Consider the following 72,089-nt stretch of genomic DNA (forward strand, 5'->3'; position numbering starts at 1 on the left):
CTCGGAGACCCACCTGCGCCTCCGGAGCCTCTCGAGGCTCCTGGGCCTGGGGGCTCGTGAGGGTCGACGTCATCATCGCGCATCACCCACTTCTTCAACATCACTTCATCTTCAACGGCACCAGGTGACATCTTTCTAAGTTCCGTTTTTGGCTGGGAGCGCCCACATGGCCGCATCATTCCCAGGTCGCGTGGGTCCGTCCATGCGCCATGTATCCGTTTTGCTTATGCTCTTTACTTACCTTGTTGGGGGTGCCCCTCGGGCTGCATCACCCCCGAGCTGCTCGGGCCTGGCCCAGCGGCGTTTGCTTTTTTCGTGTCTATTTAAAATGAATTTCCTCCTGTGTGCTCAACATACCCGACCTAATCGCCTGCTCGATTGACGCCTACCTATGGAGCCGCTCACTCTGGCACGGCATTTGCGCACGGGTCCATCCCTGCAATGCCGATAAATCTGAGTGGTCGAGCTCTGGCCGCGGCAGCCCCGCAAGGCGCCACCTCACCAAGCCCTCAGTGCCCCAATCACTTCCCCGGAGCGACAAAAGGTTAGCTGGCAACCGTAACGACAGGTCTTGTTTCTCTTCATGATTGGTGTGCAGGACCTACTCCAGGAGCAACGCCGGGGATGTCGCGAGCTGTCTCTCCCTCTCTTCGGCACGGGCTGCTTGCACGTTAAAAGGGGAGCGCCTGAGCATCGCGACTCATGGGCTCCTACTGGCTCTCCAGCCCTCACCCACTGGCCTTGACCCACGGCATCGCGACCTGTCATACCAGCAGCGGCTGAGCTCGCTCGAGGGCCGGGAACTGAGGATGTAGAGCATTAAAGAAAGTGCGGGGGAGTGGGAAGAAGCTCGCGAGGACCTAACCCAGCAGCGCCTCAGCTGCCACCACTCGGGCCGGGCGCTTCATCGAGGAACTGCACCAAACTCAACAGATAAGTCACGCCCTTAGAAGAGTTGGACCAATGCAGCGCCAAACCCTCGCCCAGTGCGGCTCTGTCATGGCGACGTTGCCTTCCTTTCTCGCCCAGCAAGGGCTGCTTGAGCGCTAAAGGGGACCTCCCGAGCATCGCGACTCGGGGGCTCTTAGCGGACCTCGGGCCGCTCACCTCCTGGCCTTGACCACGGCATCGCGACCTGGCATACCAGCAACGGCTGAAGCCTGCCTGGGGACTGGGACCTGTCAGCATAGAGCGCCAAGTCCTTGTAAGGATAGAAAGGGGGAGCCGAGCTGAGACAGGACAAGCACCTCGCATTGATTCATATTAAGGATATAATGTTCACAAAAGACATGGTAGGCGCCTTACATCCCCCCACGGGGTGTTGCTTCGATTCCTCGTAGAGAACAAAAGTACTAATCCTAAGGAACGCTAATCGCCCACACCTCCGCAAGGGACGCCATCATCAACAGTGGGCTGCTCAACGTCAGCGCAAACCCCATCCAGATCAGTGGCGTCGGTGACTGGACGCAGCTGCCCCGCTCCGAGCACGGCGCGAGCTCGGGGGCTCGTAGCTATCGTCGCTCGTCTCTGGAGTCGCGAGGAGCTCAGGGGAGCCACTAGATTCCCCAGCTCCTCTGTTGCTGCCTAAGGAGCTTGCTAGAGGGCCGATGGGTGGGCTAGGTCCTCGCCAGTTCGTTGCCCCTGCCGCTCTCCCTTGGGCAGCACTCTAGCCGGCGTCCTTCAGCATCGAAGACCTTGAAGAGCATCAGGGAGGGGCCGTCGTATTCAAGATGAATTACGAGGGCACCTACCGTCCGGCAGACCCGGGCGATTTCGCCCCAGCCCCGGGTCATGAAGACCTTGCCCGGAGCGACGACCGCGACCTCCGCTCCGGTCGCAAGGGTACTGTAGTCAGCGTGCTGCAGCCAGAGCTCCAGAGCCCCGTTTGACGGCATCTCGAAGGCGAAGGAGGGAGGAAGGCGGATCCAAGAGCTTGGAGGCATGGCGGCGTGGAGCACGAGCTCGCGAGAGGAGCGCTCGGCGTGAACTCCAGGAGGAACGACACGCACCACCGTGACTCTCCGGCATCGACGGAGGCACCGTCGATGTTGCTCGACGCCTTCTCCCCCAGGACCCACGACGTGGGCGTACAAGGGTAGCGGAAACCCAGGCGGCGGCCGCTCATACCAGGGCCTCGATGCCTTCGGCTGAGCACCCTCATCTCGATGGCAGAGGACCAGCCGCTTCTTCGACGGAAGTGGGTCAGGACCCTCTCGGGGGGCCTTTCCCTTCTCTTCTGCAGAAAATCGGCGGATTGGTGCCATTGGCGTAAGGAGAAGTAAGAACAAGGAAGGAGAAGGAAAGGAGCAGCAGGAAGGGATGAACTGAAGGGGCTCACGCAGCCCCGTACTTATAGCCGGAGGAGGCCAACCGCCGAGCACCACGATCACAGGTAATCATGACCGGTCTCTCTGCATGCAGGGACTTGTCAAGTCGTGCGGTCTCCAAGGCGTCGTGGGGAAGCGCAGACGCCCACGTCCAATCAATCGCCACGTGGCGCCCAAGGCCGCAGGCTGTTGGGGCCCGCGGCGCTTCGCGCTTGCCCCTTCACTTCCCTGCTAGGCCAAGCCCGGGCGCGCCTTGGGCCCGGGGGCTACTGTCGGTGTTCTGGGAACGGGGGTCCCCAGACTTGCCTGCCTGCAGCCTGCGGCGTGGCTCAAGTGGGGGCCCAGCGCGGCCCATCTTCATCAGCTCAAGCTCAAGACCCTCGCGAGGGGCCAAGCCTCGCGGGGCGGACGACAGAAAGCTTCCTCAGAGGCAGCCTCATCAGGCAGGCTCGCGAAGAGGCAGAGAGATCAAGGCAGGGGTACCTCGCGAGGAGCCCGTGACGCAAGCCATGATGATCGAGACCAGGCGGGCGCCTGCCTGCGCACTGTTCTTGTTTCCCCTTTGGTGCAAAGGGGGCAAGCACAGGCCAAGGCATCGGGCAAAGGTTACCATTCCGGTGCAACGAGACCAAGACCAGCAGAGCGGCAGGATGGAGGTCACCGTGGAGCCCAAGACGGCGCTATCACCAATGCTTTTGGCAGCCGAAGACCATCTTTGGTCAGGATAACTTGTACTAGATGTTCCCCTTCAAAATGGCCAATTGTTGACGCCTTTCCCGCTCATTATTTGGGAGAGGCCCAGGGCCTCTATAAATAGAGCTAGCCACCACAGAGTAGAGAGACATCGAGAGATCCGATAGAACCCTAGCAGAGAGAGAGAGAGGCGACTGAACTCACCAAAGCAGTTCATCGCACCAGCTCAAGAACGCCTCTCGCGAGGCTGTTCTTCCCTTGTACTGTTCATCATCAGCCCCTGAGGCAATCCACCACACCACACACTGGAGTAGGGTATTACACCACAACGGTGGCCCGAACCAGTATAAACCTCGTGTCCCTTGTGTTGTTCGTTGTTTCCAGCTTAGATCACGCAAGGAGATTGGATGTAGATCGGTAGGGAAGAGATCTCCGCGCGCATCCTAGTGTTCGAACCTCAAGGGTCTGCCGGAACCCGAAATCCAACATACACATGTCAATGGTCTTCCATAGCACCCATGTGGCAACACCATAGCAATTGATACTCCTCTGCCACATTTGTAATTGTGGGCAAGACAATATGGCGAAGCCAACCGCACCATGCTCAGCCTGGATGATCCAATGGCTGCCACGTGGGAAATCAGCATCTATAACGGGAGGCCCACTAATCACAGCTAGGCTCTGCTCATCCAAATCAAACTTACGCATGCCGTCGCTTATAGATTCCAGCAACCAGTAAAGTGCATTATCAACAAGCAACCCAGAGATACCTTCATAAAAAAGGTGACATGTAACGGTTCCTGAAATGATATCACCCCATACGCCAGTCTCTGAAGAGTAAACACAAGCGATAGGTGGGTCATATGCTCCGTTATCAGAGATCAACACCACGTTGAAGGGGCTCGAGTGGCAGCTTCCGTGCACGTGGTTATGGTGGACGGAAGCGCAGAGCATAGCCCTGTTGATGCGTCTTCCTACGAACTCTGGCGGAAGGGCTATGCGGCGCTGCCCGCCGGTGATAGGGTCGCTCACGATGACCTCATTCGGCCGATTGTACGTGAACGTGAGGACGCGGCCGTGGCGGCAATCAAGCAGCTGGAGCATCCTTGCTGCGGTCGCGGAGATGCAGGTCGAAATGGCTGGGAGGGATTCGGTCGGGACGGTCCATGATGGGGGTGAAGAAGAAATCATCCTTGCCTTGGTGGAAGAGGCTGAGGAGGGGCGGCTTCCGGTGGTGGAGGCGGAAGCGGTGGAGGAACTTGGGGTCGGTGGCGGCGCACCGCCACTGCTTGCAGACCGCGGAGGCCCGGACGAGCGAGGAGGGCCGCGGCGGAAGACGGAGGAGGATCTCCCTCAGGAGGTCGTCGTCTTCGATCGGCGAGGCCAGCGCCGCCGGGACGCAGATCACTCTAGCGCCCTCGCCAGTCGCGCGGATCTGGGAGCGGGGGCGGGGGCGGGGCGAGCCACTCCAGCTTCCTCCTGGCTCACCATAACATGGGGATGACGGCGGGTCATTCCGACGGCCTCCTCACTCGAGTGGGTTTGGGGGCTGCGGCGGCGAACATCCCAGCAGTTTGGACATGTATCTTGTAGGAAGATTCTATATTTTTTTTGCAGGTGAAGAAGAAATTTGAGTTAGTAGTTGCTGGTTGCTGCAAGTATATATATAGTGAAACTGAGTAAAAGTGGTGACCAGTCTATACATATTGCAGCACTGTACAAATAGTAAGATATTTGGTCAAGATAACACGGCGATTCACAAAACCATGCCCCCAAAAGTGAGATCCTTCTTTGCATATTTGCACAGCAACACAATATAATATAGTCAAACATATGGAAAAATTATTTGCATGCCGGAATATCATTAGAATCCATTGATCTGAAGAAATATATAAATACTTGTTTTATTTAATTCAATCATAAAAAGTATATTGGTTCAGGAATATGAGTTAATCTGATGCATGTATCTTGTTCTAAGCTTCTCCTCTCTGGCTGCTTTCTCCTCCTTCCGATTGCTCTGTTGAGATTCTCTTTAAGAACATTCAGTAGAAGGAAAAATGACTTCAAAGGAGAGACGTATTTCGAGAAAGAAACTGCAAAAATTCAGTACTGGTTTAGTAGCTTCAGAAAAATATGCAATTGATACACATCATTTTGTTGTGTGCTTAAGAACAATACCAATTAGGAGTACAACTTAGGGTTGCTTCTTGTGCGACTGAATTTCCCTAAAGCCAAATTGGCAATGGATTTCAGAGTGCATGTACATTAGAGAATAGGTTAAAGCATCTTACATCAAATACATGTGGACTCGGGAGTTGTGAAGGGCTGTAGAGAGCACGAACGCCCAATAACGAAGAACAAAGACTCAAGAAAACAACATGAAAAATAGATCGAAGCATACATACGACTGAGGATGCGGCAGAATTTCTCAGAGATGAACACAAACTTCGAGGCACAACAGATCGATAGAAGGACCTGAATCTGCGGCTGCTCCCCCGCACACGGACCGCCATGCTTCTTCCTCCTGTAGACATGGGAATTAGTATTCAATGATCATCCGATGAAGTACAAAAAAAAGATGGAAAAGAGAGAGCACCTGTGATGAACACAAACACGCAGGCAGCTTCAGCTTCCCATTGTTCTCGTCTTGGCCGCGACCACGCCTCTGCTCGTTTGGCAACCTGGACAAGCGACAATCAGAGAGAGCAGTACAAAAGAAGGGGGCGAGATTACAGGGATTAGTAGCGGCAAGAATGGAGGGGAGCTGCCAGTGCAGCGCATCCCCAGCATCGGTGTGAAGGGAGGCAACATTGAAGGGGCGGAAGAGTGGGGCGGCAGTACGCGGTGGGCGTCGGCAAAGGGCAGGCCGCGCGTGGAGTGGATCGGCGATGGCGGCCGCAGCCAGGTCACCGCACCCGCGATGCCCAGGCCGCCATGCGACGCCTAGGCCATTGTGTCCTTCTCAATGAACGGCATCATCGCCGTGCTTCCCTTAGATCTCTGTCCCTCTTCTATGGCCGGCGCAACGAACGGGGCCGGTGGCAACCCCCTCGTCTAGATCCACCACAACAAGGAATGTGGAGCGGTTTTGTAAAATAGAACCGGACCATGGGAAAGAAGGAAAGACACAGGAATACGTGGGTGCGGGGTCACTTGTGGCAGCGTGGGTAAAACATGGTTGGCGTTAAACATCCAAGCCACATGAATCGTAGGATTCAACCCTTTCGATGGATGAGATTGTTTGGTTCTCCGCCTTCTCGTGCTTTTATTAGAAACAGAGCTGAAGCGCTACAAAAAACTGTTCTACATTCCGTGGGCTGCATAGGCTGGGCTTTCTACGCCTGCATGAGGCAGGGGCCTGCTCATACCCTTCCTCCTTGCCCCTAAAAAAATCTAAGAAGAAAAAAACACCTTTCTCCTCCAGCCGTTGCCGGCGGCGCCCCATCCGCGGCGAAGTCGCCGGTGAGCTGGGCCGTCCGGAAGCAGGGCATTGCTGCCGCCATTCCTCCCGCCCAGTACCACATCTTTCCACTACGCCCCATCAGCAGGCGCGCCGCCCCTAATCGCCGGCCTCCAGCGAGGGGAACCGCGTTGCCGACTTCGGCTTCATCCCCTCAATCCTCGTCGGCGGAGGTAATTAACCAACTCGCTTATCAATTACTCGCTCGGCCAGCAATTCAATGATGAAACACTCACGCATGGGTTCTTCAGTAGGGACAAGCATGGCAGGTCAAGGATAAGGATGGGGATGGGGATGAACCACACCAACGCCAGGCAATTCAATGTATTGCAATCTAGGTATGCGATAATTTGGTGCAACAGCATTACATTACGTCATGAGTCCAAAACCGAATGGGATTAAACTTGGCGTAGCTGATGTAGATGTAGTCATGTGTATATGTCTTGCTGATGTAGTGATGTGTATATGTCTTGGTACAGTAGAACATTTTCATGGCTTGGGTTCATCTGTTGGCGGGTGGTGCAGAGGAAAAAAACCAATTGTTAGGAGGCATCATTATAGTTGACAAGTTTACTTACCGATTCCAGTTCTTGCCCCGTGATTATTTTGTCACGAAGCTTATCTTGGCTATCAAACCATGGACCGTCATCCAACTCCTCCTACTCAGCATTTCCATCACAACCATGCCACAGCTGTAAACATCTGACTTTGAAGATGTTGTTCCAAACTTCAGAAAATATTAGTAGCATTTAAATATTTCTGAGCACGACAAGTTAAACAGTTGAAAGCCGTATTTTTCATCTTTTGAGAAAGCCGAGCCATCTTTTTAGACATAAGAACTTGATGCACATCACTACCTCCTCTGCCCTCTGGTCATCATTGTATAGCAAATATCTCATTGTGCAGTTATTTTTATTAAAAAAACTCTGAATTTCAGCAGTCCCCATAAAATGAGTCATTTTTTTCTGAAACAGAAGTTCTAGTATTGCAGAAGGGTGTAAAGTCCATTTGTAGCCCTCTTCGCAAAATAAGAATTTTTGTCAGATCTGCATGATGGCCTCTCCATGTAAAACTGAAGTATCACATAGGAACTGTGAAGCAACAAAGAGAGCTTAGAGACCAATAAAGGAACTCACTGCGTTTCCAAACTTAGTGGATTATTGCTAGTACAAAAAGCACTTGTTGATACTAAACATTTGGTGCTTATTAGTGTCTCGAAGTCCTAATTTGCTTTCATACGGTGCATCTCTCTGCTTTCTCCGCACATGTGGAAAATTTAAACACGCTATTAATTTCAAGTACAATTACTAGAAACAGATTTGCACGGGAGAAACTGGACAAAAACAATAAAATTGACTTATTCATCTGCTGTAGAGGCTCAGAAGCTGCTAGGAATCAGCTCAAGACCAAGACGTCTTTACCGACGAAAATGTCTTATTCACTATGATGGTTCTGCGGTTCCCGTGCAACAGAGAAGGATGGCCAGAGCCTTGTTATCTTGGGTTCTCTGGCCAATATGTAAAGAATGCAAACCAGGCTTCTTAATATCCTGGAGTACTGGAGCAGCAACCTTGAGTTAACAGTTGATTAGGTCCTTGAAGTGCTTCCTTCGCTGGTGAATACGGTTACAGGGCAGGGATAGTGTTATGTTTAAAAGAACCTCATGGGGCAAAACACAGGAAATATGTTTCAAGATTGAAGATCCGTGGGGCACTGTGACCTTAATTGATGAAAACGATATATGTGTGTAGATACTGGAAAAATCTGGGCAATTTATAGTTAGTTTATAAACTTTGCAAACTAAATTTTAATCTGAGTTCCTCGTCCTACTCACATCTTTGCAAGCTACGAATCTGTATTCTTTGTATTGAAAATGTAGCAAAATCCTTTCACAGTCCATGGAAGCAAGAATAAACATCTCATCAATTATCAACACTTTTTGGTTATCTGGGATTTAAGAAAGACAAAAAATTATTAATGCACGTACATTTTACAGTTTTCTCGTAACGCCGTACAATAGCTTTGAGCTACCTTTTCTTCTTTTGAGGAAATCAAGCTGTACCTAATGTCATAAAAACCAAGTGGACATGTTGCAGAACATAAAGCCACTTGCGCTAACTAACATACCAACTGACCGATGTTTATTAGTTAGTCCCTCGGATACAATTACAGGGCTGGGATAGTGTTAGGGTCAGAAGAACCTTATGGAGGGAACCCGGGAAATATGGATCAAGATCCAGGAACTGTGTGACACTGAATTGATGAAAATGATATATGTGTGCGGTTACTGGAGAAATCTAGGCAATTTACAGTTAATTTCTTAGATTTGCAAGCCAAGTCTCAAATAGAGTTCCTCTTCCTATTCACAATTTAGCTAAAAATCTGAAATCTTTGGATTGAACATGTAGCAAAATCCTCAGTCAATGGAAACAAGAACTAATAAATATCTCACCAATTATCAAACTTTTGGTTATCTGGAGTGTTAAAAAAGGGCAAAAAATATCAAATGCTTGTAGCATTTTACAGTTTTCTCAAAATGGCTTACAATAGGTTTGAGCCATCTTTTCTCATTTTGAGGAAATCAAGTTGTACCTAATGTCATAAAACGGCAGTGGAAATGCTGCAGAACATAAAGGCACTTGTAGTAACTAACATACCAACTGATTGATGTTAATTAGTTAGTCCCTCAGATTGCCAATTTGCTTTTACTCTGCATTTATCTGCTTTATTGGAGCTACGAGAAGTTTAAAACTTGTTAGTATTAATTTCAACCATGATAGCTCAAAGCAGGTTTGTGTTACAAGGAAAACCTGAACAAAGGAATACAAATAAGTTCATCTGATTGTAATAATTTGAGAAAATACAGCAGATCATAGCTTTGGGAGAATCCCCTACTCACAATCTAATTGGCTACCTTGTCAGGATCGTCTTGTTTCACCTGGGGCCTGATACATCTGAAGCTAGAGGTGGAGCTGAAGAGCTCACATTTGCAACACTACCAAAATTTGCTGGATTCACAACAAAGTTATGATCTATGTTGATGTCTATATTCATCGCACCTTCCAATACTTTTACCACCTCAGACATTTTAGGCCTTTTTTTGCAATCAATCTGCAAGCACCACATTGCAAGCATCATCATCTGAATTGCGTCTTGTTTGTGTGCTTGCATGTCGTTGCTGTTATTGTCAATCAAATCTACCAACCGATCACTCTTCACCTTTTCCTCCAATAGGCTGATGAGATGGATGCTCTCTTCTGACCGGGAAGTGTCGAGGTTCTTTCTTCCACTGATGATTTCCATGACCACGACACCGAAGCTGTAGATATCCGCCTTTTCCGTGATCTGTGATGTCAACCATTCAGGAGCTAAATATCCAGGTGTGCCTCTCATTCTGGTAACCACTTGGCTCATATCCCTGTCTATGAGTTTGCATAGTCCAAAATCAGAAAGTTTAGCATTAAAGTCATCATCTAAGAGGATGTTTTGTGGTTTGACATCCAAATGAGCAATTCGTTTTGTGCACTCCTCATGAAGATAAGAGAGGCCCTTAGCTATATGAGTTATAATCTTGCACCGCGTGCTCCAATCCAGAGGAGAAGCATCATTGTCATGTCGACAATAGACCCATCTGTCCAAGGATCCTTTGGGCATGTACTCATATACCAAGAGCCTGTGGGATTTCTCTGCACAGAAACCAATCAATCTCACCAGATTAATATGGTGAATGCTGCCAATTGTCTGAACCTCTGCCGAAAATTCTCTTTTCCCCTGGCCAGATCGATCCAAACGTTTTACCGCAATCCTTTCATCAGCAAATTGTCCCTTGAAAACAGACCCAAATCCTCCTTCCCCGAGCTTGTCTTTGAACTGCTCAGTTGCTGCTTTTAGCTGTTGAAATGTGAATCTCATTGGTGTTCCTTGTAGCTCCCCAAACTCTTCCTCTTCCTCTTCCTCCATCTCATGCCGTTGTTGGGTTCTTCGTTTACAAAAATAGAAAGTGACGAGGAACAGAAAGATGAAGCCGCCTATAGGAGCTAAAATTGCAACTACTGTTCTTACAGTGGAGGATTTTGGTTTCATGGTTGTTGGCCCACTAGGTGTTACCACAGCCGGGGGTGCAGGCAGAGGACTCGGCGGTATTGCTTGATTGGTCAGGGGACAAAAGACTACCTTGTAGTTGGTGCCGGCCGGGCAACTGAAAGTGCTGGTGGCATCATCCATGGGGTAGCTGTAGGCATCTGGGCACAGCCGCTTAAAGAATTTTGAGTAGTTCGTGGGGACGCAGTTGCTTGTCGCGCTCCCAGTACAGCAGTAAGTGTCCCCCCCGAAGATCCTGCATGGACTGTTACAACCCCCCGGCACCATCAGCTCGTCTGGGCACTGATATGTGATGTTGGCTGCGCACCTTGGGCCCCTGCTGCATTCTGACCTTCCCTGAACCAGCACCGGCAGAAAGTCCATGGGCACGTTGAAGCCATCGATGAGGGAGATGTCGAAGAAGTCACTCGTTTGGCCTTGGCCAAGCGTGAACTCGCCCATCGTGTTGGGCGGTTGACCATTGTCCTTGCAGGCGAGCAAGCCGCCACAGCCGCTAGTTTGGCACGACCCGTTGCCTTCGCCATTGAATGAGCAGCCTGTGCGTGCCCAGATGCGCCCGCTCGTGGTGCCAGCGGGAACGTCCATCTCCCACATCTCCCCCGGATCGAGCTTCACGCCACCACCAACCGGAACAGCGGCTGGCCACACGGTGTAGGAGCATCGGTTGATGACACTGAATGTGGTGGCCTCGCTGGTGGCAGCGAGGAGTAGGAGGACGAGAAGGAGAGGCAGGCGACAGAGAGCCGAAGAGGTACTCGCCACTGCCATTTGTGTTATGATTTTGCTTGCACCGAACTTGAATCAGAGTTTGAGTTGCGAACTTGCAACTGGGCTCCTGTGACAGCTAACAACATGGAAGAATGATAGGGGATTGCCGACAGGGACTGCATCTGTGTGTTGAATCATTCAACGATCAGCATAAAAACAGCCTAACATGCTCTGTAGCGATGACTGTTTGATAGGACTAGACTTGCTTGCGGTGCTTGTTTTCTTGTTTAGTCCCTTTCAAATTTGTACCTGTACTGAGTCTTCCAAAAAAAAGGGAATCTGTGCATGTGTATAATCTATTGTTTGATTAATTTTGCTGCCTAAAAAAAATCTTGAAGCTGATGTGGAATGGAATTTTGTTTTATGTTTGCCTTTCATGAAAATCGTTAGATTGCACATCCTAATTTGTTCATTCCTGATCTGCTGTGTTATGGTTTTTATAGCTACAGTCAGACCCAGAATCTTGAGTCAGCAACCATCTAGGTACCTGGTGGTTGGGGACAAGCTGAAGTTGACAGCGGTTGGCAGCTGCCTGGAAGCAGCTGGAGTCCTCCTTCACTCGTCAACCCGTCCTCACTCGCCATAACTCTGCGGTTTGCGTGCAAACGTGGGTGGGCGAAAACCTTGTGATCTTTGCGAACATCTCTGTTAATTGTTAGCTGTTTACTTTTAACACATTTTGTAGGGCCGAATCTTAGGTTGCACGACCTTTTTGGTTGTGCCGTTGATAGAAATGAATCTAGCAGCTGGTATTAGCTGGTTGGAATTCTATTTCTCAGTACTGGTATGTACCTTGTCTCTTCCAAATTAATTGTAGTTCTAGTTTGTTAATTTTTTAGCCTGGTACCACTGTCAAGAAGGGAAAACCACCATGGTTTATTTTAAAATTGCTGAGCAGTCAGCATTGCATTAACACATGAGCAGGTTAATTAATTAAGAGTTCCATTGAATGAACTGGATTACTGGAATAAACAAAGACTTGACCAAGGCTATACCATCTATGTGGCTGCGATTGTCCTACTGAATTACCCCGCCTCATATATATCACAACTGAAAGATATCCCATAATACGAGTATTTGGCAAGCTTTGTTATTTGTTTTAATTCTAAGCATGCTTGCCCTTGCTCCTGAGATAGTCTGAGTGCATGAATTCGAAAGTTGGAGGACTAACCCAACACCATTAACCTTGCTACCCAGAGAATAGACGCCAGCTTGATCAAGATGATCTTCAAGTACCCCGGGTCTGAAGAAGACTAATCTATCCTCTATTTCAGTCTTTATCACGAGTAGCTTGCCAGGATGTCGGGGTCTCGTGGGTACTTCTGTCTTAAATTATAGTATCAAATTGTTGTTATGTTTGTAGTTCTGTTCTAGCAGGTTCAAGCTTACTGATAACGCATCTGATGCGTGAAAGGAATGGATGTGATGGACGCTGACAAAAATGGCTCCTGCAAGAAGCATTTCTCAATACTCCTATCAGCCGACCTACGTATCTCGCTGAGAATTAAACTAGAGTTTTCTGTGGTTCTCCCTACGATGTCGAAATGGCTACCGAAAGAGATCATACCGCAAGAATGGTTACATTTTAGTTCATGCAGCATCAGAGATTTATATATAGTACAGAAATATATTTAATGGTTGATCTAATGAAGCAGCTAATGGTGAACCTGATAAAATTAATTTGGTGCTGACTAGGGTGGCAAAAGCCTTGTGGGAATGCATGTTTTGCATATTTTTATCTTTGAGAAAACCCCAAAAGCTTTGCAACTAGATGTATTGATAGAAAAAGAGGTTATGCACAAGCCGAAGAAAGGGCAAAACCCAAAATTACAACGCTACCCCAAATACATGTAGCATTTTACTTTCTATTGCAACAAAGTTAGGTTCAAGCCATATTTTCCCTTTCTGAGGAAATTTAAGTATTAAACCATATTTCCCCTTGTAGAAATTAAGCCATATTTTTAATGTTCGGCACTGCCTATGTCATGAAAACCAGGTACAATCGGTGCAGAACTTAAAGGCACTTGTGGTAACTAACTGATCAATGCTTATTAGTTACTCCCATAAATACCCAGTTTAATCCCATGCCCCCTTCCCCTCCCGGGTCGCACGCGCGGGCGACCCCGGGGGGACGAAACCCTAACCAGCAAGCCACCTACCCCAGATCCACCAGGCCGCCGCCGCCGGTCCTGGCGGTGGTGGCGGCCCCCTAGCCGCCGAAGGCAGCGGGGAGGAGAGCGCGCCCGGCGGGACTGTCTTCGCGTGAAGGAGGGCTTCATCGGGCGGTGCTGTGAGGCGGTGGGTGGCGAGAGGAGGGTCGTGGCGGAGCTGCGTGAAGGCTGGCGGAGGACCCGGAGCTCGGAGGGGTGAGCGGCCATGGAAGCGGCGGCGCGGGCCTGGATGCGGCGATGCAGAGGCTGTGGCGCGAGGTCTGCGTCCGTGCGGCTTCCTCGGGCCATGGAGGCGGAGCTGGCAGCGCCGCGGCCGTCGGTGGTGCTTCCTGGAGGCGGCGGAAATCGTAGTGGAGCTGCCACCAGCGGCCATGGAGAGGGTGCTGCGGGCTAGATCTGGGCCCAGCCAGGGCCCGATCTGGGCTGGGGCCCCGGTCTGTACGGCTGCTGTCAGGAGCGTGACATCAGCGTGCGGCCGTCCCTTGACCACAGGAGGTGCTCGACGGTGGGGGTTGTGGGTGCTCGGCCAGATTGGAGTTGGTAGAGAGGTGGGCTCTCGTCGTGCGGGTCGTCGGTGTTCCATGACACATCGGCCACGACATTGATTTCCTGCGGCGGCGGCGGTGTGAACAACGTGGATGGCTGCCCCATTCCGGTGGGCGAGGAGGATGGTGTGCGACGTCACAGACGAAAGTCTTTGTCCGCCTTCGGTCGGGGCCGGCGACGACGACGACGCCCGTGGGTGTCGTTTCCCTCCTTGGAGGCGTCGCCGAGGTGTGTCGACACGGTACTTGCTTCATTGTGGTATGGTTGATGTCTCCGGGCGAAAGCCTAGGTTTGCAGTTGGACCGGCGCGATAGTGGCGTCCTCGACGTCGTTCCTCTCTTGGGAGTATCGTGTTTGGAGACACGGCTTGTAGGTCCTAGGTTGCTTTCCTCCGGCGCTTGCTGCTTTCCAAGATCGTTCTGTAGGGGCGCTATGCACACCATTTCTAGTGTGTCCAAGACGACGCCTTTCTCGGGATGGACCAAATTCCGCAATCCACCCTCTTTAGGATGGCGCGTCAACGAGGAAAGTCAAGATGAAGATGTTCTTTTTGGAGGTGGCGGCATTGGTTGAGACGCGGCCTTGCTGCTCAGTTTAGGACAGGCTTTTCTTCTTGTTGTTGTTGTTGTCATGTGTGGGGGGCTGTCTTCGGACTGGCCGGTGTGGAGTGTTGTGACAGGTTGTGCGCAAGGGATTGTTATTTTCGTGTATTCAAACCTCTATCTTCTATAAAGCTAAGGTACGCAATTTGCGTACTCTCGAGAAAAAAAATACCCAGTTTACTTTCATTTTGTTTATTTTCTTGTTTTTCTAGTTATGATTGTTGCTATTAATTCAACTGTGATAACTAGAAGCAGATGTGCATTTATAGAGGAAAACTGGATACAGGAATAAAAGATGAGTTTATGTATGGTATAGTACAGGGCTGCCTCTCGCCGTCCGCAAGACCTGCTCGACGAGTCTCGAGTCAATCATCGACAAGCTCGGCCACAAGCTATCCACCTGGCGAGCCTCCATGCTTTCTCAAAGCGATCGCCTTGCCCTAGTGCCGCACGTCCTCTGCGCCATCCCCACGCATTTCCTCGCGGCCATCGCCTTCAACAAAACGGCCATCAAGAAGGTGAATCGGATCATCCGCGGATTCCTTTGGGCAGGCCACAAGGAGGCCAACGGAGGCCAATGCCGCGTCAACTGGCAGCGGGTGTCCCGCCCCATCTCCCTCGGCGGCCTTGGCGTACGCGACATCTACCGCACGGGCCTGTCCCTGTGCGTCCGCTGGCTGTGGCTCCAGCGCACAGACCCCTCACGACCTTGGAGCCACCTTCCTACCCCCCACGACGCCGACGCAAACGCCATCTTCCGCGCCTCCACAAGCTGGCAGCTTGGCTCAGGCAACACTTGTCGCTTTTGGACTGACCACTGGATCAACGGCAAGTCCGTGGCTGAGATCGCCCCTCTCGTCTACACCCTCGTCCCGCGCCGCCTCCGCAAGGACCGCAGCGTGCGCGACGGCCTTCACCTGCGTTCTTGGGTCCAAGACATACGAGGCGCTCTTGGCCCGGCGGCCATGGTGCAATACGTCGACCTCTGGCGCCAGGTGCGACACACACCGCTTTCCTCCACGCCGGACGTGCTCTCCTAGCATTGGACTGTTTCCGCCTCTTACTCGGCGAGCTCCTGCTACAAGGCACTCTTCTTTGGTGCTTGCAAAGATCCCCACTGGCGACTCACCTGGCGTCCATGGGCGCCTCTCCGCGTCAGGTTCTTCCTTTGGCTTGCCATGCAAGACCGCTGCTGGACCGCGGAGCGACTTGCCCGCCACGGCTTGCCACACGAGGATGCGTGCGCTCTTTGTGATCAGGAGCTCGAGTCCATGCACCACCTCCTCGCGACATGTTCGTTCTCGCGGCAGGTTTGGCACGAGGTTCTCGGCTGGGCTCGCATGGCCGTCGATCTTCCATCTGCGGACACACCTTTCCAAACTTGGTGGGGTTCCTGCATCGACCGCTCGCCGGCCCCTGTGCGAAAGGGCCTCTCCTCCCTCATCATACTCACGGCATGGTGGCTCTGGAAACACCGCAACACGTGCATCTTCGACCGAGCCACTCCCTCCATCACCCTAGTCTCCGGCACCATTAAGGATGAGGTGCGCCTATGGGCAAAGGCAGGCGCCAAAGGGCTGCTTAACATCATCCCCGGCGAGTAGCTGCTCGGCTAGACTTTAGGGCTGAGCAGACCCTTGGTTCCAAGTCTGCTCCAACGCTCGTGCACCATGCCTCCGGCGTTCATGGCCTTGTAAGCATTGTAATCCTATGCTACATTCTCCTTCTATCAATACAAAGATACGCAGCTTGCGTATTCGCGAAAAAAGAAGATAAAAATAACCCGAGATAGGGGTTTCAAATTGTAGTAATTTCAGCAAATAAATACTACAGATCAGGGCTTCTGTTCTAAGTAACAAAATCTACTGCTCACAGTCTAATTGGATATCTTCTCGGGACGGTCTCATTTCACCTGGAACCTGATAGATCTGAGCCTACAGGTGGAGCTGAGGAGTTCACACTTCCATCATTACCAAAATTAGCTCGACCTGTTGCGACAAAGTTATAATCTATGTTGGTGTCAACATCCATGGCACCTTCCAGGACCGTGACGACTTTGGACATTTTAGGCATTTTTTTGCAATCAATCTGCAGACACCACATTGCAAGCATCATCATCTGAGTTACATCCTGCTTGTGTGCTTGCATGTCATTGCTGTTATTATCAATCAAATCTACCAAGCAATCACACTTCACCTTCTTCTCCAATAGGGTGATGAGATGGATGCTCTCTTCTGACCTCACCTTTTTCTCCAATAGGGTGATGAGATGGATGCTCTCTTTTGACCAGGAAGTGTCTAGGTTCTTTCTTCCATTGATGATTTCCATGACCACGACTTCAAAGCTGTAGACATCTGCCTTTTCTGTGATCTGCAATGTCAACCATTCTGGAGCTAAATATCCAGGTGTGCCTCTCATTCTGGTAACCACTTAGCTCATCTCCCTGTCAATGAGCTTGCATAATCCAAAATCAGAAAGTTTAGCATCAAAGTTGTCATCTAAGAGAATACTTTGTGGTTTTACATCCAACACTAGTAGAAAAAGGGTCAAATGTGAAGCACATTAGTGCCGGTTTGAATTTGAGCCGGCACTAATGTGTCCATTAGTGTCCATTAGTGCCGGTTCCAACGGCTAGGCAGGCGGACATCATTAGTACCGGTTCGTGGCGAACCTTTAGCACCGGTTCATGCCACGAACCGGTACTAAATTGAGTGGTGGCAGGATGTTGTCAGTCCGGGGCCCCTCCAGCACCTTTAGTACCGGGTCGTATCACGAACCGGTACTAAAGGTGGTCCTACATACACCCTTCGTCCACCCGAGCTCGCTCTGTTCTTCCCCTTCCCCTCTCCTCTTTGTTCTTTCCCTCTTCCTCTCAAACTCATCACACATTTTGCCCAAAATTTGTCAAGATTTGAAGGCCCCCATCCATTCAAATGATCACAAAGGTTAGCAACTTTGTCCTTTCATCTCTCATTGCTAGATTAGCTCTTGCAATGCTTTATATAGTGATTGATTTGTGAGTTTAGTAATTTGGGAGGAATTATATATATGTGCTAGTATTTGATTTTTATGCAATTTGAGGTCAAAAATAACACTTAGTTTGCATATGTAGGTGTGGTTTACTTAGTGCCTTCTAAATCTCCGTCGTAACCACCGTCGATCGCCCGCAACGTCCCATCGCCGGCACCACCTTGTGGTGAGCCTCTTGTTCATGAATGTTTTATATAAAAAAATGATGTTTGTGTGATTTGGATATATAGTTACTCGTATAATTATCTTACCCATACGTTGTTTGTTATACATAGTGCCATGGTTTTGATATCTGTCCCCGTCGGCCCTTGTCTGGGTTATGATTCAGATGTGGTATATTCTCTTTTAAAACTATTTATTGCATTTCGTGTTTATGACAAATTATGCCCATCAAGTTGACATAGATATTTGTTTGTAGGAGGTAGTTGAACCGGAAATTCCAACCGACCCTATTGTCGAGAGGTTAAATTTAGTTGAAAGAGAAAACGAGGATTTGAAGGAAAAATTGAAAAGAATTGAGGGGGAGAAGATGGAATTGGAGTTGCATGTTGCCGATGTCGTCGATGATAACAAGAGTAAGATGGAGAAAATGCGCTTGAAGATTAGAAAGATTAGAAAATATGCCATTCATAGTGAGGCTTGGTATCATTATGCTGTTGGATCAATTGTTACCTTAGTTGCGATCTTGATCGCATTTGTTGTTGCATTTAAATTCTTTAGCTAGAGAGTTATTTGTTTGTTGCATTTAAGTGTTGTATGAACTTTATGTATGAACTTGTATTAATTTGGTATTTTTCGGTGTTGTGTAATGAAGATGAGACGACAATGGATGTACGATGACCAATACTCTCCCGAGTTCATTAATGGCGTGCAAACTTTTCTGCTTGCGGCTGAGGCAAACAAGCGGGCGGATGGTTTTATGCCTTGTCCATGTGTTGGATGTAAGAATGATAACAATTACTCTAAGTCAAGAACCATTCACGTCCACCTGTTTAAGTCCGGTTTCATGCCCCGCTATAATGTTTGGACCAAGCACGGAGAAAGAGGGGTTATGATGGAAGACAATGAAGAAGAAGAGGATGAAGACAACTATCCTGGCCATGATGGGTTCCCTGAATACGATGATACTGTTGGAAATATGCCCTAGAGGCAATAATAAATAGTTATTATTATATTTCCTTGTTCATGATAATCGTTTATTATCCATGCTATAATTGTATTGATGGGAAACTCAGATACATGTGTGGATACATAGACAACACCATGTCCCTAGTAAGCCTCTAGTTGACTAGCTCGTTGATCAATAGATGGTTACGGTTTCCTGACCATGGACATTGGATGTCATTGATAACGGGATCACATCATTAGGAGAATGATGTGATGGACAAGACCCAATCCTAAGCCTAGCACAAGATCATGTAGTTCGTATGCTAAAGCTTTTCTAATGTCAAGTATCATTTTCCTTAGACCATGAGATTGTGCAACTCCCAGATACCGTAGGAGTGCTTTGGGTGTGCCAAACGTCACAACGTAACTGGGTGGCTATAAAGGTACACTACAGGTATCTCCGAAAGTGTCTGTTGGGTTGGCACGAATCGAGACTGGGATTTGTCACTCCGTGTAAACGGAGAGGTATCTCTGGGCCCACTCGGTAGGACATCATCATAATGTGCACAATGTGACCAAGGAGTTGATCACGGGATGATGTGTTACGGAACGAGTAAAGAGACTTGCCGGTAACGAGATTGAACAAGGTATCGGGATACCGACGATCGAATCTCGGGCAAGTATCGTACCGCTAGACAAAGGGAATTGTATACGGGATTGATTAAGTCCTTGACATCGTGGTTCATCCGATGAGATCATCGTGGAACATGTGGGAGCCAACATGGGTATCCAGATCCCGCTGTTGGTTATTGACCGGAGAGTCATCTCGGTCATGTCTGCATGTCTCCCGAACCCGTAGGGTCTACACACTTAAGGTTCGGTGACGCTAGGGTTATAGAGATATTAGTATGCAGTAACCCGAAAGTTGTTCGGAGTCCCGGATGAGATCCCGGACATCACGAGGAGTTCCGGAATGGTCCGGAGGTAAAGAATTATATATAGGAAGTGCTGTTTCGGCCATCGGGACAAGTTTCGGGGTCACCGGTATTGTACCGGGACCACCGGAAGGGTCCCGGGGGTCCACCGGGTGGGGCCACCTGTCCCGGGGGGCCACATGGGCTGTAGGGGGTGCGCCTTGGCCTATATGGGCCAAGGGCACCAGCCCCAAGAGGCCCATGCGCCAAGAGAAGGGGGAAAGGAAGAGTCCTAAAGGGGGAAGGCACCTCCGAGGTGCCTTGGGGAGGAGGGACTCCTCCCTGGCCGCACCCTTCCTTGGAGGAAGGGCCAAGGCTGCGCCCCCCTCTCCCTTGGCCCTATATATAGTGGGGGAAAGGGATGGCAACAAAACCTAAGCCCTGGCGCCTCCCTCTCCTTCCCATGACACATCTCCCTCCTCCCGCAGCGCTTGGCGAAGCCCTGTTGGAATCCCGCTACTTCCACCACCATGCCGTCGTGCTGCTGGATCTCCATCAACCTCTCCTCCCCCTTGCTGGATCAAGAAGGAGGAGACGTCGCTGCTCCGTACGTGTGTTGAACGCGGAGGTGCCGTCCGTTCGGCGCTAGGATCATCGGTGATTTGGATCACGACGAGTACGACTCCATCAACCCCGTTCTCTTGAACGCTTCCGCGCGCGATCTACAAGGGTATGTAGATCCACTCCTCCCTAGTTGCTAGATGACTCCATAGATAGATCTTGGTGACTCGTAGGAAAATTTTGAATTATTGCTACGTAACCCAACATTGGCATCATGAGCTAGGTCTATGCGTAGTTTCTATGCACGAGTAGAACACAAAGTAGTTGTGGGCGTTGATTTTGTTCAATATGCTTGCCGTTACTAGTCTAATCTTGATTCGGCGGCATCGTGGGATGAAGCGGCCCGGACCAACCTTACACGTACGCTTACGTGAGACCGGTTCCACCGACTGACATGCACTAGTTGCATTAGGTGGCTGGCGGGTGTCTGTCTCTCCCACTTTAGTCGGATCGGATTCGATGAAAAGGGTCCTTATGAAGGGTAAATAGCAATTGGCATATCACGTTGTGGTTTGCGTAGGTAAGAAACGTTCTTGCTAGAAACCCATAGCAGCCACGTAAAACATGCAAACAACAATTAGAGGACGTCTAACTTGTTTTTGCAGGGTATGCTATGTGATGTGATATGGCCAAAAGGATGTGATGAATGATATATGTGATGTATGAGATTGATCATGTTCTTGTAATAGGAATCACGACTTGCATGTCGATGAGTATGACAACCGGCAGGAGCCATAGGAGTTGTCTTAATTTATTTATGACCTGCGTGTCAACATAAACATCATGTAATTACTTTACTTTATTTCTAAAGCGTTAGCCATAGTAGTAGAAGTAATAGATGACGAGATAACTTCAAGAAGACACGATGATGGAGATCATGGTGTCATGCCGGTGACGTTGATGATCATGGAGCCCCGAAGATGGAGATCAAAAGGAGCAATATGATATTGGCCATATCATGTCACTATTTGATTGCATGTGATGTTTATCATGTTTATGCATCTTGTTTACTTAGAACGACGGTAGTAAATAAGATGATCCCTCATAATAATTTCAAGAAGGTGTTCCCCCTAACTGTGCACCGTTGCGACAGTTCGTTGTTTCGAAGCACCACGTGATGATCGGGTGTGATAGATTCTAACGTTCACATACAACGGGTGTAAGACAGATTTACACACGCGAAACACTTAGGTTGACTTGACGAGCCTAGCATGTGTACAGACATGGCCTCGGAACACAGAAGACCGAAAGGTCGAGCATGAGTCGTATGGTAGATACGATCAACATGAAGATGTTCACCGATGATGACTAGTCCGTCTCACGTGATGATCGGACACGGCCTAGTTGATTCGGATCATGTAATCACTTAGATGACTAGAGGGATGTCTATCTCAGTGGGAGTTCATAAGATGAACTTAATTATCCTGAACATAGTCAAAAGGTCTTCGCAAATTATGTCGTAGCTCGCGCTTCAGTTCTACTGTTTAGATATGTTCCTAGAGAAAATTTAGTTGAAAGTTGATAGTAGTAATTTTGCGGACTAGGTCCGTAAACTGAGGATTGTCCTCATTGCTTCATAGAAGGCTTATGTCCTTAATGCACCGCTCAGTGTGCTGAACCTCGAACGTCGTCTGTGGATGTTGCGAACATCTGACATACACATTTTGATAACTACGTGATAGTTCAGTTAAACGGTTTAGAATTGAGGCACCGAAGACGGTTTTGAAACGTCGCGAAACATATAAGATGTTTCGAGGGCTGAAATTGGGATTTCAGGCTCGTGCCCATGTCAAGAGGTATAAGACCTCCGACGATTTTCTTAGCCTACAAACTAAGGAGAAAAACTCAATTGTTGAGCTTGTGCTCAGATTGTCTGAGTACAATAATCGCTTGAATCGAGTGGGAGTTGATCTTCCAGATGAGATAGTGATGTTTCTCCGAAGTCATTACCACCAAGCTGCTAGAGCTTCGTGATGAACTATAATGTATCGGGGACATATATGATGATCCTTGAGATATTCGCGATGTTTGACACCACAAAAGTAGAAATCAAGAAGGAGCATCAATTGTTGATGGTTGGTGAAACCACTAGTTTCAAGAAGGGCAAGGGAACAAAGGGATACTTCATGAAACGGCAATTCAGCTGCTGCTCTAGTGAAGAAACCCAAGGTTGAACCCAAACCCGAGACTGAGTGCTTCTGTAATAAGGGGAACAGCCACTGGAGCAGAATTACCCTAGATACTTGATAGATGAGAAGGCTGGCAAGGTCAATAGAAGTATATTGGATATACATTGTGTTCATGTGTACTTTACTAGTACTCCTAGTAGCACCAGGGTATTAGATACCGGTTCGGTTGCTAAGTGTTAGTAACTCGAAATAAAAGCTACGGAATAAACGGAGACTAGCTAAAGGTGAGCTGACGATATGTGTTGGAAGTGTTTCCAATGTTGATATGATCAAATATCGCACGCTCCCTCTACCATCGTGATTGGTGTTTGCGTTGAGCATAGACATGATTGGATTATGTCTATCGCGATACGGTTATTCATTTAAGGAGAATAATGGTTACTCTGTTTATTTGAATAATACCTTCAATGGTCTTACACCTGAAATGAATGGTTTATTGAATCTCGATCGTAGTGATACACATGTTCATGCCAAAAGATAGTAATGATAGTACCACCTACTTGTGGCACTGCCACATAAGTCATATCGGTATAAAACGCATGAAGAAGCTCCATGTTGATGGATCTTTGGGCTCACTCGTTTTTGAAAAGTTTGAGGCATGCGAACCATGTCTATTGGTGTATATGCATGAAGAAACTCCATGCAAATGGACCGTTTGGACTCACTTGATTTTGAATCACTTGAGACATGCAAATCATACCACATGGGCAAGATGACTGAAAGCCTCGTTTTCAGTAAAATGGAACTAGAAAGCAACTTGTTGGAAGTAATACATTTTGATGTGTGCAGTCCAATGAGTGCTGAGGCATGTAGTGGATATCGTTATGTTCTTACTTCACAGATGATTTGAGTAGATGTTGAGTATATTTACTTGATGAATCACGAGTCTGAATTATTGAAAGGTTCAAGTAATTTCAGGGTGAAGTTGAAAGATCGTCGTGACAAGAGGATAAAATATCTATGATATGATCATAGAGATGAATATCTGAATTACGAGTTTGGCACAGAATTAAGACATTGTGGAAATTGTTTCACAACTAATACAGCCTGGAACACCATAGTGTGATGGTGTGTCCGAACATCATAACTGCACCCTAATGGATATGATGCATACCATGATGTCTCTTATCGAATTACCACGATAGTTTATGGGTTAGGCATTAAAGACAACCACATTCGCTTTAAAAGGGGCACCACGTAATTCCGATGAGATGACACCGTATGAACTATGGTTTAGAGAAACCTAAGCTGTCATTTCTTAGAAGTTTGGGGCTGCGGCGCTTATGTGAAAAAGTTTCAGGCTGATAAGCTCGAACCCAGAGCGGACAAATGCATCTTCATAGGACACCCAAAACAGTTGGGTATACCTCCTGTCTCAGATCCGAAAGCAATAAGGGATTGTTTCTAGAATCGGGTCCTTTCTCGAGGAAAAGTTTCTCTCGAAAGAATTGAGTGGGAGGATGGTGGAGACTTGATGAGGTTATTGAACCGTCACTTCAACTAGTGTATAGCAGGGCACAAAGAGTTGTTCCTGTGGCACCTACACCAATTGAAGTGGAAGCTTATGATAGTGATCATGAAACTTTAGATCAAGTCACTACCAAACCTCGTGGGATGACAAGGATGCGTACTACTTCAGAATGGTACGTAATCCTGTCTTGGAAGTCATGTTGCTAGACAACAATGAATCTACGAGCTATGGAGAAGCGATGGTGGGCCCGGATTCCGATAAATGGCTCGAGGCCATAAAATATGAGAGAGGATCCATATATGAAAACAAAGTGTAGACTTTGGAAGAACTACTTGGTGGTCGTAAGGCTGTTAGGTACATATGGATTTTAAAAGGAAGACGGACAATGATGGTAAGTATCACCATTAAGAAAGCTCGACTTGTCGTTAAGATGTTTTCCGACAAGTTCAAGGAGTTGACTACGATGAGACTTTCTCACTCGTAGCAATGCTAAGAGTCTGTTGGAATTATATTAGCGATTACTGCATTATTTATGAAATCTTGCAGATAGGATGTCAAAACATTGTTTCCTCAATGATTTTCTTGAGGAAAGGTTGTATGTGATACAACCGGAAGGTTTTGTCAATCCTGAAAGATGCTAATAATTATGCAAGGCTCCAGCAATCCTTCTAGGGACTGGAGTAAGCATCTCGGAGTTGGAATGTATGCTTTGATGATGATCAAAGATTTTGGGTTTATACAAAGTTTATGAGAAACTTGTATTTCCAAAGAAGTGAGTGGGAGCACTATAGAATTTCCGATGAATATCTGTTGTTGACATATTGTTGATCAGAAATGACGTAGAATTTCTGGAAAGCATATAGGGTTATTTGGAAAGTGTTTTTCCAATGGAAAGCCTGGATTAAGCTACTCAACATTGAGCATCAAGATCTATAAGGATAGATCAAAATTCTTAATGGTACTTTCAAATGAGCACATACCTTGACATGATCTTGAAGGTGTTCAAGATGGATCAGTCAAAGAAGGAGTTCTTGCCTGAGTTGTAAGGTATGAAGTTAAGACTTAAAGCTCGACCACGGCAGAATAGAGAGAAAGGACGAAGGTCATCCCCTATGCTTAAGACATAGGCCCTACAGTATGCTATGCTGTGTACCGCACCTGAAATGTGCCTTTCCATGAGTCAGTCAAGGGGTACAAGAGTGATCCAAGATTGGATCACAAGACAGCGGTCAAATTTATCCTTAGTAACTAGTGGAATAAGGAATTTTCTCGATTATGGAGGTGGTAAAAGAGTTCGTCGTAAAGGGTTACGCCGATGCAAACTTTGACACTAATCCAGATTATTCTGAGTAGTAAACTGGATTCGTATAGTAGAACAGTTATTTGGAATAGCTCCAAATGTAGCGTAGTAGTTGCATCTACAAGATGACATAGAAATTTGCGAAGTACATACGGATCTGAAAGATTCAGACCCGTTGACTATAACATCTCTCACAAGCATAACATGTTCAAACCCAGAACTCATCGAGTGTTAATCACATGGTAATGTGAACTAGATTATTGACTCTAGTAAACTCTTTGGGTGTTAGTCACATGGGGATGTGACCTTGAGTGTTAATCACAAAATCGACGTGAACTAGATTATTGACTCTAGTGCAAGTGGGAGACTGTTGGAAATATGCCCTAGAGGCAATAATAAATAGTTATTATTATATTTCCTTGTTCATGATAATCGTTTATTATCCATACTATAATTGTATTGATGGGAAACTCAGATACATGTGTGGATACATAGACAACACCATGTCCCTAGTAAGCCTCTAGTTGACTAGCTCGTTGATCAATAGATGGTTACGGTTTCCTGACCATGGACATTGGATGTCATTGATAATGGGATCACATCATTAGGAGAATGATGTGATGGACAAGACCCAATCCTAAGCCTAGCACAAGATCATGTAGTTCGTATGCTAAAGCTTTTCTAATGTCAAGTATCATTTTCCTAGACCATGAGATTGTGCAACTCCCGGATACCGTAGGAGTGCTTTGGGTGTGCTAAACGTCACAACTTAACTGGGTGGCTATAAAGGTACACTACGGGTATCTCCGAAAGTGTCTGTTGGGTTGGCACGAATCGAGACTGGGATTTGTCACTCCGTGTAAACGGAGAGGTATCTCTGGGCCCACTCGGTAGGACATCATCATAATGTGCACAATGTGTTCAAGGAGTTGATCACGGGATGATGTGTTACGGAACGAGTAAAAGAGACTTGCCGGTAACGAGATTGAACAAGGTATCGGGATACCGACGATCGAATCTCGGGCAAGTATCGTACCGCTAGACAAAGGGAATTGTATACGGGATTGATTAAGTCCTTGACATCGTGGTTCATCCGATGAGATCATCGTGGGACATGTGGGAGCCAACATGGGTATCCAGATCCCGCTGTTGGTTATTGACCGGAGAGTCATCTCGGTCATGTCTGCATGTCTCCCGAACCCGTAGGGTCTACACACTTAAGGTTCGGTGACGCTAGGGTTATAGAGATATTAGTATGTGGTAACCTGAAAGTTGTTCGGAGTCCCGGATGAGATCCCGGACGTCACGAGGAGTTCCGGAATGGTCCAGAGGTAAAGAATTATATATAGGAAGTGCTGTTTCGGCCATCGGGACAAGTTTCGGGGTCACCGGTATTGTACCGGGACCACCGGAAGGGTCCCGGGGGTCCACCGGGTGGGGCCACCTGCCCCGGGGGGCCACATGGGCTGTAGGGGGTGTGCCTTGGCCTATATGGGCCAAGGGAACCAGCCCCAAGAGGCCCATGCGCCAAGAGAAGGGGGAAAGGAAGAGTCCTAAAGGGGGAAGGCACCTCCGAGGTGCCTTGGGGAGGAGGGACTCCTCCCTGGCCGCACCCTTCCTTGGAGGAAGGGCCAAGGCTGCGCCCCCCCTCTCCCTTGGCCCTATATATAGTGGGGGGAAGGGATGGCAACAAAACCTAAGCCCTGGCACCTCCCTCTCCCTCCCATGACACATCTCCCTCCTCCTGCAGCGCTTGGCGAAGCCCTGTTGGAATCCCGCTACTTCCACCACCATGCCGTCGTGCTGCTGGATCTCCATCAACCTCTCCTCCCCCCTTGCTGGATCAAGAAGGAGGAGACGTCGCTGCTCCGTACGTGTGTTGAACGCGGAGGTGCCGTCCGTTCGGCGCTAGGATCATCCGTGATTTGGATCACGACGAGTACGACTCCATCAACCCCGTTCTCTTGAACACTTCCGCGCGCGATCTACAAGGGTATGTAGATCCACTCCTCCCTCGTTGCTAGATGACTCCATAGATAGATCTTGGTGACTCGTAGGAAAATTTTGAATTATTGCTACGTAACCCAACAGATACAACAATGGGGGAAGAAGCTGAGCCGGTAATGCGGGAAGAAGCTGAGCCGGCAATGCGGGAAGAAGCTGAAGAAGAGGCATCAGATGAGCCCGTTGATGATCTAGGTCGGGCCATTGCCGATGCAAAGAGAAATTGCGCAAGTGATTTGGAGAATAAGAAGTTGCAGCGCATGTTAGAGGATCACAAAAAATTGTTGTACCCGAATTGTGTAGGTGAAAAGAAAAAGCTGGGCACCACACTGGAATTGCTGCAATGGAAGGCAGAGAATGGTGTATACGACAAGGGATTTGGAAAGTTGCTGGTAATGATAAAGAATATGCTTCCAAAGGACAACGAATTGCCTGAGAGTACGTACGAAGCAAAGAAGGTTGTCTGCCCTTTAGGGTTAGAGGTGCAGAAGATACATGCATGCCCTAATGATTGCATCCTCTATCGCGTTGAGTACGAGGATTTGAACGCTTGCCCGGTATGCGGCGCATTGCGCTATAAGATCAGCCGCGATGACCCTGGTGATGTCGAGGGCGAGCGGCCCAGGAAGAATATTCCTGCCAAGGTGATGTGGTATGCTCCTATAATACCACGGTTGAAACGTTTGTTCCAAAACAAAGAGCATGCCAAGACGATGCGATGGCACAGAGAAGACCGTAAGAAAGACGGAAAGTTGAGAGTACCCGCTGACGGGTCGCAGTGGAGAAAAATCGAGAGAAAGTATGGGAAGGAGTTTGCAGATGGCGCAAGGAGCGTATGGTTTGGTCTAAGCACAGATGGCATTAATCCTTTTGGGGAGCAGAGCAGCAACCATAGCACCTGGCCTGTGACTCTATGTTTGTATAACCTTCCTCCTTGGTTGTGCATGAAGCGGAAGTTCATTATGATGCCAGTGCTCATCCAAGGCCCTAAGCAACCCGGCAATGATATTGATGTGTACCTAAGGCCATTAGTTGAAGAACTCTTACAGCCGTGGAATGGAACAGGTGTACGTACGTAGGATGAGCACATGGGGGAAGAATTTGACCTAAAGGCGTTGCTGTTCCTGACCATCAGTGATTGGCCTGCTCTCAGTAACCTTTCAGGACAGACAAACAAGGGATACTGCGCATGCATGCACTGTTTGGACGATACCGATAGTATATATTTGGCTAATTGTAAGAAGAATGTGTACCTGGGACATCGTCGATTTCTTTCGAGCAGGCATGCCATAAGAAAGAAAGGCAAGCATTTCAAAGGTGAGGCGGATCACCGGACGAAGCCTCGCCACCGTACTGGTGCTGATGTACATGATATGGTCAAGGATTTGAAGGTAGTCTTTGGAAAGGGTCCTGGCGGACAACCTGTTCCGAATGACGCTGACGGACACGCACCCATGTGGAAGAAGAAATCTATATTTTGGGACCTGCCCTATTGGAAAGACCTAGAGGTCCGCTCCGCAATCAACGTGATGCACGTGACGAAGAATCTTTGCGTGACCCTGCTTGGCTTCTTGGGCGTGTATGGGAAGACAAAAGATACACCTGAGGCACGGGAGGACCAACAACGTATGCACGGAAAAGACGGAATACATCAGGGTCATGCCAGCTACGCTCTTACCAAAGAAGAGAAGGAAATCTTTTTTGAATGCTTGCTCAGTATTAAGGTACCGTCTGGCTTCCTGTTGAATATAAAGGGAATAATAAACATGGCAGAGAAAAAGTTCCAGAACCTAAGGTCTCATGACTGCCACATGATTATGACGCAACTGCTTCCGGTTGCATTGAGGGCGCTTCTACCGGAAAACGTTCGATTAACCATTGTGAAGCTATGTGCATTCCTCAATGCAATCTCTCAGAAGGTAATCGATCCAGAAATCATACCAAGGTTAGAGAATGATTTGGTGCAATGTCTTATCAATTTGGAGTTGGTGTTCCCACCATCCTTCTTCAACATCATGACGCACGTCCTAGTTCACCTATGCGAAGAGATTAACGTTTTGGGTCCTGTATTTCTACACAATATGTTCCCCTTTGAGAGGTTCATGGGAGTCTTAAAGAAATATGTTCACAACCGTGCTAGGCCAGAAGGAAGCATCTCCAAGGGCCATGAAAATGAGGAGGTCATTGAGTTTTGTATTGACTTTTTTCCTGACCTTAAGCCGATTGGTGTTCCTGAATCGCGGCATAAGGGCAGACTGGATGGAAAAGGCATGCTAGGAGGGGATCAAATAATATGTATGGACGGGCATTCTCTCACTGAAGCACACTACACAGTTCTACAGAATTCCACCTTGGTGGCTACGTATATGGACGAACACAAGAATTTTCTACGCTCCAAACACCCAGAGCGGTCTGATGACTGGATTACATGTGAACAAACCAGGAGTTTCGCCGGCTGGTTGCAGACACGTACCATGCATGATGCCTCCATTGAAGATGACATGTACTCGCTGTCTCAGTTACCATCTTTGAATATAATGACTTTCAAAGGGTACGAGATAAATGGTAATACATTTTACACGATCGCCCAAGATAAGAAGAGCACCAACCAAAACAATGGTGTCCGCTTTGATGCAGCAACCGAGACGGGAAATGAAACATATTATGGTTATATATAGGGCATATGGGAACTTGACTATGGACGTGGTTTGAAGGCCCCTTTGTTTCGGTGCAAATGGGTCAATATGACACGAGGCGGGGTAACGGAAGACCCGCAGTACGGAATGAAAACAGTGGATCTCAACAATCTTGCATATGCAGACGAACCATTCGTCCTAGCCAATGATGTGGCACAGGTTTTCTATGTGAAGGACATGTCTACCAAGCCGAGAAAAAGAAAAGATAAGGAAGTGAATGCATCATACGATGAGCCAAAGCGGCACATAGTTCTTTCTGGGAAGAGAAACATCGTGGGAGTGGATGACAAGACAGACATGTCAGGAGATTATGAAAATTTTGATGAAATTGCTCCATTCACAGTGAATATTGACCCGAGCATCCCGTTAAATGATGAAGATTTTCCATGGTTACGGCGCAAAGGGACACACGTGAAGAAAAAGTTTCACACCCAAAGATCTGGGATGTGATCGGCTTCACTATCATCACTGTCTTCTGTGTTTCACACCCAGGAGGGAACCTCTGTAATAGTTAGGGTAGTTATGTGTTTTGGCATTTGAAACGCGAAGAAATTTTATGTGCAAACAAATTCTTTCATTCATTTACTGATTTTTTCAGCTAAATTGAAAAACACTTCAAATGAACTCCGAAAAGGTTGAAAGTTGGCATGGTATCATAATTTCACCCACATAGAATGTGCAAAAAAGTAGAGAGGGTTACGGCAAAAACTGGATACACTCCGTGTACAAAATGGACAATCTCTTTCGAACTATTAGGGTTCCGGACGAAAACTCATATGTTACAAAGGCATTTCATTTTTTTTAAATAACCTAAGCATTACCAAATTGAATATAATGATAAAACACACTAATATTAAACATAATAAAAAAAGAATCACTAAAAAATGTATTTTTAAAGTTAAGTTATTCACAAACTAGTGATTCACACAAATTTCAAATAATTCAAAATTTAAACTATTCAAATTTGAAAACTACCGGCATTAACTGAAAGTTTCTAAATTTTTGTACCTAAAGCAAAAATATTCACAAAGAAACTCTAAAGACAGCAAAAAATAACTAAAAAATAAATAAAACTAAATAAATAAAGCAGAAAAGAAAAAACTAAATGAAAAAAGCCCACCTACTGGGCCACAGCAGCCTGCATACGACTAGAAACCAAATTCTAATTGGGTTAGAATGCAGGCCCGCTAGCCCAATAGGCCCATCAAGGCATAGCAGCAGATGTAGGCCCGGAAGGCCTGCTTAAGAGACGAGCTCGAGAGAGCTACCGCACTGGGGCTTATAAACCAGTGCGGGCGCCCCTCGGCTAGCGAGGTGGGACTAAACTTGTCGCACCGCACCTGCGCCAGCGCACCACCTTTAGTACCGGTTGGTGGCTGGAACCGGTACTAAAGGGTTGGTCTTTAGTACCGGTTCCAGCCACCACCCGGTACTCTTTAGAACCGGTTTCGTCGTCCGTGTCGCCGGCCCGTCCCCGTCCCCGCACCGGCCCGCATCCCCGTCCCTGCACCAGCCCGCGTCGCCGTCGCCGTCGCCGTCGCCTCGACCTCTCCCGCGATGTGAGCCTCAGTCCCCCCTCTCCTCCCTCCAATCGAAGCCGCCGCGCGTGCCGCCGGCGCCGTCGATCGCCTTGGCTCGCCGTCGCGGGCGTCCCCGGTTCCCGCACCGCCGCCTGCACACACAACACACACACATACACACACATATAGAATTTTTGTTTCGTTTTTAGTTTTTAGTTTTCTATTATTAGTTATTAGTTTTTCTATATTAATGTTATAGAAATGTTAGTTATATATAGAAATGTTAGTTTTTTCTGTATTAATGTTGTAGAATTGTTAGAAATGTTAAATAAAACATTTGTTATAGAAATGTTAGTTTTAGATATGGTCAATGTTTTTTTAGTTTATTATATTTTTAGTTATAAAATTTAGAATTTGCATATATGAAATCACAATCCATCATTTAAAAAATGTTACTTTACTTCTCCGGCGTATAGTATTTGTTGTCGACGATGCCCGGCCCGCATCCTTGCCGTCGACCCATTCGCGACGACGTCCTGCTTCAGAGGATCCATGTCCGGGACTGGGCTCCGCCGGGCTGGCACTGGGAGGTGCTACCTTCAGGGGCGTGACGCTTGGTGAGGAACCCGGCTCCGGGCCCCATCGTCGACCCTGATCTCCTTTGGTGGCGTTCGCGTGGGCCACTTTCAGTGCGGAGGGAGCCGGCCCCGCCAGAGGTGGTACGTCGCCATGTCAGGGAGGAGGACGAGCACGTCCATCGCTACATGGCTGCTATGGACGTCAGGTTCTCCAATAGCTGGCAGGTTCTTCGGCGAGATCACCCGAGCTATGATCCAGTGATGGTTCCTTCACATTGGTTGTCCACCGCCCGCGCCTCAGGAACCACGAGTGGCCTAGATTACTCTCTAGTATTCGATCTTTATTAGCTAGCTAGCTAGCTAGTGATGTATTCGATATATAATATTCGAGATGATTTATTCGAGATTATATATATTATTCGAGACGATGTATTCGGGATTATATCTACTATTCGAGACGACGTATTCGAGATTATATTCGATGATGCTTATTATGTACTATGATTGATTCAGTTTTTCCTTATTAATTGATTGCATCCATGCATTGTAATTTGAATATATTTCTTTTGGATTAGTTAAATAAAAGCTATGGCGTACAATACCGGCACAGAGGGAGAAGAGGCCCTGTTCAATATCATATGCAATCCTCGCGGGCCAGATGATGATCAGAATGAAGAAGATTATGACGGCTCCGAATATCTAAACAACATCGGGGAGGGTGATATGATATTCGATCGCGACGACCGAGTTGATGAAGTCATGAACTATGAACATGACGAAGAAAATGTTGATCTTGAAACAACAAAGACCGGCGAGGTATATTTATATAAGCAGGCATCTGGTGATCATCACATGTTTTAAATGACTTGAAGATATATTAACGAATCGATCTTTCTTCTTTCAGCCATACGGATCGAGCAAATCTTCAGGCAGCAAGACAGTACGAGGCCCGAACAAAAAGTCGAAGGAGGGCGTAAAGTACAATATCGTGGCCATCAAACCTAATGGTGAACCATTAGCGCCTAAGAAGATTGCGGACAAGTTCATTTGTCAGTGCGGAGTTCTTGTGAAGGACCAACTCCCGATCTCCCTTCAAGAATGGAGAGACCAAGCAAAGCCACGTCCAGATTTTACTTTTGTCAACGACAGACAAAAAGTTCTACTTTGGGAAACTCTCATGGAACATTTCACCCTACCAGATCATTTCACAGATGCAGAAGTGGAGAAAGTCAAGGACGCTGCTCTTAGGAAGATGGTGGTAGAATTGAACAACCATAAGAAACGTGTATGGGCCCAGTACATGAAGGGAGGAAAGAAGACTCCAGTATTCAAGGGAACACTAGAGAAGCAAAGTGCTCATTGGGACGATTTCATGAAATTCAAGGAATCAGAATTATCTAAGGAACGATCGAGAATAAACAAGGCCAATGCCGCAAAAAAGGATAAGTTCCATAAGCTGGGGCCAGGTGGCTACGCGGTGGCAATGCCTAAGTGGGATAAGTCTGAGAAAGAGATGGAGGATGCAGATGTCACTCCAGTTACATTGAGCTGCCCCCCTAGGTGCAGGACTTGGTTCTATGCGCATGGGGGGGAGTTGGACCCGAAGACAGGCTTAGTTTCGAAGAAGGCATGTCTGAACGGAGCCGAAGATAAGATACTTGTTGCAATAGAAGAGGCTCGATCGGGGGTGTTCGAGCCCAATAGAGAGAACGACGAACTTACGCGTGCCCTGGGAAATCCTGAACACCCGGGAAGAACACGAGGCAAGGTGTCACAGCCCTAGCATTAGCCTTGCTTGTCATTGCATCATCATCTTGCATCATGTTTAAATTCCTTTTAAACTTGAAATGGGGATTGTTGAAACCCTAGCACCAGATCAAGTCAATAGGTTCAACCTAAAATAATCTTCAATGATTCCAAAATGCCTTTGAAAATGTTCATTATTTTTGTTAAAGGTGAAAACCTCTGCCAAAAATGATGCAAATATTTTTAGGCCATTCTGGATAATTGAACTAATTCATAAAGTATTTGAATTGGGGCATTTAATTGCTATAAATATTATTAAATGCTCCAGAAATTATGGAAATAGCTAAGGGCCTCTGAGAAAGTTCAGTTATTGCCCATAATTAATTTCAGGATTTATAGAAATGATTTGGTGTTTTTGCTAAATCAAAAACTAATTGCAAAATTAAAAAAACTGAAACAAATAATAAAAGAGAGGTAGAGAAGGCCACAGGGCCACCTACCTAACCTACCTGGCGGCCCAGCTGCGGCCCAGCACTGTTGGCCCAGCCTAGCAGGCGCCCCCACTGTCTTCAACCTCCTGCCAGTAGGCAGGAGGGCGTGTGCTCGCCGCGCGCCGGCACGCGCCGGCCACCTCCTGCCTCCCTGCCTGTCTCCCCATCGCCCTGGCGTTGCCACGCACCCCCCTGAGACCCCTCTCCCCCCCCCCCTCACTCGCTGCTCTCTCTCCCCTCCCCTGTCTTGCTCTCTTCCCCACCACCGAGCGTGCCCGCCGCCGCCGCTCGCTACCACGGCATCCACCGGCCACCCCTTGACCCCTCTCCGTCTCCGGGAGCTCCTCCATCGTCTACTACATCTCCTCGACGACGGAAGCAAGCCCGGATGCCCGGAAGCGTCGCCATCAAGCTCGTCCCCGCCGCCTCTGCCCGGAGATCGCCGCCGCCGTTCCGTCGTCACCAAGCCGTCCCCGAGCCCACTTAGCGTCTCATCCGACTCCTCGTGAGCTCCTCTTCCCCTCCCTCACTCCGTGCACTCGATTTCGTCCCCTAGCTAGCTGCCCCGCCGGACCCGAGAGCTCACCACCGCCGGACCTCACGCCGCCGTGGCCAGAGCCCGTTTCCGTCGCTCTTGAGTACGCGGACGTGCTCCTAGCATCTCTAGGGAGCTAACCCGCAGCCCATCCTGCCCCCTAGCGCACCGCAGCACCGCGCCCGCACGCACCCGAGCTCCGGCCGCCGCCGGCTCATCGCCGTCGCTGTTGCACGCCGCCCCAGCACCCGCAGCTGCCACCGTCCGACGCGCCTCGTCGTGCTGGTCCCGCAGAACCCATCCGCATGACCTCTTGTCGCCGGAAACGGCCGGACGAGGACCTCCGTCGTGTCCTGCTTAGCGTCGGCGGCTAATCGCCGGTTAGCCGACGTGGACATCATTAGATTAGGGGCTAACTAACCCTATTAGTTTAACACTAGACACTGACAGTGGGACCCGCTTTGTTAGTTTACTGGATAACAAAAATAATTAGATTACTTAATAAAACCAGCGGGACCCACGCGTCAGAATTGACCTGCTGACGTGGCCGTTGACCAGGCCCACATGTCAGCGACTCTAACCAGTCCTGTGTCACTGACCAGTGGGCTCCACTGGTCAGGTTTGACCTGGATGGCCCCTGTTGACCTGCTGAGGTCAGCATGACGTAATGCTGATGCAATAATGTAATTTCTGGATTTATTTCTATTCAGGAAATTCCAGAAAGTAGCCAAAACTTCTAAAATTCATAGAAAATTATCTATAACTCAGAATGAAATAAATTATATATGAAAAATTATCAGAAAAATTCAAGGAATCTATTTATGGCATTTGCATGCATGTTTGAACAACCTAGGGTTGCTGTACAGGGCAATTTGCATAATTGACATTTAAATAAGCACATATGGAGTTTGAATTTGAACCCTTGGTTCAAACCAACTTCATTTAATATGATTGCTAGTTGCATTAGCTCAATCAACAGCATATTGCCATGACATTATCATGCATCATAATTGTTGCATTGCATTGATTGTGTTCCTCTTTGTTTGCCGGTATTTGCCCCCTCTCGATAGACGTGGTTCTGACGATGAGTTCGATGACACCGATGAAGAACTATACTATCTTCAGAAGTGCCAGGCAAGCAAAACCCCCTTGTTCATTCCGATACAATCCCACTCTCTCGCTCCTGCTCTCTTTTACTGCATTAGGACAACAACGATTCAACTGTTACTTGCTGCGGTAGTTGAACCCTTATCCTCTGCATGACCTGTCATTGCCACAGTAAATAGATGAAACCCACTAGCATGAGTAGGAGTTGTTTGAGCCCTGATGTGCCTACTCATTCATGCTTGTTTGTCATGCCTGCTATTGCTTAGAGTTGTGTCAGGTCTGATTCATTGGGGATGAATTGGAACAGTGATGAACATGTCCTACTGTGTGTGAGCTAAGTGTGTGAACACGATTTGGTAAAGGTAGCGGTGAGAGGCCATGTAGGAGTACATGGTGGGTTGTCTCATTGAAACCGTTCTTAGGAACTGAGTTCTGTGTTTGTGATCCATGACCAGCTACTACCACGCATTGGGCCCAAAACCAATGGACCCTCTCGACTTATTAACTGCCCTTGTCCTCTGTCCAGGAGTTGCAACTAGTTTCTTCTATTTGTAGGATATGTGTTGGCGGCCGTGCATAGCGCTGACCCTAGGGGTGGGCTATGATGCGGTAGATACACCATGGCACGGTGTACCGGGCGCCCGTTTGGTGTCTCGGGAACCCTGTACACATCGTTTGGGGCTGTGAGAGAAACTCCGGCCGGATCTCCTCGCGGATGGAACCCGAATAGGCGATAAACCTGGACTAGAGACTTGTGTGGTTAGTCAGGTCGTGGCCGACTCCCTCGCCAGGCTTCCGCTTGAAGGTTGCCGAGATACATGACGTGTACATGGTGGTAAGTGGCGAGAGCGTGTGTGAAGAGGTACACCCCTGCAGGGTTATAAATGATCTATTCGAATAGCCATGTCCGCGGTAAAGGACTTCTGGGTTGCCTATAACAGTTCATAGACAAGTGGAAGTGGATACTCTAAAACCCGCAAGATAAGTGTGAGTGCTATGGATGGCCTTCTCATAGGGAGACGGGAGCGGATCCATAGTGGTGTATTGAATGGTGAATATGTGGACTCGTGTGCGCCACCTCAAAAGAGTTACTTGGAGTCGTAGTTCAAGTTAGCCACTGAGTCAAAGCTGGCTTGCTGCAGTCAAACTCCACCACCCCCCCTTGTTGATACCGATGCATATGTAGCTAGTTCTGATGTAAGTCTTGCTGAGTACCTTTGTACTCACGTTTGCTTAATTTATGTTTTGCAGAGAGACTTCAGTCTCGCTAGTAGTTCCGTGTGGACTTCGACGTTTAGCTTGCTGCCTCAGCTACGATCTTGTGCCCTCGGCAGGTCTGGTAGATAGTCAGGCTTCTCAGCCTTTTCATTTGTAGATGTCTGTCCCCAGACATGTTAAGCTTCCGCATGTGTTTTGATTTGTATGCTATGATTGTTGGGTCATGAGACCCATGTTTGTAATATCTCGCTCCTCGGAGCCTAATGAATAAATACTTGAGTCGTAGAGTCTTGTTGTGATGCCATGTTGTATTTACACATATCGAGCATATTGTGTGTATGATTGAAATGCTTGGTATGTGTGGGATCCGACAATCTAGTCGTTTATCCTTGGCAGCCTCTCTTATGGGGAAATGTAGTCTAGTGCTTCCTTGAGCCATAGTAGTCTGCTACAGCCCGGTTCACCGGAGTCCTGCTAGCCCAGCACTACTACTCAGGACACTTGACTGGCCGACATGTGTTTCACTTCGTTCCTGTGTCTGTCCCTTCGGGGAAATGTCACGCGGTGACATCCGGAGTCCTGCCTAGCCTGCTACAGCCCGGTTTACCAGAGTCCTGTTAGCCCAGTGCTACAGCCCGGATTCACACACTGCTGACCGACATGCTCGAAGTTGATTCATGTATGCCTGTCTCCATGGGTTAGTGCCGCTTTGGGTTCACGACTAGCCATGTCGGCCCGGGTTCTCCGTCATATGGATGCTAGCGACACAATCATATACGTGAGCCAAAAGGCGCAAACGGCCCCGGGCCATGGTAAGGCGACACCCGTGGGAATACCGTGCGTGAGGCCGCAAGGTGATATGAGGTGTTACCAGCTAGACCGATGTGACTTGGAATCGGGGTCCTGACAGCTTTGGTATCAGGGCCTGACTGCTTGTAGGATTAGCAAGCCAACTAGTCGAAGTCGTGTCTAGAAATGCTTTAGTTATATAAGGGAATTGATTGTGGAAGGGAACGTAAGGCTCTTTTTACTCCTTATACCTTATGCCTTCTGATCTGAGTCACCCTCTTCTTTTCTGCGGGGGTTAAGAACTAGGCTTCTCTTCTATCTCTCAGGATGACGTGTTACTAAACCGTAGTTGCCTAGGATTGTTGAGTTCAAGCCTCAGTTCAGTTCTTACTACTTCCATATGTCATAGCTGGCCTCAGAACTTTGATATGATGTTGTTGAGTGGTTATGCCACCATTTTGCAGAATGTCTCAAATATGTTTGAGCATTTACAGCCGTTATGCTGTCCGCGTCATCCCAGGTCTCTAAATAGTCTGATGCATTTGCAAATCCTTTCTTTCCATTTCTGATAACCTTTGGGCCAGATTAACCACACTAATCGGTGAGTTGAGGCACTCTGTTGCCTCGACATATAGGTTGGAGCTAGTATTATGACCCTAGGTGTCTTAGAGGATCACCTAGTAATCTAGCCATGTCTTGTGTTCTCAGTATGATGATTCTGGCCATCATTCTCGAAAGCATCCCGTGATGCCATTTAGTTAGTAGGTATTCTATTCCTGGGTTTTTGAACCCAAGATTCACCGTACTTCATGTTGTTAGTATTTGCTAGTTCCCTTAAGATATTAGTAACCTTTGCGATAGTCCTTGAGGTCCGTGGTATTTCCTTCTTCCAAATACCATGAACCATTAAGGCGGAAGTTCTTTGAACCAAAAGATCACCATTAGAGTACTCCTGAGGAGTTCTCCATTCATAATTGTGATTCTGCCAGTTCTACCTTTCTGCATGGGTTATCCAGAAGAAATGTTGAGCTTGCTCGACATACTAATCTATGGATCCACAACTCAGAAAGATATATGTTCCTTTGAGTCGTTCCTCTTTAGTTGTTTCCTGACCTTTGTCTATCAATTGATAGTCAAGAGTATGTGTGCATTCGTGTTCATCGATGCCTATTATTCTTGTGGTCCGTCAAGCCATTCTATTCCGGAATGACTAGGAGAAACAAACTCCAGTACCTCGCCACTTCTAGGATTGGGTCAACGTAGTTGTATTTCGCGGATTAAAATGCCAATCCAGCTTTTGCTCTGTTCTACCTTGGAGCATTACCATATTATGTCAAGAATGTCATGGGAATTGCACATCGTCTTATGAATTCTTGATACAGTGATACTTCTCGCCATCATTATTCATTCCTCGGTCCCGTGTTGTCGCAACCAGAATGCCGGCAAGTGAACCATGATGTGTGAAATCAATACTCCTAGCAACTAGTTGCTAGGTAGCTAATGGATAATAATTTCTTTCTTAGTGTGTTGGTTATTGAATCATCATCCTAAGATTGATCGTGCTACCTAGTCCAATTTTCCTGGTGCACTCTTCGATCAATGAGTTAGGATTGTGTCAGTCCCTCGCTCTCTTGATCATATTGTCTTTCTCTGAAAAGCGAGATTGTTCCCGAGCTTAGAAACATATCGGTGGTTCGTGATTTTTTGAATATTTCCTCGGAAGTATCACTAGGTTGCCCCCTGACTGTTATGTTGAGCTCGTGATCAAGTTGGTTTCTTGTAAACCACCCCTTCTCCAAGAATCTGTGTTGGATACCCTGAGCTAGTTGGTTAAGCTGAACAACAACTTGGAGAGTTGGAAGATGAAAGCTTGTCCGGCTCAGTTCATTCCAAGGGATATCCTTGTGTGTGTGTGTGTGTTGAAGAAAGATGATATTTTTATCGATTGTTCCTCGGGATCGGTTGTTGAATCTATCGTCTTGTCCAAACCTTGATTTGAGTGTGGGCTATCGTCAAGTCAAATAAGAACCAACGATGTTCATAATGTTGTCTTACTCGTGGGTTTCCTCGAGCATACACCGTTATATCTTTTTGGGTCTGACCAATGCTATCACCTTGTTCACATAATTATGGAATTCCATCTTCACGAAAATCTGGATGACCTGTTGTTGAGCCCATCGACAATATTTTCATCTTATCCATGATTCATGTTGAACATTAAGCTAGTGTTGGAAACTTTGAATGCATTTCTTCATGCTAGCTCATGAAGCATATGTTTGGTATAAGAAGTGACTTCCTCTAGTTCACGTGCATTTGAAGCAAGTTGCCGCCATGAATTTGGAAAAGTTTGTTTCGCTTTCTCTGGAATCATCCCAAGTCAGTCATGCATACGTGCGAAGTATTCTGTGGTCTGGAGACTTGCAACCTTCATTCTATGTGAATCCCTAGCACACCAACCCACTGATTGATTTGTTCAAGGAGAAGAAGTTTCTTCTTAAGAGTTAGACTTATGCAAGGACTTCGATATCCTCGATGATGGTTCCCACCTGAACTCGGTATTATTTTATTATAAGACTACTATGTGGTCATGCTTGTTTGGGACAGCATGTTCACATGTGTTTTTAGCAGAACCAGCTCATGTTTTGGAGCATGCTACCGTAGTCTATTTCCCGAGAATCCTGCAACGTCATCTCGTCGACTTGTGTTGCAAAATTTCGTTTTTCTCTCTAGACTTGATGAGTCTGGAATATCCTCACACCAACCAGATCTGAATCTCAGGCAGATATGATGGTTGGACCTTTTCCCAGGAATTATAATGTTGGTCTTTCTAAACCGGTAAGGTGGATGTCGTGGCCAACAGACCCAGCTGGAAGACCTATCATTGTAGTATCTTGATTGAGGAAGTTGGCCACCTCCCCATAAGGATTTCGTAGGATTTACTCCAGTAGTTATTCCTTATGGATTCTTGTGCTCCCGAAGTCCGACCTTTTACTTGATGTTCTAGATACCAAACCATATCTATAAATGGGTTACGCTACCACATCAAGGAGAACATTAGAAGCGGAGTGCTAAATGTCTCTCGGTCGAACATCCAGATTTCGTTTCCTTGGCATCGCTAAGGTGAAATCTGAGAAAGTGTTGTCCTCCTTTGTATCTGCATTAACCATCACTATTCATCATGGTAGTAGGATGTGTTGCCAGGATCCTCGGCACGGAGAACATATCCCCCCGAGGTGGCGGACGTCGTTGCTTTTACAAATCCCCCCGAGGCAACCTTCCATTGCAACCCGATTCCAGTGGGCTATGCTCGTGTCTTGGTTGATGAGGTGGTGGACCAATATTCGGGGCTAGAGCTTGACATTCCTGGAGGTGACGAGGATCACACACTGGGAGAGGCCAAACATCGTATCATCCTATGGAGAAAGGATTGCATCATCTTTGGAAGGCCACCGACACCGCGTCAGCCGACTCCTCGTCGAAGTCCGCCATCGAGTCTGCAGACTCCGGCTCCTCCAAGTCCAGCAATGCGTCAGGCCACTCCTCCTCCTCCAAGTCCGGCAAAGCGTCAGGCCACTCCTCCTCCAAGTCCGACACAGCGCCAGACCACTCCTCCTCCAAGTCCGGCACAACTTCAGGCCACTCCTCCTCCAAGTCCGACACAGCTTCAGGCCACTCCTCCTCCTCCAACTCAGCCACGTCTGTCGTCCCCGCCGCCTCAGCAATCACGGAAGAGAGCCGCCGCAGCTATGGTGCGTAGCGGTACAAGTCGAGGTAGTACGGGAGGTACAGGCGGAGGCAAGCAATTTCAATATGGTCCAAGCCTCGCGCCTCTTCCGTAGAGGCCTTATGACATGTCCGAGGAGGAAAACACAGCCATAGTGAAGGCCCATGTGGAAGCCCATTTTGCACTGAAACCGCCACCGCCGCCAAGGGAGAAAGTGCTTGAGGAAAAGATTGACCACTTTATTCGTATGGCTAGAGCACCAGCTCCCAAGCTTGTTGACACAGACTATGAGAGCCACCTCAGGATGTTAAATCGAGCACGTCTACAGAACGAGGCGAGCTCGAGCTCGAGCAAATCAGCTGGCAAAAGGAGCGGTAAAACCGTTCCCCAGCTGGGAGAACAGGCGGCGCAATCAATCCCCCGCTGTGCCAACAACACATGAGAGTACGCGCGCCCAATATTATTGTGGGCAAACCGTTAACGTTCCCGGGCTGGGCGATGTGGTAATAACCGAGGAGCATATTGAGCAGGCTGAAAGGCTCATGATCACCGTTGGACAACTCCTCGATATCGAGCCCATGTCTCCTCTTAGAGAGGAGGAAATAAAACGGAAATATGTTCGGAGCCAACCTTTGGTCGAGCCAGACGAGGTCAAGAAGCTCCCAACGAGAATGTATGAATTGCATCAATGGTACATGAACATTACTAAGATTTCTAATCGAGAGTCCCTCATGGTGATTGTCAAGAAGGATCATTACTTCCATGAGAAAGTTGTGTCCGTTGAGTATTCAGAACTATTTCTGTTATACAATCAAGACGCACTCGACAAATCTATCCTCAGTTGCTATTGTCTGTAAGTGATTTCTTTATGTAATTTAAGTCTCAAGCTAGCTGTAGTGATCATTTTGATCAATCATTACCTGTAATTATCCTCAATATATTCTTTTCTATGGTATTATGCAGGATGAAGATGTATGAAATGAAAAAAGGTGCACGCTATGGCATTGGGTTCATTGACCTAAATACCATCAATGAATACACATGGAAATTAGATACATATTATCGAGCAAGTGTAGAGGAAAGCATGCTAGAGTTCTTCAAGCGCCTCAAATACAATGACGATATACTACTTCCTTACAACTTCCTGTGAGTCACACTGTCTTGTACTACAAATTCTATTTTTGCTTACTAGCTACCTACATGTTTTTGCTTACATATATATGCCCGCTTAATTAAGACATGCAAACGTGTGTGCATGTAGTTTTCACTGGATCTTGTTAATCATTAAAGTTGATGAAGGAACTGTTGGGGAACGTTGCAGAAAACAAAATTTTCCTATGGTTTCACCAAGATCCATCTATGAGTTCATCTAGCAACGAGTATCGGATGCATCTACATACCTTTGTAGATCGCGAGCGGAAGCGTTCAAAGAACGGGGATGAGGTAGTCGAACACGACGTGATCCAAATCACCGGAGATCCTAGCACCGAACGGACGGCACCTCCGCGTTCAACACACGTACGGTCAGCGTAACGTCTCCTCCTTCTTGATCCAGCAAGAGGGAAGGAGAGGTTGAGGAAGATGGCTCCAGCAGCAGCACGACGGCGTGGTGGTGATGGAGCTGGAGTACTCCGTCAGGGCTTCGCCAAGCGCTATGGAGGAGGAGGAGGTGTTGGAGAGGGAGAAGGAGGCAACCAAAGGCATGGATGAAAAATCCCTCCTTCCCCCACTATATATAGGAGGGCCTAGGGGGGCGCCGGCCCTAGGAGATCCAATCTCCTAGGGGGGCGGCGGCCAAGGGAGGTTTCCCTCCCCCCCAAGGCACCTAGGGGTGCCTTCCACTTGTGGGACTCTTCCCCTTTGGAAACCCTAGGCGCATGGGCCCCTTGGGGCTGGTGCCCTTGGCCCATGTAGGCCAAGGTGCACCCCCTTACAACCCATGTGGCCCCCGGGGCAGGTGGACCCACCCGGTGGACCCCCGGGACCCTTCCGGTGGTCCCGGTACAATACCGGTGCCCCCGAAACTTGTCCCGATGGCCGAAACAGCACTTCCTATATATAATTCTTTACCTCCCGGACCATTCTGGAACTCCTCGTGACGTCCGGGATCTCATCCAGGATTCTGGACAACATTCGGGTTACTGCATATACATATCCCTACAACCCTAGCGTCACCGAACCTTAAGTGTGTAGACCCTACGGGTTCAGGAGACATGTAGACATGACCGAGACGACTCTCCGGTCAATAACCAACAGCGGGATCTGGATACCCATGTTGGCTCCCACATGCTCCACGATGATCTCATCGGATGAACCACGATGTCGAGGATTCAAGCAACCCCGTATGCAATTCCCTTTGTCAATCGGTATGTTACTTGCCCGAGATTCGATCGTCGGTATCCCAATACCTCGTTCAATCTCGTTACCGGCAAGTCACTTTACTCGTACCGTAATGCATGATCCTGTGACCAGACACTTGGTCACTTTGAGCTCATAATGATGATGCATTACCGAGTGGGCCCAGTGATACCTCTCCGTCATACGGAGTGACAAATCCCAGTCTTGATCCGTGTCAACCCAACAGACACTTTCAGAGATACCCGTAGTATACCTTTATAGTCACCCAGTTACGTTGTGACGTTTGGTACACCAAAGCACTCCTACGGTATCCGGGAGTTACACGATCTCATGGTCTAAGGAAAAGATACTTTGACATTGGAAAAACTCTAGCAAACGAACTATACGATCTTTAAGCTATGTTTAGGATTGGGTCTTGTCCATCACATCATTCTCCTAATGATGTGATCTCGTTATCAATGACATCCAATGTCCATAGTCAGGAAATCATGACTATCTGTTGATCAACGAGCTAGTCAACTAGAGGCTTACTAGGGACATGTTGGTGTCTGTTATTCACACATGTATTACGATTTCCGGATAACACAATTATAGCATGAATAAAGACAATTATCATGAACAAGGAAATATAATAATAATGATTTTATTATTGCCTCTAGGGCATATTTCCAACAGTCTCCCACTTGCACTAGAGTCAATAATCTAGTTACATTGTGATGAATCGAACACCCATGGAATTCTGGTGTTGATCATGTTTTGCTCTAGGGAGAGGTTTAGTCAACGGATCTGCTACATTCAGGTCCGTGTGCACTTTACAAATATATATGTCTCCATCTTGAACATTTTCACAAATGGAGTTGAAGCGACGCTTGATGTGCCTTGTCTTCTTGTGAAACCTGGGCTCCTTGGCAAGAGCAATAGCTCCAGTGTTGTCACAGAAGAGCTTGATCGGCCCCGACGCATTGGGTATGACTCCTAGGTCGGTGATGAACTCCTTCACCCAAATTGCTTCATGTGCTGCCTCCGAGGCTGCCATGTACTCCGCTTCACATGTAGATCCCGCCACGACGCTCTGCTTGCAACTGCACCAGCTTACTGCCCCACCATTCAAAATATACACGTATCCGGTCTGTGACTTAGAGTCATCCAGATCTGTGTTGAAGCTAGCGTCGACGTAACCCTTTACGACGAGCTCTTCGTCACCTCCATAAACGAGAAACATTTCCTTAGTCCTTTTCAGGTACTTCAGGATATTCTTGACCGCTGTCCAGTGTTCCTTGCCGGGATTACTTTGGTACCTTCCTACCAAACTTACGGCAAGGTTTACATCAGGTCTGGTACATAGCATGGCATACATAATAGAACCTATGGCTGAGGCATAGGGGATGACACTCATCTCTTCTATATCTTCTGCCGTGGTCGGACATTGAGCTGAGCTCAATTTCATACCTTGTAACACGGGCAAGAACCCCTTCTTAGATTGATCCATATTGAACTTATTCAATATCTTATCAAGGTATGTGCTTTGTGAAAGACCTATGAGGCGTCTTGATCTATCTCTATAGATCTTGATGCCTAATATATAAGCAGCTTCACCAAGGTCCTTCATTGAAAAAATCTTATTCAAGTAGGCCTTGATGTTGTCCAAGAGTTCTATATCATTTCCCATCAAAACTATGTCATCTACATATAATATGAGAACTGCTACAGAGCTCCCACTCACTTTCTTGTAAACGCAGGCTTCTCCATAAGTCTGCGTAAACCCAAACACTTTGATCATCTCATCAAAGAGAATGTTCCAACTCCGAGATGCTTGCACCAGCCCATAAATCGAGCGTTGGAGCTTGCACACCTTGTCAGCATTCTTAGGATCGACAAAACCTTCCGGCTGCATCATATACAATTCTTCCTTAAGGAAACCATTAAGGAATGCCGTTTTGACGTCCATTTGCCATATCTCATAATCGTAGAATGCGGCAATTGCTAACATGATTCGGACGGACTTTGGCTTTGCTACCGGTGAGAAAGTCTCATCGTAGTCAACCCCTTGAACTTGTCGATAACCCTTAGCGACAAGCCAAGCTTTATAGATGGTCACATTACCATCCGCGTCTGTCTTCTTCTTAAAGATCCATTTATTTTCTATGGCTCGCCGTTCAACGAGCAAGTCAGTCAAAGTCCATACTTCGTTTTCATACATGGATCCTATCTCGGATTTCATGGCTTCTAGCCATTTGTCGGAATCCGGGCCCGCCATCGCTTCTTCATAGTTGGAAGGTTCACCGTTGTCTAAGAACATGATTTCCAAGACAGGGTTGCCGTACCACTCTGGTGCGGAACGTGTCCTTGTGGACCTTCGAATTTCAGTACGAGCTTGATTAGAAGTATCTTGATCATTATCATTAACTTCCTCTCTAGTCGGTGCAGGCACCTCAGGAACATTTTCTTGAGTTGCGCCATTTTCCGGTTCAAGAGGTAATACTTCATCAAGTTCTACTTTCCTCCCACTTACTTCTTTCGAGAGAAACTCCTTCTCTAGAAAGGATCCATTCTTGGCAACAAAGATCTTGCCTTCGGATCTGAGGTAGAAGGTATACCCAACAGTTTCTTTAGGGTATCCTATGAAGACGCATTTTTCCGACTTGGGTTCGAGCTTTTCAGGTTGAAGTTTCTTGACATAAGCATCGCATCCCCAAACTTTTAGAAACGACAACTTAGGTTTCTTACCAAACCACAATTCAAACGGTGTCGTCTCAACGGATTTCGATGGAGCCCTATTTAAAGTGAATGCGGCAGTCTCTAAAGCATAGCCCCAAAAAGATAGCGGTAAATCGGTAAGAGACATCATAGATCGCACCATATCTAATAGAGTGCGATTACGACGTTCGGACACACCATTACGCTGAGGTGTTCCAGGCGGCGTGAGTTGTGAAACTATTCAACATTTTCTTAAGTGTGTGCCAAATTCGTGACTCAAGTATTCTCCTCCACGATCTGATCGTAGAAACTTGATTTTCCTGTCACGTTGATTCTCAACTTCACTCTGAAATTCCTTGAACTTTTCAAAGGTTTCAGACTTGTGTTTCATTAAGTATACATACCCATATCTACTCAAGTCATCAGTGAGGGTGAGAACATAACGATAGCCACCGCGAGCCTCAACACTCATTGGACCGCACACATCAGTATGTATGATTTCCAATAGGTTGGTTGCTCGCTCCATTGTTCCTGAGAACGGAGTCTTGGTCATTTTACCCATGAGGCATGGTTCGCACGTGTCAAATGATTCATAATCAAGAGACTCTAAAAGTCCATCTGCATGGAGCTTCTTCATGCGTTTGACACCTATGTGACCAAGGCAGCAGTGCCACAAGTATGTGGGACTATCATTATCAACCTTACATCTTTTGGTACTCACACTATGAATATGTGTATCATTACGCTCGAGATTCATTAAGAATAAACCATTCACCATAGGAGCATGACCATAAAGTATATCTCTCATATAAATGGAACAACCATTATTCTCGGATTTAAATGAGTAGCCATCTCGAATTAAACGAGATCCCGATACAATGTTCATGCTCAAAGCTGGCACTAAATAACAATTATTGAGGTTTAAAACTAATCCCGTAGGTAAATGTAGAGGCAGCGTGCCGACGGTGATCACATCGACCTTGGAACCATTCCCGACGCGCATCGTCACCTCGTCCTTCGCCAGTCTCCGCTTATTCCGCAGCTCCTGCTTTGAGTTACAAATGTGAGCAACTGCACCGGTATCAAATACCCAAGAGCTTCTACGAGTACTAGTAAGGTACACATCAATTACATGTATATCACATATACCTTTTGTTTTGCCGGCCTTCTTGTCCCCTAAGTATTTGGGGCAGTTCCGCTTCCAGTGACCACTTCCCTTGCAATAAAAGCACTCAGTCTCGGGCTTGGGTCCATTCTTTGGCTTCTTCCCGGCAGCTTTCTCGCCAGGCGCGGCAACTTCCTTGTCGTCCTTCTTGGAGTTCTTTTTACCCTTGCCCTTCTTGAACTTAGTGGTTTTATTTACCATCAACACTTGATGTTCCTTCTTGACTTCTACCTCTGCTGATTTCAGCATTGCAAATACCTCAGGAATGGTCTTTTGCATCCCCTGCATATTGAAGTTCATCACAAAGCTCTTGTAGCTTGGTGGAAGCGACTGGAGGATTCTGTCAATGACCGCGTCATCCGGGAGATTAACTCCCAGCTGAGTCAAGCGGTTATGTAACCCAGACATAGTGAGTATATGCTCACTGACAGAACTATTTTCCTCCATCTTACAGCTGAAGAACTTGTCGGAGACCTCATATCTCTCGATTCGGGCATGAGCTTGAAAAACTATTTTCAGCTCTTCGAACATCTCATATGCTCCATGTCTCTCAAAACGCTTTTGGAGCCCCGGCTCTAAGCTGTAAAGCATGCCGCACTGAACGAGGGAGTAGTCATCAGCACGTGTCTGCCAAGCGTTCATAACGTCTTGGTTCTGTGGGACGGGTGGATCACCTAGCGGTGCTTGTAGGACATAATCTTTCTTGGCAGCTATGAGGATGATCCTCAGGTTCCGGACCCAGTCCGTATAGTTGCTGCCATCGTCTTTCAGCTTGGTTTTCTCTAGGAACGCGTTGAAGTTGAGGACAACGTTGGCCATTTGATCTATAAGACATATTGTAAAGATTTTAGACTAAGTTCATGATAATTAAGTTCATCTAATCAAATTATTCAATGAACTCCCACTTAGATAGACATCCCTCTTCTAGTCATCTAAGTATAACATGATCCGAGTCAACTAGGCCATGTCCGATCATCACGTGAGACGGACTAGTCAACATCGGTGAACATCTTCATGTTGATCGTATCTTCTATACGACTCATTCTTGACCTTTCGGTCTTCTGTGTTCCGAGGCCATGTCTATACACATGCTAGGCTCGTCAAGTCAACCTAAGTGTTTGCATGTGTAAATCTGTCTTACACCCGTTGTATGTGAACGTTAGAATCTATCACACCCGATCATCACGTGGTGCTTCGAAACAACGAACTGTCGCAACGGTGCACAGTTAGGGGGAACACTTTCTTGAAATTATTATGAGGGATCATCTTATTTACTACCGTCGTTCTAAGTAAACAAGATGCCAAACATGATAAACATCACATGCAATCAAATAATAATAGTGACATGATATGGCCAATATCACATAGCTCCTTTGATCTCCATCTTGGGGCTCCATGATCATCTTGTCACCGGCATGACACCATGATCTCCATCATCATGATCTCCATCATTGTGTCTCCATGAAGTTGCTCGCCAACTATTACTTCTACTACTATGACTAACGCGTTTAGCAATAAAGTAAAGTAATTTACATGGCGTTTCTCAATGACACGCAGGTCATACAAAATAAAGACAACTCCTATGGCTCCTGGCGGTTGTCATACTCATCGACATGCAAGTCGTGATTCCTATTACAATAGCATGAACATCTCATACATCACATATATATCATTCATCATTCATCACAACTTTGGCCATATCATATCACAAAGCACTTGCTGCAAAAACAAGTTAGACGTCCTCTAATTGTTGTTGCAAGTTTTACGTGGCTGAAGTGGGGTTCTAGCAAGAACGTTTTCTTACCTACGTGAAAGCCACAATGTGATTTGTCAACTTCTATTTACCCTTCATAAGGACCCTTTTCATCGAATCCGCTTCAACTAAAGTAGGAGAGACAGACACCCGCCAGCCACCTTATGCAACTAGTGCATGTTAGTCGGTGGAACCGGTCTCACGTAAGCGTACATGTAAGGTTGGTCCGGGCCGCTTCATCCCACAATACCGTTGAAGCAAGATAATACTAGTAACGGCAAGAAAGTTGACAACATCTACGCCCACAACAAATTGTGTTCTACTCGCGCAAGAAGAACTACGCATAGACCTAGCTCATGATGCCACTGTTAGGGAACGTTGCAGAAAACAAAATTTTCCTACGGTTTCACCAAGATCCATCTATGAGTTCATCCAGCAAAGAGTGATCGGATGCATCTACATACCTTTGTAGATCGCGAGCGGAAGCGTTCAAAGAACGGGGATGAGGTAGTCAAACACGACGTGATCCAAATCACCAGAGATCCTAGCACCGAACGGACGGCACCTCCGCGTTCAACACACGTACGGTCAGCGTAACGTCTCCTCCTTCTTGATCCAGCAAGAGGGAAGGAGAGGTTGAGGAAGATGGCTCCAGCAGCAGCACGACGGCGTGGTGGTGATGGAGCTGCAGTACTCCGTCAGGGCTTCACCAAGCGCTATGGAGGAGGAGGAGGTGTTGGAGAGGGAGAAGGAGGCAACCAAAGGCATGGATGAAAAAGCCCTCCTTCCCCCACTATATATAGGAGGGCCTAGGGGGGGGGCTCCGGCCCTAGGAGATCCAATCTCCTAGGGGGGCGGCGGCCAAGGGAGGTTTCCCTCCCCCCCAAGGCACCTAGGGGTGCCTTCCACTTGTGGGACTCTTCCCCTTTGGAAACCCTAGGCGCATGGGCCCCTTGGGGCTGGTGCCCTTGGCCCATGTAGGCCAAGGTGCACCCCCTTACAGCCCATGTGGCCCCCGGGGCAGGTGGACCCACCCGGTGGACCCCCGGGACCCTTCCGGTGGTCCCGGTACAATACCGGTGCCCCCGAAACTTGTCCCGATGGCCGAAACAGCACTTCCTATATATAATTCTTTACCTCCGAACCATTCCGGAACTCCTCGTGACGTCCGGGATCTCATCCGGGACTCCGAACAACATTCGGGTTACTGCATATACATATCCCTACAACCCTAGCGTCACCGAACCTTAAGTGTGTAGACCCTACGGGTTCGGGAGATATGTAGACATGACCGAGACAACTCTCCGGTCAATAACCAACAGCGGGATCTGGATACCAATGTTGGATCCCACATACTCCACGATGATCTCATCGGATGAACCACGATGTCGAGGATTCAAGCAACCCCGTATACAATTCCCTTTGTCAATCGGTATGTTACTTGCCCGAGATTCGATCGTCGGTATCCCAATACCTCGTTCAATCTCGTTACCGGCAAGTCACTTTACTCGTACCGTAATGCATGATCCCGTGACCAGACACTTGGTCACTTTGAGCTCATTATGATGATGCATTACCGAGTGGGCCCAGTGATACCTCTCCGTCATACGGAGTGACAAATCCCAGTCTTGATCCGTCTCAACCCAACAGACACTTTCGGAGATACCCGTAGTCTACCTTTATAGTCACCCAGTTACGTTGTGACGTTTGGTATACCCAAAGCACTCCTACGGTATCTGGGAGTTACACGATCTCATGGTCTAAGGAAAAGATACTTTGACATTGGAAAAACTCTAGCAAACGAACTATACGATCTTTAAGCTATGTTTAGGATTGGGTCTTGTCCATCACATCATTCTCCTAATGATGTGATCTTGTTATCAATGACATCCAATGTCCATAGTCAGGAAATCATGACTATCTGTTGATCAACGAGCTAGTCAACTAGAGGCTTACTAGGGACATGTTGGTGTCTGTTATTCACACATGTATTACGATTTCCGGATAACACAATTATAGCATGAATAAAGACAATTATCATGAACAAGGAAATATAATAATAATGCTTTTATTATTGCCTCTAGGGCATATTTCCAACAGGAACAGTTGAAGTACTGGACTCACTACTTAAGAAACAAAGTGACTACACCATCGTGAAGGGGATAGTAAACAGGTAATTTCAATCATTATTAACTATATCTCGGCCTATTTAATTAGTTCGTCATTTCCTGGTAAAAACTATTTAATAACTCCTTTATTCATTTTCTTTGTCGGCGGGCAGGGCTTGGGCAAAGTTCATCAACGTCACTCCAGGCCAATGGAAACAAAACCTGAAATGGTATCGACCCAAGGTAAGTAATTAAGTAGTACTAGCTAGCTAGCTACCATCTCTTTAATTATCATGCTTGATTAATTGTTATCTGATCAAATTCCATTCTCGTAAAGGCCCTGAACCAGGCGCTGGGGAATAATCTGTGTGGATACTACGTTTACGAGAACATTCGCATGATGGCGTCCGAAAGGAGCAGATCTCAAAGACAGGACTAGGTACGTTTGTCAGAACACTATTCACAATTTTTACACCATTATCAATATCTAGTCACACAACTAATACACATGCATATTGATATCCTTCTTAACAGTTCAGAGAGGTGCGGGACAAGCTCCTACCAACGGAGCGCATAAAAGCAATTAGAGAGGAAATAGCGGGATTTTTGCTCGACCAGGTCATAGATACGAACGGAGAATACTATTACCCGCTACCGTCCCCATGAACCACTTTCAATTGTCATCGTGCTCCGAAGGCACCAATTAGGCTAATTCCACTGGCTCCGAAGGCACCAATTAGGAGAAATTGTATATAGCTAGCTAATTGTATATATATATACATGTGTGTATGTGTGAATTAATGGTGGTTGTGAGACATTCGATGATATATATATATATATATGATCGGTTCTACTCGAAATTCTATTTAAATATATGCATAACGTGTACAATATGTCGTATCGTAAAATACCAGGAAACGAAAAAGAATTAAATGGAAAACACAAAATTAAATGAAAAATAAATCATAAACCCAAAACCCCCCAACCTTTTAATACCGGTTGGTGTCACCAACCGGTACTAAAGGGCTCCCTGCCCCGGAGCTGGCTCATGGCACGTGGTTGCCCTTTAGCACTGGTTCATGCGGAACCGGTACTAAAGGGGGGGGCCTTTAGTCCCCACACTTTAGTGCCGGTTACCGAACCGGTGCTATAGCCCGGTTCTGCACTAGTGCAAATGAGCAATTCTTTTTGTGCACTCTTCGTGAAGATAAGACAGGCCCTTAGCTACGCGAGTTATAATCTTGCACCGCGTGCTCCAATCTAAAAAAGGGGCATCATTGTCATGTCGACAGTAGATCCATTTGTCCAAGGATCCTTTGGGCATGTAGTCATATACCTAGAGCCTATGGGATTTCTCTGCACAGAAACCAATCAATCTCACCAGATGAATATGGTGAATGCTGCCAATGGTCTGAACCTCTGCCGAAAATTAACTTTTGCCCTGACCAGTTTGATCCAAATGTTTTACTACAATCCTTTGACACCAAATTGTCCCTTGAAAATAGACCCAAATCCTCCTTCCCCGAGTTTGTCTGCGAATTGCTCGGTTGCTGCTTTTAGCTGTTGAAATGTGAACCTCATTGGTGTTCCTTGTAGCTCCCCAAACTCTTCCTCTTCTTCCATCTCATTCTGTCGTTGTGTTCTTCGTTTACATATAAAGAAGATGCTGAGGAACATGATGGTGAACAAAATGAAGCCGCCTACAGGAGCTAGAATTGCAACAACTATTCTTACGGAGGCAGATTTCAGTTTCATGCTTGCTGGCCCGATAGCTGCAGGCAGAGTACCTGGGGTCGGGGGTGTTACATCCGTTAGACTTAATCTTGATTCCTTGTATCTGCATGTTTGAGTTTTGCATATAGTTTAGTCTAGGAGTAGAGAGTCCTGCTAAGTTTCAGCGAAGGTGTGACGGGGAGGCGAGATGCCGCGCTGCCGTGCGATACGGTGAGTATGGCGAGATATCGAGGCGGTGTGAAGCCGTAGCGCTGCGTGAAGCGGCAAGTCGCGCAAGGGGCTGGTGCGTGACAGGTTGAGCTGGGTGATCCGGTATGCTCTTGTCCGGTTGTTAGATGCATGCGTACGGATGCTAGCCATGTGACTTGGTTCGTTTGTTAGCCTGCATGACTGGCTAGGTAGCAGATGGAAGCCTGGCGGAAGTGCTGGACTTACGTGCATGTAGATATATATTTGTTAGTTGCATGCATGAGCCGTTAGCTACACAGCTGCGTCTTGTTGACCTTGGAGAGATTCCAGGAGATGTAGTGCGTGGAGTTTGTTGGGTTAGTGGCGTATTAGATGGATTAGTGGGTTAGTGGCCAGAGAGTGCCGGCTAGTTTTTTTTTTGCAATCAATTCAGAGAGCTTTATTCAAACAAGAGCATTCCTTGGACAGTCAACCATAAGGCTTGTCACAAGGAAGTTGGGAGTCTCATCAAGTCAGCTTTCCGTTACATGCAATGTGCAAGCACGCTTAGCACATAGATGAGCCGGAACATTTGCTGACCGATTTACATGTTGAACAACAAAAAGAGAAAAATCACGAGCTAGCTCTCCAATCTGAACTAAGATAGGTGCCACAATAGATCTCGAATTGTGGCGAGAATTCCAGAGATCAACCATCTCCATGCAGTCTATTTCCATTATCACATGTGTGAAGCCTCGAAGTCTTGCAAACAACACCCCGTCACGAAGTGCATAAGCTTCAGCCAAGAGGGGATCGGTGATTCCCATGTATGGTTTACACCAAGCTCCTAACATCTTGGTTGCCGAACGAGCCACACCACCTGCACCTCCAGTGCTTGTGTCGAAGTCAATGGCGCCATCTGTGGTGATAGAAATGTGATCAAACTCAGGTGGCCGCCACCCATGCCCCGCCATGGTCATAGTAAGATTCCGAGGAAGATCTAGAATGGCGAGAGCCTCTCTCGTCAGACGCATTGATGTTGCCGGATCTGTTCCTTCCTCATTGTGTTTGATTTTGTTGCGGGAGTGCCAAATGGCCCACATGATCGTAATGATCAGTGGCCTGTCCTTCTCTGAGAAACGATCATGACATAATATATCCCTCGCCCAAGAGTCTGGATGGAGCTGAGGTAGATGTAGATCAAACCATGACCGAGCCTCGTGCCAGAACCTCTTCGCATGTGAACAGTACATCAAATCATGTTGGAGGTCTTCATCTCTAGCTAAGCAGATATTGCATCTGCTATTCTCACTTATATGTCGCCTCTTGAGTGTGTGCTCATCTGGAAGAATGTCGCGGATAACTCTCCACCAGAACACCCTCACCTTCGGGACAACATTGAGCTTCCAAAGTGCAGACCACAACTGTTGATCATCCCATGAAGTACTGGTATCCGTCCATTCCTCTAGAGCTAAACGCTCTTTCTGAGTCATAAGAGCACGGTACGCCGTCATGACAGTATAGTTGCCTGACTTATCGAGCGCCCAAGCGAGAAAATCTTCACCACCGCCTTGCCTCAATGGAATATTAAGAATGGCCTAGGCATCTGGCGCAATGAAATTGTCTCGGACCACCTCCTGTCGCCATGACCAGTTATCACTATCTATCATATCAGAGACCTTGTCGAGTGTGGTAGGCGATGGTTGCAGCAGTGGCATCATGGAGATGGTTCCCGGAATCCATCTGTCAGTCCATATAGAAGTGGATGTGCCATCTCCAATTCTTTTGATCAAACCGGCTTGGAGAGCTTCCTTGCCCGCCATAATTGCCCGCCATGTCTTGGAAGCTGACTTGGGCAGCGTAGCATCCATGAAATCAACTTCCGGGAAATACCGTCCTTTTAGCACCCTTGAGCACAATGTATCCGACTGTGTGAGCAGCCTCCACCCTTGTTTGCCCAACATAGCTAGATTAAACTGGTGCATGTCCCTGAAGCCCATGCCCCCTTTGCACTTTGGCGTCGTCAATTGTTCCCATGAGACCCAATGCATTGCCTTCCTGTCAAGAGAGCTGCTCCAAAAAAAATTGCCATTGGGGAGGTAACACTCTTGCATACCTTCTTGGTTAGAAGAAAAGTGCTCATACTAAACGTTGGTATGGATTGCACCACTGATTTCATCAATGTTTCTCTGCCTGCACATGCCAATAAACGTTCAGACCACCCTTTCATCTTCCCTCGAGCCCTGTCACCAATGTGGTCGAAAGTTTCACTTGGGATGCGCCCCACAGCAGTAGGAAGACACAGGTACCGTTCGCTAAAGGCCTCAACTTGAATGTCCAGCATCGCCTTGATTGTTTGCCGCACCGAATCAGGGGTGTTTGTACTGAAGTAAATTGTGCTTTTATCTCTATTAACCCTCTGTCCGGAGGCATTGCCATAAATCTCCAAAATCGTATTCAATCTGTCCACGCTTTGTCCACTTGCACTGATGAATATAAGACTGTCATCTGCAAACAATAAATGACTGACCCAAGGTGATCTGAAGCTAGCTCTGATCCCCCTGTCAATATATCCCCCATCATATGACTTGATCAAGGAAGATAAGCCCTCTGGACAAATTAGAAATAAATATGGTGATACGGGATCTCCCTGCAGCAAACCTTTCGAAGGGGTGAAAAAAGGAAGAAGCTCCCCATTGACCCGAATCGAGAATCTGAGAGAAGATACACGCTTCATAATGAGTCTAGTAAAACTCATAGAGAAACCCAATCTCAACATGATGGCCTCCAGGTAGTGCCATTTGACTCTATCATATGCTTTCATCATGTCAAGCTTGACAGCACAGGAATAATTCTTCCCCTTCTTCCTCCGCTTCATTGTGTGCACACTTTCATATGCAACTAACACATTGTCGGTGATCAAGCGTCCAGGAACAAAGGCACTCTGTTCTTCACTAATAATTTCATCCATAATACTCCGCATGCGATTAGTGATTGCCTTGGCAGCAATCTTATACAGAACCGGACAGAGAGCTATAGGGCGGTATTGAAGAATTGTCTGTGGATGCCGTACCTTGGGAATAAGAGTGATCAAAGTGTCGTTAAATCCGGTAGGCATGTCACCCCCATTCAGAAAATCCAAAACTGCTCGTGTCACGTCCTCCTGGATAACACTCCAGTGACGTTAATAAAAACCCGCCGTAAACCCATCAATGCCCGGGGCTTTGGAGGCCGCCATTTGGAATAGAGCCTCTGAGGGAGTCCTGGATCAGGGGGTCTCCGGACAGCCGGACTATCTCCATTGGCCGGACTGTTAGACTATGAAGATACAAGATTGAAGACTTCGTCTCATGTCCGGATGGGACTCTACTTGGCGTGGAAGGCAAGCTAGGCGACACGGATATGGATATCTCCTCCTTTGTAACCGACCTGGTGTAACCCTAACCCTCTCCGGTGTCTATATAAACCAGAGGGTTTTAGTCCATAGGACAACAACCACAACATACAATCATACCATAGGCTAGCTTCTAGGGTTTAGCCTCTCTGATCTCATGGTAGATCTACTCTTGTACTACCCATATCATCAATATTAATCAAGCAGGATGTAGGGTTTTACCTCCATCAAGAGGGCCCGAACTTGGGTAAACATTGTGTCCCCTGCCTCCTGTTACCATCCGGCCTAGACGCACAGTTCGGGACCCCCTACCCGAGGTCCGCCAGTTTTGACACCGACATTGGTGCTTTCATTGAGAGTTCCTCTGTGTCGTCACCTTTAGGCCCGATGGATCCTCCGATCATCAACAACGATGCAGTCCAGGGTGAGACTTTTCTCCCCGGACAGATCTTCATGTTCGGCGGCTTTGCACTGCGGGCTAATTCGCTTGGCCATCTGGAGCAGATTGAAAGCTACGCCCCTGGCCATTAGGTCAGATTTGGAAGTTTGAACTACACGGCCGACATCCGCGAAGACTTGATCTTCGACGGATTCGAGCCACAGCCGGGAGCGCCGCACTGCCACGACAGGTATGACCTAAGTCTGCTGCTGAACAGTACCCCAGAGGCCGCGCCCGCATCAGCACCGACCCTTAGCTCGGAGCCAATTGCGCCAATCGAGGACGGGTGGCTAGACACCGCCTCAGGGGCCACAGTCTCAACGGCGATCGAGCCGAACACCAGCCTAATCCTCTGCGAAGCCCGTGACTCCAAGGTGCCGGACTCTTTTCCAGACTCCGAACCGTCCGCGGCCCTGCCAATCGAATCCGATTGGGCGCCGATCGTGGAATTCACCGCCGCGGATATCTTTCAGCACTCGCCCTTCGACGACATTCTGAATTCACTAAAGTCTTTCTCTTTGTCAGGAGAGCCCTGGCCGGACTATGGCCAACAGGATTGGGATGCGGACGACGAAGAAATTCAACGCCCACCCACCACCCACTTCGTAGCCACTATCGATGATTTAACCGACATGCTCGACTTCGACTCTGAAGACATCGACGGTATGGACGACGATGTAGGAGATGAACATGAACCAGCGCCTATAGGGCACTGGAAAGCCACCTCGTCATATGACATATACATGGTGGATACACCCAAAGAAGGCAATGGCGAAGAGATAGCGGAGGATGACCCCTCCAAGAAGCAACCCAAACGTCACCGTCAGCGATGCCGCTCTAAGTCCCGCCAAAGCAAAAGTGGTGATACCGGCACAGGAGATAATAACACTCCGGATAGTGCCGAAGACAACAACAATCCCCTCCAGCAAGATTCAGAGCAGGAGGATGGAGGAGCCAGCTCTCCTGAGAGAGCGGTAGATGGAGAGGAGGAGGATGACAATTACATGCCCCCTCCGAAGACGAGGCATGCCTCGGCGACGATGAATTCGCTGTACCAGAGGATCCCGTCGAGCAAGAGCGCTTCAAGTGCCGGCTTATAGCCACGACAAATAGCCTGAAGAAAAAGCAGCAGCAGCTTCAAGCGGATCAAGATCTGCTAGCTGACAGATGGACTAAAGTCCTCGCAGCCGAGGAATATAAACTCGAGCGCCCCTCCAAGAATTACCCAAAGTGCAGGTTACTACCTCCACTGGAGGAAGAAGCGTATGATACGGCTGATCGGCCACCTCGTGGCCGTGATAGAGAGGCATTCCAGCCAAAAACTCAGCCTCCACCTCGACGTCACTCAAATAAAAAGGCATGGGGAGATACGCCAGACCTGCAAGACATATTGGAGGACAAAGCAAAGCATGCAAGATCGATCTACAGATCACGAGGGCGCACCACTCTGCGAGACGATAAACGTCACGCCGGATACAGTAAAAGCAAATCCGGCCGGGCCGAACACAGCGGGCAAGACCCATTCGGGTTGCGTCGCGATATAGCTCAATACAGAGGCGCCGCACACCCCTTATGCTTCACAGACGAAGTAATGGATCATCAATTCCCAGAAGGTTTCAAACCTGTAAATATTGAATCATACGACGGCACAACAGATCCCGCAGTATGGATCAAGGATTTCCTCCTCCATATCCACATGGCCCGCGGTGATGACTTACACGCCATCAAATACCTCCCACTAAAGCTCAAAGGACCAGCGCGGCATTGGCTTAACAGCTTGCCAGCGAACTCCATTAGCTGTTGGGAAGATCTGGAAGCCGCATTCCTCGACAACTTTCAGGGCACTTATGTGCGACCACCAGACGCCGATGACTTGAGCCACATAATTCAACAGCCAGAAGAGTCGGCCAGGCAATTCTGGACTCGGTTCCTTACAAAGAAAAATCAAATCGTCGACTGTCCGGATGCAGAGGCCTTAGCGGCTTTTAAACACAACATCCGAGACGAGTGGCTAGCCCGGCACATTGGTTAGGAAAAGCCGAAATCTATGGCAGCTCTCACGACGCTCATGACCCGCTTTTGTGCGGGAGAAGACAGCTGGTTGGCTCGCAGTAATAACATATCAAAGAACCATGGTACCTCGGATACCAAGGACGGCAATAGCAGGTCACGTCGCAACAAACATAAGCACCGCATTAACAGCGAAAATACCGAGGATACGACAGTCAATGCCGGATTCAAAGGCTCTAAACCCAGTTAGCGGAAAAAACCATTCAAACAAAGCACGCTGGGTCCGTCCAGCTTGGACCGTATACTCGATCGCTCGTGTCAAATACACGGTACCCCAGACAAGCCAGCCAATCACGCCAACAGGGATTGCTGGGTGTTCAAGCAGGCCAACAAGTTAATTGCCAAAAACAAGGACAAGGGGCCGCATAGCGATGACGAGGAAGAGCCCCGGCAGCCGCACACCGGAGGACAGAAGAGGTTTCCCCCGCAACAGCGGACGGTGAACATGATATACGCAACCCACATCCCCAAGAGGAAACGGAAGCGTGCGCTCAGGGACGTATGCGTTGGAGCCAGTCGCCCAAAAGTTCAACCTTTGGTCCTGTTGTCCGATCACCTTCGATCGCAGGGACCGCCCCACTAGTATCCGTCATAGCGGATTTGCCGTACTAGTCCTAGACCCAATCATTGACGGATTTGACCTCACTCAAGTCCTTATGGATGGCGGCAGCAGCCTGAACCTGCTTTATCAGGATACAGCGCGCAAAATGGGTATAGACCCCTCAAGGATCAATCCCACAAAAACGACCTTTAAAGGCGTCATTCCAGGTGTAGAGGCCCATTGCACAGGCTCAATTACACTGGAAGTGGTCTTCGGATCCCCGGATAACTTCCGAAGCGAAGAGTTAATCTTCGATATAGTCCCGTTCCGCAGTGGTTATCACGCGCTGCTCGAGCGAACCGCATTTGCTAGATTCAATGCGGTACCGCATTATGCATACCTCAAGCTCAAAATGCCAGGACCTCGCGGAGTTATTACAGTCAATGGAAACACAGAGCGCTCTCTCCGAACAGAGGAGCACATCGCGGCCCTCGCAGCAGAAGCGCAAAGCAGCCTCTCAAGGCTATCAACCAGTTCGGCGCTTCAAAGCCCGGACACCTTCAAGCGCGCTCGGGGCAATCGGCAAATAGACCGCCTAGCGCGATCTGAGCTCGCGTAGCAATACGGCGGCCACCCCAATCCCAGCCCAACGGCGAAACTCGTGCCGCGCGTACATAATTACGCTTTAAAAAATACCATGGGCACAGGTTGGGAGGGGGGCACAACTGAGACACGCCCCAAGACGCGGCCTAAACCGCACTAGGGGCTTCCCGTTTGGTTATTTTTCTTTTTTTCAGGACATTAATCTCTGGAAACACTGTCCGGCAACACTATTGCTGAACACATGATGCAGCAACCAAGGAGGCAGACAGCTACGCCATACCATGGAATTCCCAGGTGGATTACAGTAACGAGCGAAATTTTCGATTTAATATCATTCCTCAGCTTGCCCTTGGAAGGGACATAGTCCTACTCTTTGCTTATCACACTATCTATCTCACTCTGCTTTAACGCAATTTTTTGAATAAACAATGCATGACAATTACGACTATTATTGCATTCTTGTTATATACATATCTATGTGTTCATTAATGATGCATTGCAACCGTACACTTTGGTACGGCTAATACACCAGGGGCTTGCGTACCCCACAATACGGTGTGAAAAGTCCGAACACTTTCACAAGTGCGGCACCCCGAACTTATAGCATTATATGCATCAGCTCCGAATCATGTCTTTGGTCAAATGTTGGGTTTGCTCGGCTCCTATGTTTTGGTACCTTACGTTCCGCTCTATCGTCTAAGGTAGCGCTAGGAGAACTACTGCGATTGTGCCCCGGTTCTGTTGGGTTCAGCACCTCAGTAGAGAAAGCTAAAACTGACTGTCATGATAAGGCGAGAGACTGGTCGCTGTTCGGCGAGGTTTTCGAGTCCCTAAAGACTTATGCCGCTTAGAGCGAGGGGCCGGCCCTGTCCAACTTAAAGGCGTGTATCGCGCCCCAAATTCGGCCTTCCGAATACCAGGGGCTTCGCCGAAATTTAAAATTATAAAATTCTATTGCTAAGTGAGAGTGATAAAGCATTATTAGTCCGGTTGCCTTGTTCGCTGTGCTGAGCACCTCCCTCGAAGGACCCAAACATGGGAACAAGAGTGCTCAGGTTTATCCCGAACACCCCAGCACTTGTGGCATGGGGGCAGAAGCCGAGGACTAGCCATCTCTCAGATTGGATAAACAACCAAACAGAAGGTAATATTTTAAATTCAAACAAGCGTTGCATAGTGCATATGAAACAAGTTTTCATAAATACAGGATAAACGAGCAAGTCTCACTCAAATATTACATCTTTTGAACACTCGTCCGCTATGAGACGGGCACCCGGCAGAACACCCTTGTAGGACATCTCGGGGTGGCGGTGCTCCTTGCCCTCCGGCGGCCCCTCCTTGATCAGCTTCACGACATCTAGCTTGACCCACTGCAATTTCACATGGGCGAAAGCCCGGCGTGCACCTTCAATGCAGACAGATCGCTTGACAACCTCCAGCCGCGGGCAGGCATCCACAAGCCGCCTCACCAGGCCGAAGAAGCTGTTCGGAAGGGCGTCGCCAGGCCACAGCCGGACTATAAAGCTCTTCATGGCCCGATCGGCCGCCTTATGTAGCTCGACCATCTGCTTCAGCTGGTCGCTCATTGGCACCGGGTGTTCGGCCTCAGCATACTGAGACCAGAACAACTTCTCCGTTGAGCTTCCGTCCTTGGCCTGGTAAAATTGTGCGGCATCGGACACGCTGCGGGGCAAATCTGCGAATGCTCCTGGAGAGCTCTGGATTCGGGTAAGTAATCGGTAATTTACTTTTACATGCTTGCTTTGCATATAGAAAGCCTTACCCGCCGCTATCTTCTTCATTGCGCCGATCTCCTGGAGGGCCTTTTGGGCTTCGACCTTGGCACTTCTTGCGCTCTCGAGGGCCGCGGCAAGCTAAGACTCCCGCGTCTTTGAGTCAAGCTCCAACGCCTCGTGCTTCGCCATGAGAGCCTGGAGCTCTTCCTGCACCTCGCCCACCCGAGCCTCGTGCTTCTCTCGCTCAGTGCGCTCCTTGGCCACGTTATCTTCGGCCTTGGTTAGCGCTTGCTTCAGGGTTGCCACCTCGGTCGTGGCCCCTGGCAAATATACGTTGATCCTATCATTTTGCAATCGCGTCTTCTTTTATATATACATATCTATAGATAGGGTATTACTTACCCTTGCTCTCCTTGAGCTGCCTCTTGGCAAGGCCAAGATCTTTCCTGGACCCCTTGAGGTCCTGCTTCAGTACGGCGACCTCCGCAGTCAGTGGGGCGGACGCCAGCAGCGAAGCCTGCATATGCATATTGACATACTTATATTAGACTCCTGCGATATTATTTGATCCTCTGTTCGGCTTTTCTTTGTGAACACCGAACAAAGCATCAGGGGCTACTGTCTATGCGGTAATATTTCTACTACATTTTAAAACACTTACCTCAAAGCCTGTTAGAAGGCTGGCACAGGCTTCAGTCAACCCGCTCGTGGCGGACTGAACCTTCTGGACCACCGCACTCATAACAGTATGGTGCTCCTCGTTGATGGAAGACCAACCAGCAGATTGTCCGGCGCCTCTGGATGGACAGAGGTCACCAGCACAGGCGTCTTGCCCCTCTTAGAAGGAGGCCTCCTGCCCGAGCCTGAAACCGCTGGAGGTTCCGGCGTGGTGTTCGGCTGAGGGCCGAACTCGGAGCTCTTAGGGGCCCCGTCCCCTCGGCTCCCGGAGTCCGGAAGGTCGCCTTGAGGCGCCTCCGGGACTGTCTCCCCTCGATCCAGTGCCTCTCAAGACAACACCTCGGCGTCGTCGGCAGGATGAGGGGAGGTGGCGGTCGGGACTAGATCGCTATCCATGTCCAACGAGCCCAGGGAGCCGTCCGATGATACATCGATGCTAGCTCGTGGCGGCCTGCATAATTATGTTTGGCGTTAGGGAAAGAAGTGCGACGAGGGAATGCTATGAGTTACTCTGGTATCTGAATACTTACAATCTCCCCGGGGCTTGGCCCTGGGCAACCACTCGTCTTCGCCTTCGTCGGCAGTGGTGGAGCTGTCCGGAAGGAGAGTCCTTCCCTTCTTGGACCCTTCGGCCCCCCAGTTGGGGCGGCCTTCCTTTTCTTATCTCCCCCGGTAGGAGGGGGAGCATTTTCTTCTTCTTCCTTGTCTTCGGGGGAGGAGTGCGCCACAGAGTCATCGGACGGTGAGTCCGACGACGCCTGGCGTCGGGAACTCTTTCGGGTTCCCTTGGCCTTCTTGGTCTTCTCCGGCACCGTATAAGGAGCCGGAGTCAGCATCTTCGCCAGAAGAGCGTCTGCTGGGCCTTCGGGCAAAGGAGCCGAACATTCGATCTGTCCGGCCGTCTCCTGCCAGTCCTGTCAAAGGTCCGGGGGTTTAGATCCCGCATGGAGTCAATCTATAAAAAATAAGTATCCTGTGAGAGGTAAAGCAGCTTACCGCTTTGGCCTGGCACTTCACGCTGAATCCGCGATCCTTAGTAATGGGAGGGGGGACCTCAGCGCTTTTGAACAACACCCTCCAGGCATCTTCGTGAGTTGTGTCGAAGAGCCTGTTCAGAGTTCGGTGCTGCGCCGGGTCGAACTCCCACAAGTTGAACTCCCGCTGTTGGCACGGGAGGATCCGGCGGTGGAGCATGACCTGGACCATGTTGATAAGTTTGAGCTTCTTGTTCACCATGTTTTGAATACATGTTTGGAGTCCGGTCAGCTCTCCCGAACTACCCCAGGACAGGCCCTTCTCTTTCCAGGAGGTGAGCCGCGTGGGGATGCCAGATCGGAACTCGGGGGCCGCTGCCCATGCAGGGTCGCGTGGCTCGGTGATGCAGAACCACCCCGATTGCCACCCCTTTATGGTTTCCACAAAGGAGCCCTCGAGCCATGTTACGTTGGGCATCTTGCCCACCATGGCGCCTCCGCACTTCGCCTGGCAGCCGCCCACAACCTTCGGCTTGACATTGAAGGCACTACTAGGAAAACGGCTATAGATGAAATGATCACTAAGGACGCACCACGTGTGTGGTGCGCCATTAGAATATAGCAATGGCGCACCACATACAGGTACGCCATTAGTAATATATTACTAATGGCGCACCTGGTGTGCGGTGCGCCATTAGAAGTTTTGAAAAAAAAACAAAATTTGTTACTAATGGCGCACCGTGGGTGTGGTGCGCCATTACTAGTTGACATAGTAATGGCGCACCACACCCATGGTGCGCCATTAGAAGTTTAACTAGTAATGGCGCACTGTCCACTGATGCGCCATTACTATGTTTTTTTCAAAAAAAATCAAAAAAAATTTCAAATTTTTTTATATTTTTTTTCAAAACTAGTAATGGCGCACTGTGGGTGTGGTGCGCCATTACTAGTTTAACTACTAATGGCGCACCACTCCACGGTGCGCCATTACTAGTTTGCCCGGCTTCCACCGAATGCACCCCCCCTGGACCGCCTTTTCAGTTTAAAAAAAATAAAAAAAAATGATAAAAATGTCAAAAAAATAAAAGAAAATAAGTTTGCCATGTGATATGTGGTCTAGTTGTTGGGAAAATTTACAAATATAAATTTCGACTTTATTTGCAAAATCTCTTTGGAAATTTGTAAAATGGGCATAACTTTTGCATACGAACTCGGATTAAAAAGTTTTATATATGAAAAATCATCTACTCGAAAAGTTACATCCGAATTTAACTGGGGGAACCCCGTTAAACATTTTCAAAATCCCCAAAAACCTAACACAAAAAAAGTTACGGGGCTTTCAAGATCTAGAGGCAAAAAAATATAAAAAAAGGTTTTGAAATTTTTTTAAATTTTTTTTTCAAAAAATGATACGTAATATGACCGGGAAGTTTGAAATATTTTTCAAAATTTCATCATAGTCATGAACATTAACAAAGTCTTAGACATCAACAAGGTATAATAGGATTGATATGCTAGATATATCAACAAGTGCCTGTGAAGTGAGCTGTTGCTGGGGTTGGATAGAACTCTGAAGTTAAGCGTGCTTGGGCTGGAGTAGTGTGAGGATGGGTGACCTTTTGGGAAGTTTGACCACGGAGTGCGATTTGACTTGAGATTAAGCATATTGACCCGAGATTAAGACATAATGACTTGAGATTAATAAAAAAATGGAAAAAAAATTAAAAAAAATTCTGAAAAAAAGTTTAAAAAAAATTGTTACTAATGGCGCACTTCTATGTGGTGCGCCATTAGTATACCAGATACTAATGGCGCACCGTGGGCCATACTAGTGGCGCACCAGTAGTGCGCCATTAGTAGCGAAAATAGGTGCGCCACTAGTAGCCCTTTTTCTAGTAGTGAGGTCTTCAACCATAAGCCGAAGTGGGGCTTGATGCGGAGGAAGGCCTCGCACACGACGATAAACGCCGAGATGTTGAGGATGAAGTTCGGGGCCAGATCATGGAAATCCAGGCTGTAATAGAACATGAGCCCCCGGACGAATGGATGGACAGGGAATCCCAGTCCGCGGAGGAAATGGGTGAGGAACACTACCCTCTCATGGGGCCTGGGGGTGGGGATGAGCTGCCCCTCATCTGGGAGCCGGTGCGCGATGTCGTCGGGCAGGTATCCGGCTCTCCTCAGTTTCTTGATGTCTCCATCCGTGACGGAGTAGACCATCCACCTGCCTCCCGCTCCGGACATGGTTGGAGAAGGTTGAGGTGGGAAGTGCGGACTTGGGCGCTAGAGCTCGAGTGTGCGAAAATGGATGAGCAAAGGAGGAAGAAGGCGTGGATAGAAAGGTGAATCCTTATCCCTTTATGTGGGCGGGCGAAACTAAGCATCCCCACTTGCCTGGTAAAACTCGCTTATCCCCCAAGCACCGTAATCGATGGCGCGGTTGGGTTACCCACGCCCGTATTGATGAGAATCCTGTAATAAGGGGACACGATCTCTGCTTTGACAAGACGTGTCGAAAAACTGCCTCGCGTTATGTGCGGGGCTGGTTAAAGGAAACGGTTCGAATAATCATCGGGCCATGACATAACGTCATACTGTCAAGACAAGTCAGCAAATTAGAATTGCGAAAATATTATTCTCTCTACGGTGGTATGTGGAACTTATTTTGCAGGGTCAGACACTATCCTCGTATTCAAATTCTTTTGTGATGTATTCGGAGAAGGAATCCGCCTTGCAATGCCGAAGACAATACTGCGCGCCGGATTCATCGTCATTGAAGCATGGTTCAGGGGCTACTGAGGGAGTCCTGGATTAGGGGGTCTTCGGACAGCCGGACTATCTCCATTGGCCGGACTGTTAGACTATGAAGATACAAGATTGAAGACTTCGTCTCGTGTCCGGATGGGACTCTACTTGGCGTGGAAGGCAAGCTAGGCGACACGGATATGGATATCTCCTCCTTTGTAACCGACCTTGTGTAACCCTAACCCTCTCCGGTGTCTATATAAACCGGAGGGTTTTAGTCCGTAGGACAACAACCACAACATACAATCATACCATAGGCTAGCTTCTAGGGTTTAGCCTCTCTGATCTCGTGGTAGATCTACTCTTGTACTACCCATATCATCAATATTAATCAAGCAGGACGTAGGATTTTACCTCTATCAAGAGGGCCCGAACCTGGCTAAACATTGTGTCCCCTGCCTCCTGTTACCATCTGGTCTAGACGCACAGTTCGGGACCCCATACCCGAGATCCGCCGGTTTTGACACCGACAGCCTCCCTCACCTCGGTTGCATCATATGGTTTATTCATAAGATCATTCATAGCCTGTGTTACTTTCACCGGAACAAAGTTCAACAAATTATTAACATCATAAAAACCTTGGGACTCATACAAGTTTTGGTAAAAAGCTTGCACTTCCTCCTTGTCCTCTCTTTCTGTTGCACAAATCGAGCCATCCTGACGCCTGAGATCGGCAATTCTATTTATGCCTTTTCTCACTGCTGCTTGTGCTTGAAAGTAGGATGTATTACGATCTCCTTTGCGTAATCAACGGACACGCGAATGTTGTTTCATCCATATCTCTTCCTGATGCATAGTCTCCTGGAGTTTTGTGACCGTACATTTCTCTTCATCTGTCGGGCCACGTCCAACAAACTCACTCCGGAGCTTATTCAACTTTTTCTGAAGCTATCTCACCGTACGTGTGAGGCACCCGAACTCCTTTGCTCCCCATGGACCAAGAGTGCGCCTGAGAAGATCAAGCGGATCTGATATACCTTGCAGTCCCGGGGCGCGAGCATGACCACGCCATGTTTCTGACACAAGCTGATCATAATCCCTGTGTGTTTGCCAAACGTTTTCATATCTAAACTGCCGTGTATGCTGAGATCTACCCGGCAGAGAAGCTTGCACATCCGCTACAACAAAACAGTGATCCGATTCACATGCCGCAAGATGCTTCACTCGGATATACTCATAATGTTGCCGAAACTCCTCATTTGCAAAGGCTCTATCCAGCCTTGCTTTGACATTGGACAGGCCTGCTTGCCTGTTATCCCATGTGTACGCACAGCCTGACAAGCCAAGGTCTTGTAACATACAGTCATCTATAACCTCCCGAAAAGCTCGCATCTGCCCCTCCGGCCTGGGTGTTCTACTGAAGTGTTCTGATGCGAAAAGCGTCTCGTTGAAGTCCCCCATGCACAGCCACGCCGAGCGTGGAATACCGAATAAGGTGCACAGAAAGCGCCAACTATGATGTCTGTTTTCCACTCTAGGAGCGCCATAAAATCCTGTGAATCGCCACTCCAGAGAGTTTTGATTCAAGTCCTTCACCATCACGTCAATATGACTGATACTAAAATTCTTCAGCTCAACTGAAACATCCTTTGTCCAGAACAGACCAATACTGTTGGTGCAAACCCGGAAACCATACGCACAAGATAACCCAACTCGAGCATGAACTCAGAGCAATGGCGACGAACGCCGCGCCCGCGGACCAGCCTGTATCTTGGCAACCTTTATTCACTGGGTTTGGCACTTCAACAACACGATTACACGACCCCTTTTAAAGGCTACGGCAACGCAACAGCCAAGCAATCCACTCCTAAAATGCCTCCACTAGCTAACTAACTCATGCATGCACCAACTGCACGCTCACCGCACCAGCCACTACCTGCATGCACGCCCAGTTCCAGCCTCTTCCAACGGCCATATGACCGGCCATGCATATAGCTAAGCCAGCCACGGCTGCTCCACTCAACGCGGCCAGACCAACGGATCTCTACAGCTGCTACAACACACGCCATAATACATTCATGGTTTATTTTCTAACATACTCTCCCTAAACCACGACATCGTTATCGTCGAAGTTGGTGTAGCTCCCGTCATCGATGTCACCACGACCGTGACCCAGCCCGCAGACCCGACCTGGCGCACCGACGCCAGTTCCACCGTGCTCCGTCACGTCTCCGGTGACATACGCCGAGCTCCTCCTCCGCCGACGACACACGCCTGACGTTCCGCACGCCCCGCGCGCACCCGACGCGCCCGACCACCCCAGTGCGTCCCGCGCGCATCCGACGCGTCCGACGAGCCCGACCACACCAGTGCGCTCACCGCGCGCCCGTGGTCCCGACCCGACGCGTCCAGTGCGCACCCATAACACGCACCGGTCGCGCCCGGCTCGCCGCCGCGGCTTATTGCCCTACACCGCCGCGGCCTCCATGCCGCCATGCAGTGCCTCCATGCCGCCATGCCGTGCTGCGCCGCCGCGCCACCACGCAGCGCCTCGGCGGCCTCCGCAGTCGCCGCACGTACGACGTCACCGCCCGCCGCCTCCGCCACGCGCCATGACAGCCACAGCGCCGCCCACCTCCATGGGCCGACACACGGCCCGGAGCTCCGTCGCGCAGCTGCCAGCGAGCGCCGCCATCGCTGCCACGCCTCCGGCACGGCAAGCACGCCCAAGACACCAAGCTCATGATACCAATTGTTGGCGCAAACCCGGAAACCATACGCACAAGATAACCCAACTCGAGCATGAACTCAGAGCAATGGCGACGAACGCCGCGCCCGTGGACCGGCCTGTATCTTGGCAACCTTTATTCACTGGGTTTGGCACTTCGACAACACGATTACACGACCCCTTTTAAAGGCTACGGCAACGCAACAGCCAAGCAGTCCACTCCTAAAATGCCTCCACTAGCTAACTAACTCATGCATGCACCAACTGCACGCTCACCGCACCAGCCACTACCTGCATGCACGCCCAGATCCAGCCTCTTCCAACGGCCACATGACCGGCCATGCATATAGCTAAGCCAGCCACGGCTGCTCCACTCAAGGCGGCCAGTCCAACGGATCTCTACAGCTGCTACAACACACGCCATAATACATTCATGGTTTATTTTCTAACAAATACCTCCGCTCAACCCTTCACTGTTGACTGCATAGCAGCCACTGAAACCAAGTCCATATTTCAGAAATTCAACACGCTTGCCTCTAATCTTTGTCTCCATGACGAAGAGAAGAGAGGGTCCTTCTTGCTTCACTAAACTGCGAAGCTCTCGAACTGCCTCGGGGTTCCCAAGCCCCCGGCAGTTCCAACTCATGCATCTCATTGGGATAGGCAGGACCGCGCCGCGGTCTCTGCCGAATTTTCAGGTGTAGGCTTCTTCTTCTTTGGCTCACGTGCAAACTCTCTCCCCTCCCCCTCCTTGTCGTCCAGCTTTCCATCAGATATGATTGGGTCTTCTGAATCCTTGCTGTGTTCGCCCTGGCCCGAAGTTAGGGTGTGCGTGAGGCAAACCTCCTGTGTATATAAGTATGGCATTGAGTTAATGAGAAAATGAGGCCGTGAGGGCTGCAGCCACAGTGTAGTGTTTGTTTTCACAGAGAGAGCCTCTTGGCAAAGCTAGCGGTTGGTTTCTCCCTTGGTGCATGTGTGCGTGCGTGTGTGTTCTCATGTGTTCTTGAGAGAGACAAAGAGAGAGGATAGAGTTGTGTGAGGCAGCTCAAAGGTAGAAGAAGAAACGGCGCTGCACCGCAAGGAGGCGGCGCCAACAACATCGGCCGGGGGCGCAAGCAGGGGACTTTCAGCTGTAGAAGATATTGCTTGATTAATCAGGGGACAGAAGATGACCTGGTAGTCTGTGCCAGTCGGGCAAGTGAAAGTGGAAAAATCGTTGGGATTGCTGTAGGCATCTGGGCACATCTGCTTAAAGAAGACCGAGTTAATTGTGTAACTGCAATTGCTTTCCGCACTCCTAATACAAGGATTGTTACACCCTCCCGGAGCCTTCAGATCTCTTGGGCACTGCAATGTGATGTTGGCTGCACAGCGCGGCCCCTTGCTGTACCCTAACCTTCCCTGAACCGGCACCGGCAGGAAGTCCATGGGCACATTGAAGCCATCAGTGAGCGAGATGTCGAAGAAATCATCATCACTTTGGCCTTGGCCAAGCCTGAACTCGCCTAGCGTGTTTGGCGATCGACCACTGACCGTACAGGCGAGCAATCCGCTGCAGTCGCCAGTTTGGCATGACCCGCCTTCGCGAAGGAGTGAGCAGCCTGCGCGCGCCTAGATGCGCCCTGCTGAGGTACCAGCGGGCACGTTCAGTGCCCACGTCTCCCCCTGATCGAGCTTCACGCCATCTCCCGGCAAAGCGGCTGGCCACGCGGTGTAGGAACATTGGTTGATGATTTTGAATGTGGTGGCCTCGCTGGTGGCAGCGAGTAGGAGCACGAGGAGGAGAGGCTGGAGCTGGAGAGCCGAAGAGGTACTCGCCACTGCCATTTTTGTTACGATTTTTTGCTTGTACGCGTTAACTTGAAACAGAGTCTGAGTTGGAAACTTGCAATAGGGTTCCTGTGATGGCTAACAGGGTGGAAGAGTGGTAGGGGATTGTAGATAGGGACTGCATCAGTGTGTTGATTCATCCAACGGTCAGCATAAAAACAGCCTAACATGCCTATAGCCATAACTGTTTGATAAGAACAGACTTGTTTGCTTGCTTGGTCTTGCTTGGTCCCTTTCGAATTGTAGCTGTACGTCTTCCAAAAGAAAAAGAATGGGAATCTATGCATGTTGTTTCATCAATTTTTCTGCCTAACAAATTCTATAAGCTGATGTAGGCCTAAACCCTAACTGCACACTTTTCTGCCTTTCAGGAAATTGTTAGGTTGCACATCTTTAATTTGTTCATTCCTAATCTGTTGTTATGATCTGTCGTGGCATTCCTGATCTGGAATCTGCAGTCAGCAACAGTTTAGAGGCAACCTGGTTGTTGGGGGCAAGCTGAAGCTGACAGCGGTTGGCAGCTGCCTGGAAGCAGCTGGAGGCCTCCTTCACCCGTCGACGACTGGCCTAGCTATCATACGCCGTCAACCACATGGAACCATGCATGCATGTCTCACTCATCATAACTGTTATGACCGACATATTAGGGGCTTAGTT

General features: G+C 48.2%; 1 protein-coding gene, 1 long non-coding RNA gene and 2 pseudogenes across 2 annotated transcripts; 1 reads left to right on the forward strand and 3 right to left on the reverse strand.

Annotated features, from left to right (window-relative positions):
• The first annotated feature begins 6,328 nt into the window (after positions 1 to 6,328).
• Positions 6,329 to 13,025, forward strand: LOC125542584. Its single transcript, XR_007297962.1, has 3 exons — positions 6,329 to 6,653; positions 6,732 to 6,818; positions 11,793 to 13,025. It is a non-coding gene; the product is annotated as an uncharacterized LOC125542584 (long non-coding RNA).
• On the reverse strand, positions 9,304 to 11,776 carry LOC125542583 (PR5-like receptor kinase). The gene has a single exon (XM_048705666.1). It carries the CDS (start codon positions 11,347 to 11,349, stop codon positions 9,415 to 9,417), a length of 1,935 nt encoding a protein of 644 aa, XP_048561623.1. The 5' UTR covers positions 11,350 to 11,776; the 3' UTR covers positions 9,304 to 9,414.
• Positions 13,026 to 16,576: 3,551 nt separating the features above from the next.
• LOC125546569 lies at positions 16,577 to 55,205 on the reverse strand (annotated as a pseudogene).
• A 15,370-nt stretch (positions 55,206 to 70,575) lies between these two features.
• LOC125547816 lies at positions 70,576 to 71,626 on the reverse strand (annotated as a pseudogene).
• Between the last annotated feature and the right edge of the window lie 463 nt (positions 71,627 to 72,089).

This window comes from Triticum urartu, chromosome 3 (assembly GCF_003073215.2).
Source record: "Triticum urartu cultivar G1812 chromosome 3, Tu2.1, whole genome shotgun sequence".
NCBI classification, from domain to species: domain Eukaryota; kingdom Viridiplantae; phylum Streptophyta; class Magnoliopsida; order Poales; family Poaceae; genus Triticum; species Triticum urartu.

Bases quoted from the DNA above. Each gene is read 5' to 3' on its own strand.
- LOC125542583 (XM_048705666.1), bottom strand. From the start codon at position 11,349: ATGGCAGTGGCGAGTACCTCTTCGGCTCTCTGTCGCCTGCCTCTCCTT.